This window comes from Pinus tabuliformis, chromosome 3_1 (assembly GCF_031772625.1).
Source record: "Pinus tabuliformis cultivar Carrire ecotype Pingquan chromosome 3_1, CPIR1, whole genome shotgun sequence".
In the NCBI taxonomy this organism is placed as follows: Eukaryota; Viridiplantae; Streptophyta; class Pinopsida; order Pinales; family Pinaceae; genus Pinus; species Pinus tabuliformis.
In genome coordinates this window covers 210,976,499-211,048,587 of record NC_142301.1, presented here as the reverse complement: position 1 = coordinate 211,048,587, position 72,089 = coordinate 210,976,499, and the positions used below count along the sequence as shown (strand labels likewise).

Here is a 72,089-nt window from a genome sequence, read left to right as displayed (position 1 = left end):
TAGAAATAAAATTTCTATATTAAAAAAACAAGTATGGATAGGCATAATGTTTCAAACCGTTCTAATTTGAAAAGAGAGTATGGATAGGCATATCAGTAGAAATTATAATTTGAAAAAGGAGCCATACCATTTCCAAGAACTAAGAATATTTGTAATTCCCAATCCCTGCAAATGAAACACATATTAAATGCATCAAATATCCATTTGAATGATGGCAATCTTGTAGCCTCCCAATGTCAAAAGATAAAGTTACAAACCAAACACCACTTCACCAATGCCAAATTTCATCCAGTTCTTTTTAGAGTTTTGACTGATCTAGAGGACTTAAAGGTTGCAAAGTGTGATATGCTAAAAGATAAAGTTACAAACTAAACACCACTTCACCAATGCCAAATTTCATCGAGTTCTTTTTAGAGTTTTGATTGATCTAGAGGACTTAAAGGCTGCAAAGTGTGATATGTTGTAGGCATCTTTATTATCTTGGTTCCCATATATATCTCTGCTTTGTAGAGTCCTCTCTATTTCTAAAGTCTGACACCAAATAATTTGAAAGAGGGATGGAGCCATGCTAGAACCAGTTGTATTGTTTGCAGTCTTATTACCTAGCTCATATTGTTTAGCTTTCTTTTGGGTCAAAGACATTTTGTTCAAATTATTTGTGGAGTGTTTATTTTCTTTTTGATCCTACAATTTCCAAGAACCGACTTCAATTTATTGTGAAACACTTGCTACAACCAATCCAAAGGTCATATAACTATGTTTCTGAAACTCAAACTCCAAAATGATAATTTGCTTACCATATCTTCTTGAATTTCAGTTTTTGAAACAGTATGCCCACTATTGTTGTCATCACGACCAAATATGTAAAACCTAGAACTTCCTGGTCCCTGCTTGTGCAATGTCTACAATGATGAATTTGCTATTCGACACAATAAAGATGACTGCAAGATCAAACCATTCTTAGTGCTCAGTCTATAGCCTCTTTCAACTTTGTAATTTAAATTATCATATACCAAATTTCTAGATCTTGTAAATAGATACTAGCCTTATTTTACAAGAACAAGGCTAGTTTAATAAGATTTCCTTGCTCATGTAAGCAAGCAATAAATGCAAAACAAGATGAATCTTTTACACAATCACCAGAATATTTCTTCTCTGTTAACTTTTCAAAGGTTTAAGAATATCAGAGAAAATCAATTTCATCATAAACATTTATCTATTCTAAATATTGCTTTAGGAAACCTACTTTTAACAAGACAGTATAGCTTTTAGATAAACAAAACTTGAGACCAATTGGCACTGCCTGAAATTTCTGCATTAACTATAATAAATAAATCTCATAAAATGAATTAAAATTTGTACAAAGTATTCATTTAAATGGACAATTAAACTACTTAAAGAAAACACTAAAATATGTAAAAACAAGACACTTTATAATAACTTTGTTAGTTAAAAAACTCCTATGCAAAATGAGGGTTGAAAAATGTCACCACAAGAAAATGCCCCTGAGAATCAAGGGCACATCCTTCATATTTATTGTTTGCAACAAAAAATTATGGAAGGGAGGGTGAATTCATATAAAACTCAGTTCGTGGAAGGTTGAGAAGGGGGGAGAAATGGCTCACAAACTTCATGGAAGTAGCACTGAGATGAATATATGGGGAAAAGGTCAATTCAGAGGTGGAATAGAGGTGTTTCTAATCTCTGTAGCAAAGTAGAGAATGAGTCACAAATTTCCCCAATCCAACTACTTTTCTTAAGGGTGATAATCATTTGTAATCATCAAATATTTTGGAGGTATAGTCTTTGTTGACTTCTGGGAAAATTTCCATTGTTCAAATATTTTTTTCCAAGGGAAAAGGCGTAATTTTATTAGTGAAAATAATATCACATGTTACATTTGCAAAGATTCATAACAGCATCAAGTCCATGACTGATGATAGGATGAAACATGTAGAAATAAAAGCGAACTAATGTACAAATGGGGAGGAATGCCTAGGCTTTTCTCCCTTTCTTTTTTTCCACCTTGCGCCATTCCCCTTGGGATGGAGAAGAAGAGACAAGTGCAAGCTGGTTGTTTAGACTAGGCCCTGCATCATCCTTGTCTGAATCTGAAGTGTCTGATGTGTGGGTACGTTTATAACCACTAGTTTCCATAGCTTTTGAGATGGGTGCAGATTGCATTGATTTTCCTGAGATACCATGGGAACTGGAACTAACTGCTCCTATTTTTCTGGTACTTGTGATGTCTGGTTGTTCCTGGGATGTGTGGAATCCTTCTCAATTTCATCTTCCTCCACTTCCTATGGACCTGGATGGAAGTTCTACCCTTTTGGTAGCTTCCCATTTTCTTCCTTCTGATGTTGTCGTTTTCGGCCTCCAGGCATAGATTTTGAATATGCCCCATTTATCTACAGATTATACATCTGAAGGTTGTGTTTTCATAGTCAAGTGTCTAAGTCCAATTCATCTGCTTGTGGATTAGATGAATACAGTCCAGCAAGCCTTTGTTGAGGTCTATGTCCACACAAATCCTGGCATGTGTATAGATCCTTTCCTCCAATATTTTGGAATACATCTTTAGATATTTCCCAATGTTGTTCCCAATGCCTGAAAGTATGTGCTCATCCCAGAAATGAAGAGGGAGGTTGTGCAAGAAAATCCACATCGGCATTCTGGAGATGACCATGGTGTTTGCATCGAAAGCTGGGAACCAAGGAGTGATAAAGAGACCCGTTGTTCCCCAGAACCATGGCCCCTCCTACAGAATACAGTCTCTGGCCTCTGGAGAAGGGAATTTTACTATGAAAAATCCTTTAGATCAAAGATGTATTTCACAATCGAGCAACCGATTGGTCAAAATCTAGTGAAAAAGTTCCTTAGGTTTTGGACAAAAATAATTAAATTGACAAATTACAGCTTGTGATTTGAAAGAGGCACATTGCACATCTGCTTCTGTGTCCTCTATATTTAGTTCTGGGATTGAGTTCATGAGCTCCACTATGTATGGACTGGAGACTGAACCTTCCTGGTTTTTTTTTTTTTTTTTTTGTCCTTGTTCTTTTCCCTTGAAGTATATTTTAAAATGAGGGGCCTCTGTTCATTTGGTTCATAGTGACTTCTGGGTTTTTTAATGTATTAGTCCCTAATCCCTTACCTGCATTGGAGGGTATTTTGACAGGCCCTACCCCCTCCCCTTAATCTCAGATTGAGGACTATTGTGGATGTTGTTTGTAAGTTGTAATCTTACAGGAACCTGCAGTCCTGTAAGACTCTGCCTCCATGAATTAGGTTTTGCATGTGTGCTGGATAACCAGCTTTCTACATAATGGAGAGCTTCAGGAGAAACACATTATCTACATGGAAAAACCAAATCGAAAGTGAAGACGCCTCTGGAAGTTTTATAAAAATTTGAAAGCTGGAAGGTTTTACCCAAAACTGAGAGCCATCCTCCTGCAGAAAGCCCCCGGGCCGCATGACAAGGGGAGGTTCAAGAGCCACCATGGGCTGGTCTCGAAGGGCCCAGGCCAACACATTAGTAGCTTGAGACAAAGAAGGAGTCTATGATGACTTGGGGAACCAATTCCTGGAGGGAAACTACAAAAAACAGAGGATCTATACTAAACAGAGGCATGGCACCACCGCAGCTGAAATCCAGGAGACCAGAACCTACTAGGGAAGGAAACAATTGTAGCCTGAAATGTCAGGATTCCATAGAAACCTCGAAATTTGGCCAGTGCTCACCATGGATCCAAGAAAACCACCAAGAATCTCCGACGAGACCCCCTACAACTTGTCTTAAGAAGCATAGGTCTAGAGATCAATCCTCGGGCTGCCACCGACTGCTAACTAATCTTGGCCTACTTCTAGAATGCACAGTAGGTTGGGGAGGGTAACCCGCATCAGCCATCGGATCTCTAGATCCTTCTAGTTCGTTGAGCAGCAAAAAGCCCACCACATCACTCGAATCGACCTGTAAGAATGGACCATCAAAAGCCCATGGGGTGAAAAGAAGCCAGGCAGCCAGTTCCAAAATGATGAAACTGCATGGGATGTAATCCTCCATCTCCGCCATGAATCCAGACCCCATGGCCTCCCTTCGAACCATGCCAAGAACAAAGCATGGAATCCACATCCAAACCCTCATTTTTGGAGAGAAAAAACCCTAGCTCCATGTTTTCTCAAGGACTCCAGTTGATCCCCATTGCTCAAATCTTATTTAGTAGAGATATATAGTTATCTTCCAGAATAGAAAGACTCCTATCCCCATTCTATATGGTTGGTATTAACTGTGATTTAGAAGGTTGAATTTTTATATAGGGGTGCATTATCCCTAAGATACAATCTTTGTTGATAAGTATGCCTGAGGGCAAGCATCCATTCTCCTTAAGGCGCATATAGGATCTTTATGGAAGGACAAACCATTGAAGCAGATATAAAGGCTTTTTTAAGAGTTGTAGAAGCCTTCTCAAACCAATTAATTCATTGTTGTGACCATAAAATAGAAATCTGGGTGCATTCTAGGAGGTGTGGAATGCCATACTCAAGTGGAAGGACCAGTTCAAGGATGAATGTGACCTACAGAAGCTTTTAATTAGATCTGATATTTATTTCAGCACCAAATCCCATCCTTTTTGGAACAACGACACTCATTTACAATCTTTATGCATTTCAGACCAGTGGGTGATAGAGATTGGGCATTATTCTTCCAAATTCAAGCCTTACAAAGGTTTTGTAGTACCTTCTGAAGCATATAATCAATTTTGAAATCTATTGCAGCCACAAGTCTTCATTCTAGAGCATAAACAATTATCTACAAACACATTATTCCAGATCTATACTTACAAGAGGTTAGAGTCATTGTTGGTTGATTAATGTAATTTTCTTCATGATTGTTGAAATACATTTGAAAGTATCAATTTTCTATTGGATTTATTCTTTTGCATGGTACTATTTTATGTGAGCATTTATGCACGACCAAACTCCAATCCATAATTTCAACCACATAAACTACATAAACTAACAAAAATCTGTTGGCATTATGATGCATGTGTTGTACTTGATGGCAACCCACTCATAAAAGAACATCTCTCTTATTTATATCTAGATGAATCTACGGAAGAGATATCAGATGACAATTCTCAGTATGACAAGTCCAAAATGGGAGATTGTTGGCATTATGAGACAAGTGTTGTCCTTGATGGCAAATCACACAAATGATAAATTATAGTGCAGCAAATTTATTTGATAAATTATAGTGCAACAAAGTTTCCTTCATGTAGAGAAAAGTTCACGCACTTTTATGCAGAGAAAAGTTTATTCCATGTAGAGAAAAGTTCATGCACTTTTATGCAGAGAAAAGTTTATTCCATGTAGAGAAAAATTCACGCACTTTTATGCAGAGAAAAGTTTACTCCATGTAGAGAAAAGTTCATGCACTTTTATGCAGAGAAAAGTTTATTTCATGTAGAGAAAAGTTCACGCACTTTTATGCAGAGAAGAGTTTATTTCATGTAGAGAAATGTTCACGCACTTTTATGCAGAGATAAGTTTATTTCATGTAGAGAAACGTTTACGCACTTTCATGCAGAGAACAGTTCCCTTCATGCAAGAGAAAAGTTCACACACTTTCATGGTTGGTTCATGGTATTAGCTCGACAGTTTTTGATCCTATGGTTTTGGGCCGTGGTATTGCATCCAAAAGTGTTGATCTCACGCACTTTCATGGTTGGTTCATGTTATTAGTCTGACAGTTTTTGATCCTATGGTTTTGGTCCATAGTATTGCATCCAAAAGTCTTGATCTCACGCACTTTCATGGTTGGTTCATGGTATTAGTCCGACAGTTTTTGATCCTATGGTTTTGGTCCGTGGTATTGCATCCAAAAGTGTTGATCTCACACACTTTCATGGTTGGTTCATGGTATTAGTCCAACAGTTTTTTGATCCTATGGTTTTGGCCCATGGTATTGAGAAAGGACTAAGGCTATAAAAGAGGAAGGAGATCATTTGGCAAACCATCTTTTGAATTATTGAATATCTGATAAAGTGCTAGATCTGGAATACTGTGATTGGGTTATGGTGTAGATCTGGATCTGAGCTAAAGAGGGATCTCACTGGTTGATGGAGAACAAGATCTAAGGATAGATCGGGATCAAATGGTTTGAAATGAACTATCTCTATATATTTTATTATGCTTATTCTAGATCTGTATACGCTTGTAATGATCTGAACTGGGTATAAGTTTGAAATCGCTGCAAGTCATGTTTGAATATTTATAGATCTGTACGCGGGTTGGCTTTGGTGTAAGCGTGTATGTATGCAGGTTTGGTTCATTGTAGTAGTGTATACAATTTGAGCTATGATATTTGAAGTCACAGGTGGTTCTGTTTGTTGATGGGTTCTGATGACAGTTTAAAGGTGTCAGTATTCTGCATATCCTGTTTGGTTGATTGTGTTTAGCTTCAGTATTGATGGATGAGAACTAATATTGGATCAGGATCATAATGACTCATATTTATGTGATCTGATGGACTAGATCTGGGTGCTAACACATATATTATCCTTGTATATGTATTGATATGGTATTTGGGTGATTCAGAAGATTGATTGATTATGTGCTTCAATGATATTAATGGGTCCAGTATGAAAATTGGATGAAACGTGGCCTTTCAGATTATGTGTTGTGCTTCAGGAGTATCCAGTCTGAAAATGTATGAAACGTGGTACCTGGAGGAGACAAGATTGTAGGCCGGCGCCTACGTACTAGTATCTTAGCTAGTACAAGAGCTAAGGGGGTGGTAGCTCCCTTCCAGTAGCAGTTGAAAACTTTGGAGCATTGTAGCAAGTAGCAGCCTTCGTACTAGTAAATGGATCGACTAGTACAAGAACTATGGGGGTTGTAGCTCCCTTCCGGGAGAGACTGGAGAACGAGAGAGGGTTGTAGCTCTCTGCAGGTAGAAGCCTGCGTACTGGTATAAGACTGCACCAGTACAGAAATATTGTAAAAGGATTTTCTTATTAAGAAGAAGATTGAGATGACTTGCAGCAGTTGGTTTTCTCCCACATTGGGTTTCCACCTTATATCATGGTGTTCATGTGTGTGGCTTATGTGTGATGATCTGTTCTATTTTATTGCACCTGTTTACTATTAATATGGTTGATAATGTTCTAATGCACTCATTAAGGATCAACTAACTGAATCATAAGAAGTTGTGGAAGTCGCATATATGAATCTGAAAATGGAAATGAAAAAGTTTTATTGATGTGATAATACTGATTCACCCCCCCTCTCAGTATTATTTCCAACAATTGGTATCAGAGCAGGTCCTTTGGTAGAAGCTTGATCGCTTGAAGGAGATCCGTGGAACTATGGGAAAGAAGCTTAAGAAGAAAGCACCTAAGAAGAAGAAAACATTTCAGAAGAACTATGACAGTGGGAGAATCGATTGGGGATTAGGTATAAGAAGCTCTTCAGATTCAGAATCATTTCAGAATGAAGATGAACTATCAAGTATGAATTTGCTATCCTCTGATGTTCTAGCTATCTATCCATTTGGAAAGGATGGAAGTGATAACGAAACAACTGAATGTGCTCTTATGGGTGAGGAAGAAGGATAACATATAGAGACAGTATTTAGAAGGCTTACAGACAAAATTAAAGATCAACAAGATCTATTGAACAAAAGGGAATGTGCTTTCAAAGAAGAAGTTACCGAACTAAAAGCTCAATCAGAGGAAGGAAACAAGGTAAGAAAGTTACTCAAGGACAAGGAAAATCAATGTCAAAAGTTGCAGGGTGAAGTGACATCATTAAGAGATGAAGTCAATGAAAGAAGCACAACCATCAAGAAACTCAGAGATAGATCTAGTTACTATGAAATTCTTGAAGCCACGATCCGCTCACTAAAGGAAGATCTTGAAGAATCAAAGAAGCATAATAAAGATCTACTCCAAGCTATTGAAAAACAGGTAAACGAAGTTATCAGCTTAAAATCTCAACTGGAATGTGCCTTCAGAATTCGTTAAATGCAGCAGGATCTGAATGAAGAACAAGAAAAGGAGATTCTCAAACTAAGGCATCAGTTGGAAGAAGGAAGGAAAGCTGAAGAAGACATGAAGAAGCAATGTCTACAAAAGGAGGAACAACTTCAAGTTGAGGTAAATATCTTGAAAGGTAAATTAGAAGAAAAGGATAAACTGTTGAAATTTCAAGATAGTACTAAAGCCTTGGATGATATTCTTAGTAGTCAAAGGTCTCTTGCTGTCAAGACTTGTCTTGGTTTTCATGAATCTGTTGAAGGTGAATCTAGTTCACAAGGTGAGGCAAGGAAATCTAAAGAGAAATATAAAATGATCAACAAGGAGATGAAAGGTCAACCCCATCAACAATCAAGGAAAGAGACTCCTCAAAGAAAATCTTTTACTCCTCCTATGAATGATGTTGAATGTTATGTATGTCATAATCTTGGACATGTTGCAGCTAGATGTGGAAGAAGAAGGGTTCAAGACCATGATGCAGAAACATCATCACATTCAAGGTACTTTAATGGATATTTCTTTGCTTGCAATATGTTTGGTCGCAAAGCTGCTGATTGCTACAGGAGAAATATGAAACATGTAAGATGTTATGCATGTAACAAGCTTGGACATATAGCAAAGGAATGCAGGAACAAAGCACGGACATCACACCAAAAGGAGAAACCAACATCACACTTGAAGATATGGAAGAAGAAGGAAGTACAGTCAGAAAGATGTGGCACAACACAATGTACTCAGACACAGCACAAAACAGACATAATAGACTCAGAGGGAGCTGAAAGCATAAAACTTTAGTATCCTGAATCTTATACGCAGGTTCCATAAAGGGAAGTCGCGTATATACGCGAGTTGGATACTGCATAGTAGCGTATATGATTATCTGAAGAAATGCAGTAGGGACAGGTTCAGGAAAAGGATTTGTTATGATTCAGTCCATTATTTTCTCTGTTTGATAATGTTTACAGTCTGTTGAGGATGTGTGGAAATGTCTTGATACTTGTAAAGATGTTTAGAAGGATCCTAACTTGATGATGATGATGTCTTGATGCTGATATATGCATGTTCAAATCTAACAGTGAACAGATGGCACAGGTTGAGGGGGAGCATATGCCTGTAATAATGCATTGTTGGCATTATGGTTAATAGTCCTTGATGATGATGTTTATATGGCTAAATGATATATCTTGCTATGATGTGGTTATGAGTTGTCCATGATAAAATCTCATATGATTCTTGGGGTTACATAGTTGATGTTCAGATTGTATTTGTGAATTGATTCTTAGATGGTGCATATATGATGCTTACATGGTGATCTTCAGAAGTACAAAGCTTGAATTCACATCTTCTTTACTTGATGATGAGTCACTCATATGCCGTTGTTGTCATATGCATAAAGATCATATATTACAGTTATGATGCAGGATTCCTATTGTTCTTGGCACATATATGGATGAGAATTGTTGGCTGGATACATGGATGATTATTCAAAGTTGCATTGTTGGAGACATGATGATGATGAGTTATTACCTATATGATGCTAGAATTCTGTTCAAAGGGATGAATTGATGCAGACATACCTTGTTATAGGTTGATGACTTACAGGACATTTACAGGTTGGTGATCTGGAATTGGCTGTACGCGAGTTTCATAAGGAGTATCCGCGTATATACGCAAGTTTCTGTGGATACAGTCGCGTATATGTTGGTTTGAATAAAATCAGTAGGCCAGACTCTGGGTGAGAAGAGTCTGATATGGGTCTGAGAGAGACCATCTGGCACAGGTTCAGGGGGAGCAGATTAACTTCTAATAATGCATTGTTGGCATTACCTTAGAAGCTCTTGGTTCGTGTACACAAGCTGTTTTGGTTAAAACAGGTGCAGAAGGAGAACAGAAGGAGATCATGGTTGCTGATCTGAAAAGTGTTTGACAGATGCTACTCCTATCAGTTATTGGTGACTTTCATAAGTCTTGCTCTAGATATTTTGTCTCTATGTCATGTATCTGTTTTATGGTGTCAAGGTCATCTAACGGCCTATATTTGTTTCCCCACTATGCTTGGGATGAAGATGTAATGTTCTTGTTTTATCTTTTGATGTATCCCCACTTGGTTGGGTGGATGAGTCAATTCTAGTATATCCCCACTTGGTTGGGAAATGGATGTATGTATGAGTCCTTGGTGATAGGAAGGTCATTTATGATAGAGTCATGTTCTTCTTGTAAAACATCTTTTTGCAGACCTTTCTTATAGACAGGAGGAGCATGAACAACACACTTCAACAGAGCAGAGACTCAGCATGTACTCAAGGGGAACATGGATAGATAGGTACACCTTGGCATATACAAAGGGGGAACTCATTCAGAAATTTCAGCAGGCACTCAAGGGAGTATGGACAGCGGAATGTTCAGCAAAGGAAGAGAATATCTTGGTCCGCCCTTTGCCCTTGATGTCAAAGGGGGAGAGTGATTTGGTGTTGTTGCCATCAAGTCCAAAGGGCGAGATTGTTGGCATTATGATGCATGTGTTGTATTAATGGCAACCCACTCATAAAAGAACATCTCTCTTATTTATATCTAGATGAATCTACGGAAGAGATATCAGATGACAATTCTCAGTATGACAAGTCCAAAGGGGGAGATTGTTGGCATTATGAGACAAGTGTTGTCCTTGATGGAAAATCAGAAAAATGATAAATTATAGTGCAGCAAATTTATTTGATAAATTATAGTGCAACAAAGTTTCCTTCATGTAGAGAAAAGTTCACGCACTTTTATGCAAAGAAAAGTTTATTCCATGTAGAGAAAAGTTCACGCACTTTTATGCAGAGAAAAGTTTATTCCATGTAGAGAAACATTCACGCACTTTTATGCAGAGAAACGTTTACTCCATGTAGAGAAAAGTTCACGCACTTTTATGCAGAGAAAGTTTTATTTCATGTAGAGAAAAGTTCACGCAGTTTTATGCAGAGAAGAGTTCATTTCATGTAGAGAAATGTTCACGCACTTTTATGCAGAGATAAGTTTATTTCATGTAGAGAAAAGTTTACGCACTTTCATGCAGAGAAAAGTTCCCTTCATGCAAGAGAAAAGTTCACACACTTTCATGGTTGGTTCATGGTATTAGTCCGACAGTTTTTGATCCTATGGTTTTGGTCCATGGTATTGCATCCAAAAGTGTTGATCTCACGCACTTTCATGGTTGGTTCATGGTATTAGTCTGACAGTTTTCGATCCTATGGTTTTGGTCCATGGTATTGCATCCAAAAGTGTTGATCTCACACACTTTCATGGTTGGTTCATGGTATTAGTCTGACAGTTTTTGATCCTATGGTTTTGGTCCATGGTATTGCATCCAAAAGTGTTGATCTCACGCACTCTCATGGTTGGTTCATGGTATTAGTCCAACAGTTTATTGATCCTATGGTTTTGGACTGTGGTATTGAGAAAGGACTAAGGCTATAAAAGAGGAAGGAGATCATTTGGCAAAGCATCTTCTGAATTATTGAATATCTGATAAAGTGCTAGATCTGGAATACTGTGATTGGGTTATGGTGCAGATCTGGATCTGAGCTAAAGAGGGATCTCACCAGTTGATGGAGAACAAGATCTAAGGATAGATCGGGATCAAATGGTTTGAAATGAACTATCTCTATATATTTGATTATGCTTATTCTAGATCTGTATACTGATGCTTGTAATGATCTGAACTGGGTATAACTTAAGTTTGAAGTCGCTGCAAGTCATGTTTTGAATATTTATAGATCTATACGCGGGTTGGCTTTGGTGTAAGCGTGTATGTATGCAGGTTTGGTTCATTGTAGTAGCGTATACAATTTGAGCTTTGATATTTGAAGTCACAAGTGGTTCTGGTTGTTGATGGGTTCTAATGACAGTTTAAAGGTGCGAGTATTATGCATATCCTGTTTGGTTGATTGTGTTTAGCTTCAGTATTGATGGATGAGAACTAATATTGGATCAGGATCATAATGACTCATATTTATGTGATCTGATGGACTAGATCTGGGTGCTAACACATATATTATCCTTGTATATGTATTGATATGGTATTTGGGTGATTCAGAAGATTGATTGATTATGTGCTTCAATGATATTAATGGGCCCAGTATGAAAACTAGATGAAACGTGGCCTTTCAGATTATGTGTTGTGCTTCAGGAGTATCCAGTCTGAAAATGTATGAAACGTGTTACCTGGAGGAGACAAGATTGTAGGCCGGCGCCTACATACTATTATCTTAGCTAGTACAAGAGCTAATGGGGTGGTAGCTCCCTTCCAGTAGCAGTTGAAAAATTTGTAGCATTGTAGCAGGTAGCATCCTGGGTACTAGTAAATGGATCGGCTAGTACAAGAACTATGGGGGTTGTAGCTCCCTTCCAGGAGAGACTGGAGAACGAGAGAGGGTTGTAGCTCTCTGTAGGTAGAAGCCTGCGTACTGGTATAAGACTGCACCAGTACAGAAATATTGTAAAAGGATTTTCTTATTAAGATAAAGATTGAGATGACTTGCAGCAGGTGGTTTTCTCCAACATTGGGTTTCCACCTTATATCATGGTGTTCATGTGTGGCTTATGTGTGATGATCTGTTCTATTTTACTGCACCTGTTTACTGTTAATATGGTTGATAATGTTTTAATGCACTCATTAAGGATCAACTAACTGAATCATAAGAAGTTGTGGAAGTCGCATATATGAATCTGAATATGGAAATGAAAAAGTTTTATTGATGTGACAATATTGATTCACCCCCCCCTCTCAGTATTATTTCCAACAAAATCAACAAGTGTGACAAGTGTTTGTCAAAATGCTTCAACCAAAAGATTCATAAACATGCTAGTACTCTATAAAATTTGGAAAGGACAGTTTGGTCTACTACATTTAGGTATACTCTGTCTTTGTATTTGGATATTGTATTTTTTGTACACATGTTAACCATCTTATGATCTTTGGTTTACAAATGCAACCACCAAACCATGCACCCAAACTAGTCTACTTAGAATGCCTTAGGTTTTTCTTGTTATCCACTGAAGCCTATTGATCTATTAGACCTTAAAAGGCTAGTAAAATTACAATGTTAAACTAAGATATGCATAACCTATTGCATGATCTTTCAAATATTTGTCAAAAATATGCCTTTATTATAGTTTCATTCCTTTAAGAACATCTTGCAGACTTTGATGACAACATGTTTCCTTTAGCAATTTTCCTTTGTTCAATCCATGATAGACATAGATCATGGGAGAATGAAAGTAAGAACTTCATCAATATCACTAATGGTCACTTTCCCTTCACTGTGATGTTGTCAATAATCAGGGAAGGACCTATTACCACCAAATTTGCATGGGCAAATTTGTGAACTTTCTATCTTATGATTGGCATCACAAAGTATATCAGAACAAAAAATCTTCTCCACAAGGGAATAAGGGAAAAACTATTCTGAATCCATCCATGATTGTGAGTAACTAATATAGCATCTAACTTTCAGAAGATGAGAAAAGAAGTAGTGGTAATCAAATAATATTACAACTCTAAGACTCAACACAACTTAGAGTCTGGACTTAGAGATTCAACCCTAGCAGGTGTGAGAGACAAGGTTAAAGGCATGTGGTCCAGAGAGGGATAGGTATCATGCTGGTGCATAGCATGGAAGAATTATATTGTTCAATGCTTCATTAAAATCAACAACTCTGCCCATTAATTTCATCATGGACAAGATAAGCTATAGTTGTATGCGAAAATGTACCATGAGGATATTGAGCTTCCTTATGCATAACTTGTGTTTGATTGTGCTACCTCGTTTAGTTTTGATTTTGATAGAGCCTCCCTTAAAGGAAATTTCTGTGAAAGGATTATAAAAGGGGAATGCAAAAATTTTTTATACCTTGGGCACTCTTGTATGTCTCTTATGTAATCTGTAGCAATGCATTTACCTTCTATACCAGCATGTCAAGCACATCAAAGTATACCTTGTAAATGATCCATCAACAAAAGAATTTATGTATATCTCTCTCTCTCTCTCTCTCTCTCTCTCTCTATATATATATATATATATATATATATATATGAGAACTTCTACATTGTAGAGTGTATCTAACACATTTTAGAGTCTGAAATCCACCATGGATAAGTGTAACTTGCTGAGCGCAGTGTGTTATATTTTCCTGGGAAGGAACAATGAGGTAAGGGGTCAACAAATCTGTGACATTCCTAGTTGATTCAACCAATCTGTAGCAGCAATCAAGAAACCCTTTTCAGCATGACAAGTAGCCTTAGTTTGGTGGCAACACAACTAAGAGTATGTTCCAGAATGTTGGGTAAATATCCATAAAAAATTAGTCAAGGTGCTTTATGTTTGCAAGCCAAGGAGAAACTTATACCAGCATAAGAGCATTCAACTGATAGAGAGATTTGGAAGGCTATTATAGAGAAGTTTTGGAGATATTTTAACCAGTAAACAAACCTTTGTATACTGACAACCCTGAGGTGACCATAGTACCCATTCATTGCAACATCCACAGTAATTTTCTGAGCAATTTTGATAGCTATAGCAATCTTCCTTCAAACCATATAAACACAACTTGAAAAAATGTGTGAATTAGACCACTTTTCAGTGTTAAAGGGACTGTATTATGGGAAACAACAGAGAAGTTCTTATAGCAGCATTTTGAGGGCATTTGTGTGGAATGAAATACCTCACAAAACATTATAGCAGAATAAAAAGGGATATTGACTGAGGGTTAAGAATATGTCTCATTTTTGGGCTGCAAACAAAGTGCTCCAACAAAAAGTCACTTTCAGCTCAACATCAACACATATACACATGGAGTTGGGGAGATGGCTTAGCATTTGGGGGTTTGACCCATCCTCTACTTGTGTACCAGCCTATGATCTCTCATACCCTATTCTAGAATTTTCACATGTATGTAGAAGGTTTACCTCTGATATGAGGAGTTCTCTAACCTAGTGCCCTACTTCAGGGTTAGCCCATTGTTTTATTGGCTCGTGGTATTGGAGCTAGTGCCCACCTTTGGAGGTTTAGATCATGGAGTTGGCATAGATCTTGAGGTGACCACACATGGATTGTTGATTTGGAGACCTATGCACCCACCATTTTTATGGAGTTTGGCTTGGTTTGGGGGGTTCGTCAAGGTATCTCTTCACCTTTCACCCCACTTGGAGCCCTTTTTCATGGATCTATGACCTTTGGAAGTGGAAACCAGTTTTGAAGGCTTTGGAGGCCACATATGCCAACATTATCTCATGAATCATTCACTTGGATAACCTAGTGCCCACTTTACTTGGGGGACCTTAAGGGATTTTTGGTTACTCTTCACATTCCTTACCTTGTTGACGCATCTTTGACACCACACATGCATAGTGCCTATTGACCCCAAAAAAGGGGTACCCCTGAAGTTTTTGAGCAAAATGCATAAGTCAGTGAATGGCCCTAGTTGGAACAAATGTTGGTCCATAGAAAAATCAATCCATATCGCTCATGTGAGTATGCCTTGAAAAAATATTATATGTTGGCCATGGGAAAAATGTGACTGAAGTAAGGATACTTTTAGCAATAATAACAATCAAATTTATGATAGCTCTTGAAGCCTTGAAATAAGAAATGTTGCACCTAAAACGTGACACTTGATGATTTGAATCAGACCTTAAAAACAACAAGCTTGGTTTCCCCAAATGCAAATGACATTAGAAGCTAGTTTTGTGGCCCCATTGAACCAGTCTATGATCTCCATTGACAGTAGTGAATTTAGCCTCAACAAGACTCAACTGTTGAAGGATGACATTGTCAAGAGTAGAATTTTTTTTGGTACAACCTAAAGGGCATTGTAGCTACAATTTTTAAGGTAGTGTCAATCCAAATTCAGTCACAAGTAGAGCAGAGCATCAGAGACGAAATGAAATGGTTTGCAGTACACTTTTTCCAACAACAATGTTGGGTTTCTAATGCATAACCATAACAATCACAAACTAATTGACTTGAGGCAGAATTTGGAGGATATTGTGCAACATATTCTGACCAAATTTATGGTAGAAAGGTTCCTAATCCTTACAATGCATTGACAATGGGTCTAACACCTTGAAAATTACACTATTGTCATGTCACAAAATCTGGACAGTGTCTTTTTGGATTGTGGAAAGTAAATTTGGTGTGTTTGCTGCCTTATTGAGAGTAAGGAAGGATACGTGTAAAACCCACTATATATCAACAATATTAGAGGCAATGGGTGGCCTAATTTCATGCACTATTTACTCCTGGAAACAATGGTTTGGAAACCTTTATCTGGCAGTGACTACAAGGTAAGCCACAAAATTTTGGAAGAATTCTGAGGATCAAAACTGTCCAAGCATTTGACATTTGGCACTATACTCTAAAGAAACAACAGAATGAAACTCTTTGATAGTTGATTTTGACAAATATATGACAAAAAAAAGGCCAAATATCCTACAAAATGGTTACCCTCCTTAAATCATGCAAAGGAAAACCATTTACCCAGTCATAAAATATACATATTTGTATTGTTAAAGAGCCATATAGCAGCAGTTTGGGATTTAAACCAGAAATGAAATTGTTCCCTTGATGCCTTGTTGACGCTTTTGAAATAGGACTGAATAGTGAGCAACATCATGACTAATTTTATGATAGTCCTCTGGTGTCATCTAGGAAAAAAAATATAGAAAGGGATAAATTGTGCTCAACTATAAGTTTCCCACACTAGATTCATTCCCTAAAAAGAAAAAAAGGAAGCCATTTGGTTGAAACTTGGAGATGAAAATACCAAGTATTTTCATCACTTTGAAAATTCTAAGAAGAGTACTAACACTATTTGGGAAATGGAGAATGGGGAGGGTAATATTGTCATAAGTTCTAATGAACTAGTTGGTCTAGGGGTGAATCACTTTGATGAGATTTTTCAGAAGCCAAGAAGTACTAATATAGCTGAGTTCATCAAACTTGCTTTGTATTTCCCCAGATTAAATAATGCGGAGGCAATAGGGATATTTATGAGGAAATCTCCTTCAGGGAACTATTGGTTGTACTTTCTAAATTTGAGAAGGAAAAGAGTCCTGGGCCTAATGACTAGACTATGGAGTTTTTTAGTGGCTTTTTAAATATTCTTGGCACTGATCTACTCCGAGTGGTGGAGGAAGTAAGGATTGTGGGTAAGGTTTTTGTGCCACTTAACACTACATGTTTAGCCCTAATACCTAAGTTGATAAGATAGACATTAGTTAGACATTAATTTAGATTAGCTAGACATTAATTCACGTACCCGAGTAAATGAATGAAAAGTTGAAGAAAGTTGTTAAAGCTCCTTGAATTTGAGATAATGGAAGAATATAACACCCTATGTTGGAGGCAACAATTGTTGATAGGATGCACACATCAACATAAAATACAACCAGGAATTTGGCTTAATGCACTTGGAGAATTCTAGGGGATGGAAATTGACAGATTTGAGCCAAAAAGCAATAGTGACTTGTTTGCCTCTGATTTCATTGCATATCAGAATCAGATGTTTGGAAAGTAATTTTAGACAAGTAATCTCAATTGAACATAGAAATGAAGTTAGTATTCTTCACCTTTTGACTTCCACAATGAATTACGATTGAAGACCTTCACAATCTAACTATAGTTTCATTTAGATTAGCCAGATATTAATTCACATGCCCAAGTAAATGAATGAAAAGGTGAAGAGGGTTGTGAAAGCTTCCATAATTTGAGATAGTGGAAGAATATAACACCCTAAGTTGAAGACAACAATTGTTACTAGGATTCAAGTTGGTATAAAGCATATGCATTTGTATCAACATAAAATCCAATCAGAAATTTGGATCAACATGCTTAGAGAGTTATGGGGATGGATTTTGATAGATTCGAACCAAAATGAAAAAGTGTCTTATTTGCCTCTTATTTCATTGCATATCAGAATCACAAGTTTGTAAAGTAATTTTAGACACATAATCCTAATTAATCATAGAAATGAAAGTAGTACTCTTCCCCTTTTATCTTGCATAATGAATTGGGATTGAATACCTTCACAATCTAACTATAATTTTATTAAGATTAGTCAAATATTAATTTACATGGAAAATTAATTTATGAGAAGGTGAGTAGGCTTGTGGACACTTTCGAAATTTGAGATAGTGGAAGAATACAACATCCCAAGTTGGAGGTAGAAACTATTACTAGGATTCAAGTTGGTCTAAGCATATGCACACAAATCAACATAAATTCCAAATAGGAATTTGGTTGAACACACTTGAAGAATTCTATAGGATGGAATTTGACAGATTCGAGCTAAACTGCAAGTGTCACATTTGCCTCTGATTTCATTGCACGTTTGTTGCATGATGTTTTTTGGAATTTCAATGTATTGAGTGGTGGGTTTCAATAGATTTGCACCTTATCCAAGGGCCATGGAGTCATGAATTATAAATAAGATTTAAATCTTAACCAAGCAAAATAGAAGTTAGAAAACTCACTAACAATGATGATTAACAACCCTTAATAGTTCTGAAATATAGGCAACATGCACATGCAAATGTTCAAAAAATACATCAAGACTTCCAAAAAATAATTATATGAGGATATGGAATCAAATATGAGAGAATGAAGTTGAAATATGATCCTTCTATTGAAAATAAACCATGACAATCAATACAAAACAAATCTGAAATCATATCATCTATACGAGGATGAACATATCTCTCTTAACAACCCTCTTATGTAAGAAACGATACCCCTATAATAGAAAACACAATTCCTCAACATTAAAAGTGAATAAAATCATGAAATGGCAAGCGTATAAAACTATTTCAGCCCCTGGACAACTGGAAGCTCCAAATCAGCATAGTCTAACTAGGCAACTTCTTGGTTTTTTGGTTGAAATCTAGTGACATGATTCTTGGCAATATTGCAATATTTTTTTATTTAAAATGAAATTTTGAATGCAAAAATGGATTCAACATAATAAAAATCCCTAGGGGAACTTGGATTGTGTAGACTCAACATCTTAAAACTACAATTTTCCTAATTTCTAGCCAGATTTCAGGCAAAATCAACCAGACTCGGAAAAGGGAAAAAAAGTCACCTCCTTTGACTACTGCTTCCAAATCTAACCCAAAGAATTGTAACAACCATACCATGATCTAAGGTATTTTCCTCCACCTGAAAACCATCCTTCACAAATGAGATGAAGCCTCTCTTTTATAGGATTCACTCCTAACTAGCTCATGAACAGAATATTCATGGAATGTTCTAGAAACCCTTTCAAGTAGGGCTCTTCCCTATTTTTATTTGATGAGAGGTTTGAAGTGGTCCACATTTCCACATGACACCTTCATAGCCAAGGTACCCTCCAACTTAACCACTTTGACCAAATAAAATACTAATAGACCTCTTAAAGAGGTGATGCACCCTTGGTACATGTGCATGAGTGGGTTATGGTCTTCATTCAAGCCCTTGAAGCTAAGACACCCTTATTAATTAGGCTAATTATTCATCAAATATGCCAATAAAATATAATTAACTCCCTTAGGTTGTGGAGCACACCTCTACTCTTAAGCTATATCTAGATTTAGGGCTTCTAGGATGGTTATCAAGTCAATATGTACTCTTCCATGGAAGGAAATTCTTCTAGATAAGTATGTTTACCCTTGTTTCATGTGCCTTGGGCCATGATTTCCCATAGAATATGTTCTCTCAAATAAAAACATTCTCTTGGTATGGGCCCTTCTTCTTTCTTTTATGCCATTATATGCAAAAAGTTCTTCTCTTGGAGTGTATGCTTCGAACAAAGGTGTAGAGGAGGTCCTGGAAGCATCTTTGACCATTTCTTCATGAAATATGCCATAGCTCCTCTCAAATTGGAACACCATAGGATTATGTGCCATATTTTCCTTGAAAGTGACTCAGATGCTTTTTTTAACTGGAGCACACCTCTTCTCTTGTGCATTTGAAATTTAATTATGCCATAAAACCATCCAACACCTAATAGGGTAGGGAACTCCTCTTCATGTCTATAATATTGCTATTTGACCATGCCATTGGGTCCATATTTCCTCCATATATGTAAATTATGCCTCACAACTATAAATATTCCCCAAAGGCATTATTCAATGGAGAAACATGCATCAAAATATTTTGCCACAAATTCCACAAATGATTAAGTGTTGCCACATGTGCCATAGTGCCTCCAAATATGTGAATGCAACAATGAAACACACCTCCAAGTACATGAGAAAAAATCAACATGAAAAAATAAATATAATTGCATGGATCTCCATCACTACCTCTCTTGTGCATGATAAACAAGGTGTTGCTTGAACCATTGAGTCCTACCAAGATCCCATAGTTACATTGCTGGTACAATGCTGCTGAAAAGAATGCCTCTAAAAATGAACAATGAACTTGCATTTTTAGGAAGTAAAGAATCATAATGTCATAAAACCAATTACATAGAACCCACACTTGATCAATGTTTAAAATCTTTATAAACCTTAGAAAACTTACCCAAACCACTTAACTAACCCTTGTCACCAACTAGCAAACTTGGTTTTTCACTGGGTTTGAGTTATATTTCTGAGAATTGACACCCATCTTCCTTGCTTTAGGGTTTGTGATGTCCATGTTCACTTGCATGCCCTACATGTATGTCATCACTCAATATTGGTTTGCAATCTTTGTGACTTGTCATTGTAACCTTGGGTGAGAAATTATCTAATGAAATGTAAACTTCCATGCATAGGAGGTCATCTACAAATGCAATTCCCAAGCTCTCAATCCTTGTGAAAGCATTTGTGTGCCATAAGCCCTTCAATGCCCTCAATGGAACATCAATCACTAGATGAAGTTTCATTGTATTGTTCCCATGTTGGGAGGGCATGGTTGTGTGCCCATCGTTTCTAGTCCAAGTCATTGACAGACCTCTAGTGCAAGCCATTGACAAACCTTTCACCCTCTCTCCTCACCCACAAACTCTAGAAAAGAAATTTAGTCCAAACATGATTCCATGTTAAGTCACCTTCATCAACTAGCTCTGGTGGGATAATCACAAAGAAAAGGTTGTGTTGAACAAACAAGTAAGTGTATAGTAAAAACTTAAAGTATTAAATACATATTTATACAGATATTCATCTCTAGCCAAGCTATCTCAATTTTGTAGTAGTTATTTCCCTGCAAAAAGGTTACAATTTTCACATTTTAGGCTTTTGGGTATCGATGCCTTGCAGTGATCATCCTTTATGTTTCAATTTTGAGTGTGTCATTGCCCTGCAATGAATAGTATAAAACATATTGAAATATCACGGGGCAAGAGAGGAGAATCAAGATTTGTTTACAGGATTATTTGTGAAGATGATAAAGTTGATCAATGCACATAACTATTCAAACTCAATCAAAGAGGGTCAATTGAGTGAAACAGTGGAGTTAATGAAGATGGAAAACGATCTCTATAAAATAGTGAACCATGGAAAAAGAAAGTTACTTGAGATTTATGAAACTAGACTATGGATTCATGGAATTGAAATTTGAAATTAACGAAGGAGCTAGATATGCCTTGTTGTAGTAGGAAGTTGGAACCACAAAATCAGGGGATTCTACTGAATCTTTTAACTATAGTAAGCATGTGATTTTGGTGTAAAAACTAAACTTTCTATTTTGTTGACACTGATGGATAGCATGAGGTTGTCAAGTAAATATTCACCATCCAAATGGGAAGATTGATGTAATGGAAAATGCCATGAAAACAGAGAAGCATACTTTGAACAAATTATTATAGTATCTTTTCCAATGTGAATTTTCCAATGGGGCTTCCAGGAAATCTAGGCCTAGTGGAGGAGGAGGTGTTCTATTCTTATCAGAACCCCACAAACCCCTCTTCGAGTGTGGCATGGGAAGGCCTACTAATAAGTGATAACCTGGGCCATCTCAAAAAATAGTGGAGAAAGGTGGTTATAGTAAGGGAGAGAAGTGAAACAAGGAATAGAAAGAAACAATCATGTACCAGTAGCTGCTCCTTGAAAGAAGATTTTGATGATATTTTCCAAAGGTAGTTTCCTGATCTTGAGCTAGAGGGGTCAATATTTAACTTATTAGTACTAAGTGGGGATGGGATATATGCAACAGGGACATGAAGGCAGAGACAAGAGAGGTGAAACGAGGCATAGATGGGAAGCACAAGTTGCTTGGAATAGAGAAAAGTAAGGATGGGTAAGAGTGAAAAGGATACAAGTAAATCTGCACAGTTTAAGACTGGGAAAGAAGAGATGTGATATTGGGAGTAGTGTGGACTAGATAGCAGATGGGGTTCTATTGCCTCACCCCAGAAATTTCAAAATCACAACCTTCATTTTGATAACACTTTCATACATCATTTTATCCTACAAGTGTCCACATTGGACATTGTTTTTATAGACTATTTGATATTTGTAAGTTGGATGGTGATTTACCACAGTCCAGGGGACTGTATATGTAGTCATTATAGCCCTTTTCTGGCAATCATGACCTTATACATATAACAACATCATCATTACAATTTAATTTTCTATCCTTTTTATATTATATCAAATACCAATTATATTACAAGGTATTAAATACAAACATAGAATGTTAAGACACAATAGAATCCAACTTTGAAAGATACCTCACAATAATAATGTTGGTTAGGTAAAGCTAGGAAAAGCAACACTCCTAAAGAGAGAAGCTTCGATAATTATGTTCAACACTTAACTAATTTGAAAATATTGTGCTTGGAAGTGATATAGCTTCAATATCCATGTTCTACCAATAAAAACTCCCCACCGTTCCCTTCAAAAATATAAATACAGATTTCAATCATCCCAAATTTTGTGTCCATTCAAGCCTTATTCAAGAACCATTGCCTCCTCTTTGGTCAAAGGTTTCTAGAGTATCTTTTGTATTTATGCACCTTATTTCATTTTAAATCATAAAATGGTTAATTTTTCCAAGTTTACACATATTTTAACAAATTAAAGGCATTCTTGATGCTCAGTTTTATTGAAGATGCTTGTTGACTGCACTTTATAGATCAACCCTACAGAAATTGATTTAGGACCATATTCAAAGGGTTGTCATAAGCAAGGAGGTTCCTATGCATGTAAGACAAATAAATATAAAATGGGAAGTAAAAACATAAAGGGAAAGGGGCAAAACAATATTGCACATTACATAGTAGATCAGAAAGAATATTTTATTAATGATATAATTCACAGAGTCTCATGGGCTAATCTGTTGATTTTACAAAGGCTTTTAACTTTTGTAGCTAGACAAATAATCCATACAACAAATTGTATTTTTCCTAAACACTCTGAGAAACAAAAAGAATATTTCTATAAACCTGTAACATGTAAACAAACTTTAATCTAATGACACAAGAGCATGAATAGAAATTAAACATCCAGTGTTTCCAGTAGTGACTTGAAACATACCATTGAATCCATTAGTTGAAATCTTTCAATCTCCTTACTAATGTATCCATGGACCTTTTTCTGGAATTTTTCTTTAAACTCCTACCCCCAAGCTTCCAAATAGCCTTTCAGGTGCATCTATGAATTTTCCAAAAATCATTGCAACCTTTCTATAATCAAAAGAATTGTAGTGTTTCTCCCCTATAACAAGGTTCACGAATTTCTCTGGTTGGTTGCTCAATAAAATATTAACCAGCTGTCGCACTTTTGCCAAGCAGTCGTTTAAAGTTGTAGCACCGTGAATCTCACTCAATCCAATGTTTTGGAATTCTCCACAACAAAGGACTTTAGCACTCTCAAATCATTATCAATACCCATTAAAGCATTGGTATTGAATCTTTTGACATTGTCCCTCATAAGTGTCACCATGAAGTAGTCTGATATGTGCTTCAACACTCCCCTTTCTACCTTCTCTAAAGCATCTAATGGTAATATTTGTTGTGATGTAGAAACCAATTTCTCCAAGTAAATTACCACCATATTTGGATACTCACTTCCATTTTGTGGAACTTTATCTGGGTTCCAATTGATGTTGTCAGTTACCAACATAAACTCATCCACCTTAGACTTGACTAGTCTCAACATCGCTTCATGTGTAGCATCTTGAGAGTTCTTTAAGCCAATTTCAGCTAAAAATGCAACATGCAGCCTTTCTACCACGCACGTAGGAATGCAAAAAAATTGGGTAGCATGCTAAATAAAAAAGTCACGAGCTCGCTCCAAAACTATCATATTGGCAGCAATATGCATGGCATGAGATACCCCCCGCATGGAAATGTTGATCAATTTGAGTAAAGCCTCTTCATAACATTGACCAAAATATTATCTAGATACTTATTCACAACAAAATAGAAGTCCATGTGACCTCCATAGGACAGATAGCTCACAAAATCCTCTATGAAAGACCTCACAATGCGACAACAATCAAGCACCATAGATGAAAATAGTGCAATGTAGGTGAAAGAAGAAATGATATCTAATGTCTATAAATGGAATGACAACGCATTCATGTTGTACTCATACTCCTTTTTCATCACTATATGCTCATATTTTTTGTTATCAAGGATGAATTCCTCATAATGAACTTTACATAAGTCATCTATTTCAATCTCCTTTTTCTTGACAAAATATTTGAGCTAATGCAATAGAGATTCTAGTTTCCCAACCTCAAATTATTGTCTAATATTTAATCCAAATCCTCTCCATTCCTGATGCAGAGGCTAAGGCCAATTCCTCCCCTTTGTCACCCCCATTCTCTACCATGCATATCCTCTTGGTTTTATTCTACATTTTATCGTATGTGCATAATCTTAATCCTCGAAAGGGTCAACTGGTCATTGATTCTGGTTCAAAAAATTCAACTCTTTCCCCATCAAAAGCCCAAACATCCCTCGCCCTCATTTCTAAATGGGTTAATTAATCATCGATACCGGATCAAAAAATTCAATAACTTTCCATTAAAAACCCCAAACATCATTCCCCTTGTATTTGAATGGAAAATAGGGGAAAAACTCACAAAACAAGTATTCTTTCTTCATTATATATATTTCATTCAAGGTTTCAAACCTTTCATTAATGATTTTGTAATAGTTGAATGGAAAATAGGTGAAAAAATCACAAAACAGGAATTCCTTCTTCATTATATATATTTCATTCAAAGTTTCAAACCCTGCATTAATGAGTTTGTAATGAACGAAACCACAAAGTGAGGTGAGAAAAATTAATTGTTACCTGGATCTCCATTTGGGTAGATGGCTTTTTTACTAACCCAACAAGTTAGAATATCCCGTACACAAAATTTGAACCCGAAACCTGGTGCATCCACCTATTTTCTTTAAGCAGTGTTAGAGATTCCAACGGCCACTCCCTTAAATACCCTTATTCCTCCCCTCTCTCGTTTACCTACCTGGCACCTTCCAACATTTGGTGGTCTGCAAGTTTGGTTAAGAATCCATGATCATTGTGGTTGCTTGGCCGATCAAAAAATTTTGATGCTAAATACTACGGCTTAAGAAAACACAACACTAATTTTTGGAGGGACAATCATGATTTCCAACTAACCCACAAAGGAATGGAATGGAAAATCGAGTATTTTTTGTTGTTTTCTCTTTGATATTGAATTGGAATGTCACACTCTAGGTCACAAATTTTCCATTGTGTATCTATTTTACAAATTAGTGGATTTAGATGATTATTCAATTATGTGATTTTTGAAAAAATAGCCCCATTTTGTTGTGTTATTTGGTTATCAAATTCATTTTGTTGCATTATTTGGTTATAAATTTGATAAGAAATGGTATATTATATTATTATAGTGTTATTTGATTATAAATTTGATAAGAAATTGTATATTATATTATTATATTATAAATTATTTATTTAGATATATCACACAAGGTTATAGGTTCAACTTCAAATTGGCATAGTATGTATATCTACATAAATTTTAAAGGTTAAACTATCTTTGTTTTAGGAATAAATGGATTTTATATAGCAATTTGGTTTGTGGCTTAATTGTAACCTTAAAATTAGATTATTATTATTAATTAATTAATTATATAAAGTTTTTTAAGGATTGACTTAAATTTATAAGTTTGAAAGGATTAAGTTAATTTTGTAACTTTATGAGTTAATTTTTTAGTAGACATATTTTTTTATTGGACCATAAATTTACTAAGAAATTGGTAAAAATTCCAAACATCAACATAGTTTTAGCATGATTCAAGATGTGTGTATAGTTGAATGTCATATCCTCTAGCCACCCCATGCAAAGGCATGTGATTGTTCTTCTATCATGATTCAAAATATGTGTATAGTTGAATGTCATGTCCTCTAACCACCCTAGGCAAAGGCATGTGATTGTTCTTCTAACTCCAACACTTCAAAATTCCAAATTTCCATTGTACTTGGTTCTTAATTCTGTAATTAAGAAACTTTGATACCAATTAATAATTATTCTCTGCATATAAACAAATATGCAAGCTTGGCATCCTATATAAACATGTGTAGTTAAGGTATAACCAACAAAAACATATTATGCATCACATTTACCATAATAACAATAGCAAATACTAAATACAAATTACACATAATAAACCACATTAAGGTATTCATAAACATGAGAATACCTATCTTTGTGAAATCATTATCTGGTTGCTAACTAAGGATGTTCCTCCCAATCTTAGACATAGTTATTCTATAACTCTCAACAACATGCCACCCACTGCAATTTTGCCTGGTAAGTAATGCACCCCCTACCATCATTAATTTTGTCTTACTCATGGGGCATCTAAGCAGTTTATCTACCCCTTCTCATGAATATTTATACTCTTAAGATGTGTCTCCTTTGTTTCTCTTAATGCCCATTCATGACATATGAATCCTCTCACTCTCTCCCTTGACTATCTAAATTGTGCCCCTGCATAAACACTTGAATCCCTACTCGATTCTCAGGACTTAGCCTCCATCCTTTCAAACCCTCACCCATCATATCTTTTGCAAGGGTTTCTACCTTGAATCTAACCCACATTTCATCGGCTAAGTGTCATTTTGATTTCCCAATTATGAAGCATGAAATTGTATGAGTTTACTCGTGAAATCGTATGAGTTTATTGATGAAATCGTATGAGTTTATTGGTGAAATTGTATAAGTCTATTTGATGAAATCGTATGTGTTCACTTGGTTGAAATCATATATATTCATTTGGGGGAAATCATATATGTTTATTGGTCGAATTCATATGGTCCATTAGTTGAAATCTTAATTGAATCATATAGCTCATTACATAGCGCAATCAATCCTTGAATTTGTGATTTATAGAGAATACTCCTTTCCACTAAATCACAAATCGTGATTCCAGTGTATACTTAGAGCCTCAATAATCTATAAATGTGATTGGTGACTAGACTAGGCATCTTCCCTCTCTTAAGTTGCAAATCGCATTTACAAGCCTCAATGATGTGAAGATCTAAATATGTGACTAGACTAGGCATCCTCCCTTCCTCAGAGTCACAAATTGCATTCTCAAGCATCAATGATACTAGGATTTGTGTCTACATCTTGAGTAAAATTCCTTTATTCCTCAAGTCACAAATTGCACTTCTAGTCCTCAGTGACACTGGAATTTGGATTTGCGAATGAGATAGAATTTAAATATGCGACTTGCCTATAAACATGATCTGAAACTAGCCTATCTTGTCCATTGCTGATGCAATATGCAACCTAACCCTGTTGTCTCAAAATTACAACCTAAACCACTGAATTTTTTCTTTCCAGACTTGCAATAAGTAATCTAACATTTTATGTCTACATTGAATATTTTTTAGATGTTAGGTACAATTAATTTGGATTGCCTCATCATATCCTCTTCTTCTGGAGAAATGGTTCCAACCATCATAAGAGGATCTGACAGAAGTTCTGGTAGAGTGGAAAGAAACATAGAAGGAGTTGTGGACAACCCTCCTAAATTGCCACTATATGGTGATATTGCTTGTTATATTGACAAGACAACAAAACTTACTTGGGGTGACATCTACTCAAAGTTCTCTAGGAAGTATATTCCATAGGATGAGGAATATTTTTAGGTTTACATTAATGTGAAGAAGTCTTTGTTGCACACAGTTGCCACACACCCCCTAGTCTTCCCTCATGCAGAGACTTTAGAATGGAATATTCAACATACATATGAGGAAAAATTTATAATCAAAAGTGATCAAGGAGAATTAGTGGCATCATTCATAGTAGTCGATATAGAAAATTATTACAAGCTTCCCAAACCTCAAGAGACTTTCAATACCATGTGGTTTGCTAGCTTTGATGGATCAACTAAAGATGTATTGATGTCTTGGTAGCAAGGGCCAAGTAATTTTAGGCACAAATCAAATGGGATTTATAAGACTAAATCACACAGGAAGGTTTATCAAATGCTAGCGGTTATGATAAGTAGGCTTTATTGAAAATCAAGCAAAGAGACCTTTCAGGAGAGTTGGGTTCCATTAATTCATGCATGCACCACTAAAGGAACAATCTTCAATTGGGAAAACATGTTCACATCCAATAGATCTAATGTCCATGCAACAAAGAATCCATTAGAAGGGTAGCAGTTGAAATTCTATATGGAATCTTACCTATTGGATGTTGTGTGTGCAAAATGTGACTTTGAAGGGTTGGGTTTAAAATGGATTTTTGATCAAGAACAACCTGTGCACATTTATTTTAAGATTTTGTGGAATACTGGATATAGGGGAATGCATGAGAAGATAGTTGAATATTTCATCTCTCCCATGTATCATATACTCTTTGGTGTAGAGCCTCCATGCATGTCCAACAGAGCCAAAGCTTCTCTACATGATATTGTGGATTGATTTCCCCTTGTCGACTGAACTTTAATTAAAGTATGCAATGCATACAAACCTCCACATGCTCTGCCTACATTTATTATAAACAAAGTTGTGTCGCAGGAGGTAGCTTACCAACTCACTATAGGATTGTACAAGACCTTGGTCAAAGAAAAGATAGCTTTGTGGCCTATCTTCCCACTTGATATTGGAACCTACTCCCTCAATAATTTCAAAATAGTAGAAGCAGATGTCAAAGAATTGCAATCATTTAGATTTGGCAAAATGAATTTCCATAGATCTGATCCAAGAGGCATCGCCATGTGAAATTGAAAAGTTATTGGATATAATTGGATATATACTTCAGCCATTGAAGGGGAGGAGGAAAAGGTGAAAAAAAATTTGACAATTGTTACAAGGCACTGAAATTATTTTTGAAAGTTGAACAAGGGTAGAAGTCAGAGCATGAAACACAAGAGAGCTTGAGATTGGAAGCAAGAGTATTTAATCTTAAAGGAAAACAAGGGAAAGCAAAATAAGCAAAGGTATAACATGTTAGAAATTAATTAATGGAGCAATGAAATACACAAAATATTGTAGAAACATAAATAAAGAAATGCATAGAACAAGAGAGACACAGATATACATGGTTCACCCAATTTGGGCTACATCCACAAAGAAACAACTAGTCCTTCCTTTTATATTATCTAGCAAAATGAAGAGATACAACCAAGGCACGAACAAGGCATCACAAGGGAAGAAGAGGAAGTAGTATTGGATCTCAAGAGACTCACTTTTGATCAACTTAAGTGTAAAATCAAATAAGAAAGTCATAGATGTTGGGCCAAGGATCCAGGAAAATCCATATCAGTCACTATAGAAAGAGAGATAATGATGGACACTACAATGAATCCTAGAGTAATAACCTCTTCCAGAACTACCTTTGTAGCTGCCAAAGAGAGGCACATAGATTGATTGTCAAAGGCGGTCAAAGATATAAAAGAAAATTTGGCCATTTCTTAGCAAAAGAATCTCTAGTTACAAAATGAGAAACAAACTTTTTTTATCACACACTCTCGAGGTGAGGGTTTGTAGGCATCTATTCTTGAAGAAGTTAAGGTGTTAGAGTAAGCTATGGGTCTTGCCTATAATGAAATTTTGGTCATACATCAAGTAATGGCTCCATTTCCCAACATGCTAAGGGAGTTAAGAAAAAGAGGAATGTTAATTAAAGTATCATCCTCAAGATTTGATCTCATATATGAGTGGAGCATGAAATACCCTAATGCACCTAAAGAACATCTAGGAAAAAATAAATAATAGATGAAAAATATAAAGTAGGTGTCACGATCAAAATTTCAATTGTTAGATATATTGTCATTGATGTCAAAGTGTGAGAGAGATTATTTGAAATATTACCATTGATGTAAGGACAAGGCATGGTTGAACAAGGAGTTATTGCGAAAGTGAAAAAAGAATGTTGTCTTTAACTGCTCAAACTACCATTAATATTGATTCATTGTATGAAGGATTTGAGTGTGTGAGTGAGGAGTTCAACATAAGTGTGCAATGTGATCAAAGTCTTGTAGCCTTTCGAGAGCTAGGAAAACTAGACTCTACTCATGAATTCCTTGATAGACTAAGGAAAGTTGATATGTTTCCAATAATTTCACATGAGCGTGCATTGCTTCTAATCCACAAACATTTGAACAAGTCTTGCATTGTGACCTGGAAGTCATGGTTTTATCTATATATCTATATATATATATATATATATATATATATATATATATATATATATATATATATATTCTCTAACCAAATAATATTCCTTCGAGACATATTTACCATAAAAGAACCTTAAGAAATTTGACTGGAAATAACCTGAGGCTATCCAAATTTAGGGAAATAGTGGCCCTGTCATCTTAAAATAAATATAAATAAATTATGATAGGTCAGCCTATCCAGGCTCATGTCGGCCCACCAATAGGCGTGTTTGTTCAAGTATTGAATGAATATAAATAAAGTGACTCCTCCTTCATTTTCTCATTGAATTCAATCAAGGAAAACAAGATAAGAATGAATTCAAAGGGAATTACAGAGCTCAGATCAATGGAGATAAGAAACAGCAAGGTCAACAATACATGGGTATCTCTCTTCAGGAATTTTGAGAATAATTTTTGAAAGAATATATTACACAAATATTGACCAAGAAATATGAAATAAAGAGTTCGAACCTGAGGATTTACTACTAGATTACATTTTATCTTTTGGAACTATTATGCACTGGAAAATACCTTCGTTGTTGCCTCTCGAAACAAAAGTTTCTAACCTCTTCGAATAAAGGACACGTCCATATCAAAGTAGGAACCTCGACCATCTTGGAAGTAGAAGACTCGACGATGTCAGAGTAACCATTTTGAAGAAAAAAGACAGATCCGAAGTATTTTGTGGTTGAAAAAAAATTGAAGTTACTGTGACATATTCCTAAGACAGATTCGAAGTATATTCCTAAGACAAATCCTTTCTATGAAATATTTTAGAGGTATAGTCTGAGATATCTAGCCCGGGATCCTTATAAAGAGAAGTCTATAATCTGAAGAGTGAAGGCCAATGTAATATATTTTGATCAAGACAAGATCTTTTGAGGTTTGACGATGATATAGTCTTGGATTTTTGTAGGATGAAATTCAACCTTCTTTGCAGATCTTAACCTAGTTTCTCAAGGTAGACATGTTGTGGACAAAGGGAAGAGGTTGGACTTAACACCATGTCATAAAACGACATATTTCTAGAAGAAGGGTTGATATTGTAAAGATAGGATCTTGAAGTGATGTAAATATGTCTTAAGAAGAACTTGACGTACAGTTAAAGAAAACTTTTGATTAGTCCTTTGGATCTATATACCTCCTCCTGTGGAGAAAATTCTTGTCCCTATGCTAGGGAATATCTGCAACATCTTTGTCCGAGCTCCCTTAAATAATTTAGAATAGGGAATATGTTTTTACTAAAGTGCACTTGGGAGCTAATTGAATACAATTATTAAACAAACTCGCAGTCATCGTTACAATAGACTTTAAAGAATAAGGAACTGTCTTTTGAAGAAGATCTTAAAAAGGTAAAAGAATGTTTTCATAGAGTAGATCTTTGAACAAGACCTTGAAGAGTGAAAAGTGTCTTTTGAAGCAGAGCTTTGGCTAGAACTCAAAGTGTGAAAAAACCAATTTTGAAGTAACTGTTGAAGAAAACCCTAAAATTGTCTTTGAAGAGATCATAAGGTGGCCAGTGAAAGAAATTTTGGAGAAGACTACTGAAAAATGTTGAACACCTTTTGAAGATCCTTTGGAGCATATCATTTGGAGCCTTGAGATAATATCAGGTTAGATCCTAAATCTATAATTTAGGATTGGAGTCGTCATACAAGATTGGAGCCTTGTGAGAGACCAAGTTGGAGCCTAGATTTGTAATTGAGGATTGGAGTCCTCATTCAAGGTTGGAGCCTTGAAGGAGTTAAAGTTCTTGTTGTACAAATTGAAGCTTGAATTTTTGTATAAGAGGATTGGAGTCCTCATTATTTTCATTAATGAAATTATTTTATTTCTCTACATCTTGTGTTCTGGCTTAACTAGTGATCTTAACTGGCATAATATAACAATTGCAAAGAAATACTACTTCACCCCCCCGGTATTTCCAACAATTGGTATCAAAGGACGTACCTTCAATCACAACCTAACAGTTAGAAAGTAGATCCTAGGAACAAAAATGGAAAAGTCAAGGAAGAAATCATCCAAACCCTCTAAAGATATCTCCTCCTCAATCATGAAATCAAAAGTGAATTAGGTTCTCAAAGCTCCCTTGTTTAATGAAACAAATGGTGTATTATGGAGCTCCAAAATGCAGTTCTTTTTTATGACTCTTGGTTGTGAAGTATGAGAATCAGTGGTTACTAGAAGGACAACTACAGAGGATTAAAAAGAATATAATGCAAAATTTATGAAATAAATATTGAGTGGCCTATCATATTCTATAAAAATTAATATGGTTTAATGTTCTTCAGGAAAAATTCTTTCAGAAAAGATGCAAAAGCTTTATGCAAAGGAATTTTCCCTTGTGATAGCTAAGCCAAAACCAGAATGTGTTAAACAAAAAAATGATCAAGAGTTAAAGGAAATAGATGAACGAACCAACAGCGTAAATACAATGAAGATGAAGAAACTTTTGAAGTAGAAGTTGAAGTAGACCTTAAAGAAAAACTTATGTATCTCTAGAAGAAATAATTAGATTGAAAAAAGGAAATCAAGAACTTAAGAAGCATGTATAAGACATTGAAGAAAAAAATCAAGACCTTGACCACACAAAGGAAGAAATTGTTCTCCTAAGGCTCCAAGAAGAAGAAATATCTAAGGAATTTAGAAAGATTGAAACAAAATTGCATTAGAAAAAGGAGATATGAACAAGAAGTCAACTCCATAAAAGTTAAAATAGAAGAAGCAAAGAAATAAAAAGAATTAATGAAGACCCAAGTGATGAAAGAAAAGGAAGAATGTGAGAAACTTGAAGAAGAGATTGTCTCTTTGAGAAATGAATTTGACAAGCTATATAAGAATCTGAAGAGCACACAAGCATTAGATAACATTGTTAGTTTCCAAAGGTCACCATTTGACAAATAACTTTTTGGCTATACATGTGAGACCTCATGAAAAGATGATGAAAGACCTAAGTCACCTAAAAGAAAAATCAAAGTAAAACTTGAGAGCCATATTCTTTAGAGCTCTAGTCCCAGTGAAAGCAAGAAAAGGAATCAAGATGAGTCTATAAGAACCACTTCACCAAGAAGCCATGTAGATGATTTCAAGGAATTAATACCCAATGGAAGAAACAATAACGATTGAAATTTTTTTGAGGCTCCTCCAAGGTAGAGAAACTTCAAAAGGTCAAGAGAATGCTACTGATCTAGGTACATAATAATTTTATCTGGTTATTGTAATTCTTGCACCAATTTCAATCATAAAGCTAGAGATTGTAAAGCATAGTACAAGGATGATAGGAAAGGTTATCATTAAAACCCTAGAAGGAATATTCCAAGTAGACAAGATAGAATCCCCAATAGCATTTCAACTACTCTAATATTTAGGTTCAATGTATAATATTATCAATGTCACAATTTTGGACACATGGCGCGAGATTGCAGGATTGGCATGAAATGTGTTCCTAAACAAATCAAAGAACAAAATTTATCTAAGAATCCTACCAAAGTTTGGAAAAGAAAACAAGAAGATACCCCCACTCTCTTTACACATTTGAAAGCTAAATATAGTTATGAATATACCATAACAAACAAAGAAAAAAACAAAAGTCCTTGATTCAAGCAAATAAGACAAAAGCTAAAGGAAATAATGTATTTGCAGATGAAGAAGCATAAGTAGGCATTACAAATAGGCTTACAACATTCAGGTCTTGTCTCAACAACTACTTTCAAAATTCTTTTTTTAGTGGGATCTTGATCAATATAGAGAAGCTATTGTGCATATTAGTCATTTATGAACGAAAGGAAACTCAATAGGTTAAAATTTTCTTTATATTCACTGATTATTTGTGATCATAAGTTTCCTATTGTGGGCCTATTAGTAAAAGTGGAAACAAAATTAATTTGGAAGCTAAATGTTCAGCTATCACTACAAAACCAAATCCTTACAAGTCCTTTATTCTTTTTAAATTAATCAATAAAACTGGAAAAATGCTATTGATTACATTGTTAGTTTATCAAAATCTTTTCACATCTCCAACTTGCATACATTATGCAATGAAGATCAAGGCTTGTTATCTAATAACAATCATCTCCAATCAAAGCCTAAGGTTGTAATGAATGTTGAAAAAGGAATTCTAAGTCAAAAACATTAGTTCACGACATACATGCACTTCCATTTGACATTCCTTACTGAAATGAAAAAACATAACAAAATTGAAGAGTCCATTAGGAGAAAAGGAGCAGTTAACAATAGGGTTTAGAAAATGACAGAAGACATCACCCCTCTTGATCCTTATTTAAGAGTTCAACTCTATCAACATTAGTCTCCTAAGGAAAGAAACCATGTTCCCATTTCTATCCATGACCAAAGAAAAAAAGTATGGAATACATTTTGTAGCTAGGACTCTGGATATTGTGCTTTATCTTTGCCAAATGACTAATGTAAAAGAAGGCCTCATATTTTAGTTATTTGAAGATTTGATTGAGATGTCAACAATAAAGGAATGAAAAAAGGTTTTTGGGTACATTGAAAATGAGTAGGATGTTCTTAGCAAAGCATTTCCAAGACATTTTGGGGTTTATAGGAATACTTTTGCAATCCTACTATAATGATTCATAGTCTTCCTAAGTGGCAGAGATTGACTTCAAGTTTAGCAATTTTGTTGGATGTTTTAAAAATAAATTAACCACTTGGTTATCATGTTATAAGTGTAAATGTAGATGATATTGGTGAATAAGTTCAAGATCATCAAGAAGCTTGTAGTGACCTTAATGAAGATAGGGGGACAAACTAACAAAGGAAGTAAAATGCAATTATAGAAGGAAAAAATATTGAAAGGAGAAGCAATATAAAGAAGAAATATGATAGGAGAAGAATTATTGACAGAAGGAGCAGCTGATAGTGCATCCCATTTTCCAATGATTTCAAAGGGGGAGTAAAATAAAAGAAGCACAGAAACAAAGGGAGTTGTGATAGGTGTATTGTCATTAATGAAAAAGGTGGAGATTGTTGGATAATATTGTCACTAATGTCAAATCACAGGAGAGATTATATGAGATATTACCATTGATGTAAGGACAAGGCATGGTTGAACAAGGAGTTATTATGAAAGGGAAAAAGAGAATTCTCTTTAACTGCTCAGATTACCATTAGGAATGAATCATTGTATGAAGGATTTGAGTGTTCTAGTGAGGAGCTCAACATGAGTGTGCAATGAAAGAAAAGGCACAACCTTTCGAGAGCTAGGAAAACTAGACTCTACTCATGAATGCCTTGATAATCTAAGGATAATTGCTACATTTCCAATAATTTCACATGAGCATGCACTGCTTCTAATCAACAAAAATTTGAACTAGTCTTGCGCTATGACCTAGAAAACATGCTTATATCAATTATATATAAATTTTTTCTAACCAAATAATATTCCTTGGAGACATATTTACCATAAAAGACACTTAATAAATGTGACTGGAAATAACCCTAGGTTGTCCAAATTTAGAGAAATAGAATCCTTGTAATCTTAAAATAAATCTAAACAAATGATGACAGGTCGACCTATCCAGGCTCATGTTGTCCCCCCAATAGACGTGTATGTTTAGGTATTGAATGAATATAAAATGACTCCTAATTCATTTTCTCACTGAATTCGACTAAGGAAAACAAAATAATAATGCAGTCAAAGGGAAGTACAAAGTTTGGTTCAATGGAGATAAGAAGCAGCAAGGTCAAAACTACACAGGTATCTTTGTTCAGGCATTTGGAGTAATTTTTTAAGCAATAAATTATAAATCTCTTCACCAAGGTATATAAAATAAAGAGTTTGGACCTAAGGATTTACTACTAGATTATAGTTTATCTTTTGGAACTATCATACTCTGGAATAATACCTTGTTATGAAACCAGCTCACAAAAATATAGAAAAGATATATCAATGACTTCAAAATCAGCCTCTTCGAGGGGGTAACCTCCTTTACATTACACAAATGAACAATTCTTGGATGATACAAATGACAAGACCTCCTTTCTATATATAGGAGTCTAATGGGTCCCAATACAATCAGAGCCTACATAACAATAATATTCTTGGGGCACAACAATAATAGTAGTGGGATTTTATGGGGCATAATAATAAAAACATGGGGACTATATGGGCACAATAATAAAATAAGGTAGTTGAACTAATAACAATAAGGGGTTAAACTAGTAGTATAGGGACCTAACATGCTCCTCTCCTTCAAAAAGTGTTGTCCTCAATGCTTGAGTAGTTCTTAATTCCTTTGTATAAAATTCTCATCCTCCCATGTGGAATCTTCAGTGGTTAAGTTATTCCACTTGATGAGACACTCTAAAATTGATTTATTACGTCGCTGTCAATTTCTTGTTTTTGTGACTGATTTCGGTTCTAATACGATTTTTCCTTCCTTTTCAAGTTCTAGAAATATTGTTGGAACTCGGATCTTCTCACCTATAACCTTCTTTAAGAATGAAACGAATGTACTAATAATATTGCAGAATATGAAGCATTAGTACAAGGATTGTATAAAACAATAAATATTGGTGTTGAATATCTTCAAGTCTTTGGTGATTTTGAAATTGTTATAAAACAAGTGAGAAACAATATTCATTATGTTTCAAACCATGTTAGGCATTATAAATCCTTAATTCAAAAACTTACCTCACATTTTGTGGCATTCAATATTTCCCCAATACCAATAATACAAAATGCCAGTGCTAATATTTTGGCCAATGTTGCATCCAAATTAATCCCTTCTGAAGATTTTAGTCCAGACAGATTTTCTATAGAATTGATTTTTTGCCCATCCATTCCCAATAATGTCACCAATTGGTGAGTATTCAATGATGATAGAGATATCCTAGATTTTTTAACATCCGAAGAATCCTATATTGACTAAGTAATTGATGAGGACAAACATGATTCGCAATTGAATGAATCAAAAGATAAAAATTCTCTACCAAAACCTGTAGTTAAGCTTGAGGATCTTTATGATCTTAAAGACAAATTTAAAAAGGTCAACAACTACAAACTTCAAAGCTCAACTTTGAGATTTGAATTAGTTAACCTAGGATCTGATACAAAACTCCAAAATATTAACTTAGGTATTGGTCTCTTATCTAAAGAAATAAATGCATTTATTCATCTGTTGAAAAAATATAGAGATATCTTTGCTTAGAATTATCAAGATCTGAAAACATATGATGCCTCCATCTTTCAACATATCATCCAAATGGTACCAAATGTTAAACCCATTCAAAAAAAAATTAGGAAGATACATCTGAATTTGGAAACTCAAATTAAGAGCAAGTTGAATAAACTTTTAAAAGCTAAAATCATCTTTCCAGTAAGACATTCTAAATGGGTTTCCAATCTTGTACCATTTAGAAAGAGAAATGGTGATATTCGCATTTGTATTGATTTCAGGAATCTAAATAAGGCATGTCCAAAGGACAATTTTCCTCTCCCATCAAAGGAACAAATTCTGCAATCATTTGTTGGTTTTGAATTAATTTCCTTTTTAGATGGATTTTTAGGATACAATTATATCCTTGTTCATCCAGAAGACCGATTAAAAACTACATTCAGAACAAAGTGGGGAACATATGCATATCATAAAATGCCTTTTGGATTAATGAATGTAGGAGTTACGTTCCATAGAGCTATGGACATTTCTTTCAAAGGATTGATTAATAAAATTGTTGTGGTATATGTTGATGATATTACCATATATTCAAAGAAGAGAAATAATCATTTGCATGATTTAAAGTAGATCTTTGAAAGGTGTAGAAGATATGGAATTTCTCTAAACCCCAAGAAATCATTTTTTTTCTCTGAGTGAATGTAAACTCCTTGGTTTTATTGTATCTAGACATGGAATTTGTATTAATCCAAAAAGAATTAAAGCCATTTCTGAAATTCCATTACCTCATACCAAAATATCAATGCAGTCTTTTCTTGGCCAAATCAATTTTGTTAAAATATTTTTCCTTGAATTTTCTCAAATTGTCTTACCATTACAAACAATGATAAAAAAAGATTCAGATTTTAAATGGGGTGATCATGAAAGAGCTTCATTTAAAGCAATCAAACAAGTTGTTATTGATGCTCCTTCTCTATCAACCCCCAATTTTTCTAATCAATTTATTTTGTATACTTTTGCCTCTGAGTTATCATATGAAGTAGTCTTAACGCAACCAAATGAACAAAAAGTCGAAGCTCCTATAGCTTTTTTTAGCTCAAATTTTCAAGGAGCTGAATTAAATTATTCAGGAGTAGAAAAGAAAGCCTTTGCAGTTTACAAAGCTATCAAATATTTTAGACCTTTTCTTCTAAAAACTCATGTTAAAGTTATTGTTCCTTTCTCAGCAGTCAGGCAATTACTTATTCAAAAGGAGTTAGGAGAAAAGAGAGCCAACTGGGTGACTGCATTACAAGAATATGATCTAGAAATCAAACCCGCTAAAATTGTAAAAGGTCAAGGTTTTTGCAGGTTAGTCACAGGAATGAATGATACATCAATGGATGAAGTAACAGGTAATATTGAACAAATCACAAAGGTACTCCCTGTTAGTACTCAATCTCAATATGCTGACTTAATCTTTTATTTAAAAAATGGTTATGCTCCACTTGAAATGGATGTTAAGAAAAAGAGAGCCTTGAGGTTGAGAGCTAATCAATATCAACTCATCAACGATGTATTATTTAGAAAAAAATATGATTCTGTTTTATTAAGATGTTTGGAAAAAACTGAAGCAAAAAAGGTCTTATAGGAAATGCATGATGGACCAGCAGGTGGACATTATAGTGGAGATACAACGGCTCACAAAATTCTACATTCTAGATATTACTAGCCAAATTTATTCAAAGACACCCACATGTATGTAAGAAGATGCAAAATTTGTCAAACCACTTCAGGAAGACAAAGGAGACCTTCCATGCCCTTGCAACCAATCAACATCGAACAACCTTTTGAGCAATGGGGACTGGATATAATAGGTGAGATCGTTCCTCATTCTTCCAAACAACATAGGTACATTTTGATTGCAATAGATTATTTTACAAAATGGGTAGAGGAAATACCCCTGAAGCTAGCCAATTCTAAGAACATCATTGAATTCATTGATCAATTTATTATTACCAGGTTTGGTATCCCTCATGCTCTTATTTTTTACAATGCTTCTTATTTTTCTGGAAATGCAATGACTAAATTTGCTTTAAAGAGAGGATTTAAACTTAAGTATTCCGCAAATTATTACCCTCAGGGAAATGACTTAGCATAATCCACAAATAAAAATCTTATAAGGATCATCAAACGAACTAACAACCAAAATCAAAAGAATTAGTACAAATATTTAATATTTGCTTTATGGGCTAATATAATAATCGAGAAAACCTCAATAGGTACTTCTCCTTTTCATTTGGTATATGGGAAAGAAGTTATTCTACCTCCAAATATAGCTATCCCTTCATCAACCCTGGTTCAATTTATTGAAGAACAACCTTCTTCCGCTTTGCAATTACGAATGTCTCAAATCCTAAAGCTAGAAGAAGAAAGAAATAAAGCTAAGCTAGTCCATGCTCACCATCAACAATTGGTCAAAGCTTCATTTGATGTCAATTCAGTCAAAGATAAAAATTTTGAAATCAGAGACTTAGTTTTGAAATGGGATAAAGTGCATGAGGACAAAGGAAAACATACAAAATTTCAAAAACTTTGGCTTGGTCCCTTTCAGATTTTTGAGAAGATAGGTCCATCAACCTTCATTTTGCAAGATTTACAAGGGAAGAAGGAAATTCTTCCTGTTAATGGACTTATACTCAAAAAATATTTTTCTTGAAGGAACGTAAGTTCTTTTGTACACTATGTAAATATTTTTATATATCATTTCCTTTTGTTATTAAAAGTACTATACTTTTGAAAAACACATTGGAAGTTTCTCTTTATTTTTTAATTGTTAAATTTATTTAAGGAACAATTTAGAAAGCAAAACTTTAAGTTGGAATCTAATTATTGAATTTGTTTTAAAGTTTTGAAATAACATAATCATTTAGTTATGAAATCTTTTGTTTTGAAACTCTTTAAAAAATCTATTTGTTGTGAATTGGCTTTGAAAAGTTATCTTTATAAAAGTAGAAACATCTATGAAGTCTTTAGCATATTTTACTTAAAGAGGTCATCCAAGACTCGTAAAGAGTAAATGAAACCTCTCCATCCATTTATTTAAAAAAAGAATTCAAAGTGTAATTCAAAAATATAAAAAAATTAAAAGTTAAGAGGTCTCATCACGAGCCTGCTTACCATGATCAGAGGAAACTAATAAAATTGAGATTATCATTATTTTTTGTATTCAGGCTTATGTGATCCATAATCAAACCAATATAGTGGCTCTTAGTCGCTAGACTTTGAGACAAGAGATCTCATCAGGAGTCGGCTTGTTCAATTTTGTTACAACTTGTGAATGGAATTATCATTTTCTGGTTACCAAACGAGGATAATGACTTTAATGTAAGAAAAAAATAAAAAAGAAAAAAGGATCTTCATTGCCTCTAAAGAATGTTACTATAATATGGGTGGGATACTGGTTCATTTTGGTTAAATGGTAACCCTGTCGAGGCTATGAATGCCTGCTGGAAGCAGTGGCTCTACCAATGACTTATAAGTTTATTCAATACACTAAGCTTCTAATATTTTTTACTTTATCTTTTCAACCTATTAGCTACTGATTTACACAAAAAATATTTTCATCTATCACAAACCTTGATAATTTTTACAATGAGACGAATTATTTCATTTCAAAGTTATCTAAATCGATCTAGATTTCAATTGTTTGTAAGCTTTCTAAAAAAAATTCTTGATAAAGGTTAACATTTTACAGATATTAATTGTTTCATCCAGTGTGTCGCCAATTGTTGTGGTACTCAATAACCCCACATTATCTTTAGACTTAGGAGAAAGAATAATGGGGACCCTTTAAAATTTTTAGGATAAAATCCTTCTTTTTTTAGATAAATAGGATAAGTTTTATTTTTACTCTTTAATTTTTTAATAAAACAAAAATGTTTATGAATAAGGTCATAAAACCTTTTAGCAATCCTTTTGCAGTTTTAAAAAACATGAATTACAAGTCTAAACCAATCTTGAAATTAATGAAAAGACTATAAAATAATAGGTCTTATTAAATAATACACATAGTATCAACAATTTCAAAGAACAATTGCAAATCTAAAACTATGAAAAGCTGAAATGCGAACTTGCGAAATCGTGATAAGCCGATAAGCCAAATACAAACACCGATTGTGAAATTGCGAAATGTGAAATTGCGATATTGCGAAATGCGAAATTGCAATAGGTCGAATTGCTAAATGCTAAGCCGATATTGCATCCCATCAAGAGCCGATATCGCATTCCGTCAATTGATGAATGTCAATATAACGATTTGCTAAATTCTGGTCTTTCGCAGATTGTTGAGCTATGTAATGTCTCCTAATACCACACCGATAAAATATTTTCTGATCTAATGAAAAGTGTCAGTATCACGTGAAAAAATGTTTGGAAATTTAATGACCACTCTATGTAGTTCTGATTTTGAGGTTTTTATTAACTGGTAATAATTTTTAGTTAATGTAAAGGGATTTCCATATAGCTCGCATTGAATTGATATGACCATTTTCATCCTTCAAATCTCTTGATGCTTATCTTGGTTGGTTTACTTGAAAGTAAATTCTAATAAAGAGAAGTTAAAGGACATGTCAAGAATAATCAAGGTAAGGAGGAAGTTCCTAACACAACAAGAACCAGTCTTGCCACCTGAATAATTGTCTGAAATGTCTCCATTGTTTAAGGATACTACATGCACTCCAACTGTAGGTTCTGCGTCCCGAGAAGTGATATACAAACTATTCGAGGATGAAAATCCAAGAGTAATTGTGAAACAAACTGCTACTGTTGATGATTCTCCTCCAAGTAACGACACTGCATGGAATGATGTGGCCAATTCATTTCTGCATAGAATTGTTGCTCTCCCTAAAATCCTACCATATACAGATATGGTGAAATGGGTTATCGACCTGTTGGACACTACAGACAAAACATTTATAACACTAAGGAAGGCAATTGTTGGGCCTTTTAAAGATGAGGATTTAAGGAAAAATTATCATCTACCTCTGCCTCAGAAGAGGTATTATACACAATTCATCCGAAAATTCATGCAAGAGAATCCGAACCCTACAGACCTTATCAGAGAATGGAAGAGGAACCCGAACAAACATAATAAAGAGGACATGGGTATGTATTCATTATCATCCATTGTTGGACCTTTCTCTCATATTGCTGCTATGTTATGTCGCCTCTATGGTTATCAAAATACACATAAATTCTCTGAAGAATGGGTGTCATTGATAGAAGCATCTACTGATGGCTATATCATGGATTGGATGACTATATTATCCAAAAATTTGACCACCCAAATTCACAATTACAGACAAAAGCACAATGTTCTCGAAAGAACAACTCCTCCTTTCTTTATGAGCGCCTATGTCATGGACGCAATTTGTTTTTCTTATGATTTTCCATCTCTTGGATGGAAATGGATAGACCAATTTCCTAGCCCTATTTATGTTTATCTTGATATCCTTTGGGAATCGAAATACCATGCTCACTTCTACAAAATATGTCATGAAGTCATGTTCCCCATACATCAAGAAGTCTTTGGTCGAAAAGCCCTTAGACTTACTACAGAAGCCAATAAAGACCTAAAGCCTATAGGAAAGTGGTTTGGGGAAGAATCATTTACCTACATTCGTGTTTTTGGTAGCCTTTCCCATCCTCATGTTTTGCCCCTTTTTGTCCCAGATAAGTTGTTGGCCAAAGAAGTCGCTTATCAAACAGTTGGTAAGGGCTTAACTAAAGTACTTAAAGATGCCAAGAAATTCGTCTGGCCAAGTTTTCCTATTTCTTGTGCTATATATGCCTAAGAAAATTTCAAGCATTCTTCAATTGAGATTGACCAATTAAGAGCCTTTAATTTTCCAACCATATTAAATAGACCATATGACCTGCAGGGTGTAGCAAAGTATGTTACAACATAGGTGTTGTGTTGTATTAATCACCTTTAATTGACTAAGATTGCAACCATTTAATTGTCAACCCAGGGTAGGTCTATTTATTTCAAAGGAGTCTACACTATCTGTGTTGATACACCACAGTCAAGGATGAAAATGGAAAATAGTAAAGAATGCCACTGAATCAATTGCGGAAATTAACATGTTGGCATTATGATGCATGTGTTGTACTTGATGGCAAACAACTCATAGAAGATCAACTCACTTATATATATCTAGATGAATCTACGGAAGAGATATCAGATGACAATTCTCAGTATGACAAGTCCAAAGGGGGAGATTGTTGGCATTACGAGACAAGTGTTGTCCTTGATGGCAAATCACACAAATGATAAATTATAGTGCAGCAAATTTATTTGATAAATTATAGTGCAACAAAGTTTCCTTCATGTAGAGAAAAGTTCACGCACTTTTATGCAAAGAAAAGTTTATTCCATGTAGAGAAAAGTTCACGCACTCTTATGCAGAGAAAAGTTTATTCCATGTAGAGAAAAATTTATTCCATGTAGAGAAAAGTTCACACACTTTTATGCAGAGAAAAGTTTATTCCATGTAGAGAAAAGTTCACGCACTTTTATGCAGAGAAAAGTTTATTTCATGTAGAGAAATGTTCACGCACTTTTATGTAGAGAAACGTTTATTCCATGTAGAGAAAAGTTCACGCACTTTTATGCAGAGAAGAGTTTATTTCATGTAGAGAAATGTTTCATGCAAGTTTTTGTGGATACAGTCGCATATATGTTGGTTTGAATAAAATCATTAGGCCAGACTCTGGGTGAGAAGAGTCTGATATGGGTCTGAGAGAGACCATCTGGCACAGGTTCAGGTGGAGCAGATTAACTTCTAATAATGCATTGTTGGCATTACCTTAGAAGCTCTTGGTTCGTGTACACAAGCTGTTTTGGTTAAAACGGGTGCAGAAGGAGAACAGAAGGAGATCATGGTTGTTGATCTGAAAAGTGTTTGACAGATGCTGCTCCTATCAGTTATTGGTGACTTTCATAAGTCTTGCTCTAGATATTTTGTCTCTATGTCATGTATCTGTTTTATGGTGTCAAGGTCATCTAACGGCCTATATTGGTTTCCCCACTATGCCTGGGATGAAGATGTAATGTTCTTTTTTTATCTTTTGATGTATCCCCACTTGGTTGGGTGGATGAGTCAATTCTAGTATATCCCCACTTGGTTGGGAAATGGATGTATGTATGAGTCCTTGGTGATAGGAAGGTCATTTATGATAGAGTCATGTTCTTCTTGTAAAACATCTTTTTGCAGACCTTTCTTATAGACAGGGGGAGCATGAACAACACACTTCAATAGAGCAGAGACTCAGCATGTACTCAGGGGGAGCATGGACAGATAGGTACACCTTGGCATATACAAAGGGGGAGCTCATTCAGAAATTTCAGCAGGCACTCAGGGGAGTATGGACAGCGGAATGTTCAGCAAAGGAAGAGAATATCTTGGTCCGCCCTTTGCCCTTGATGTCAAAGGGGGAGAGTGATTTGGTGTTGTTGCCATCAAGTCCAAAGGGGGAGATTGTTGGCATTATGATGCATGTGTTGTACTTGATGGCAACCCACTCATAAAAGAACATCTCTCTTATTTATATCTAGATGAATCTACGGAAGAGATATCAGATGACAATTCTCAGTATGACAAGTCCAAAGGGGGAGATTGTTGGCATTATGAGACAAGTGTTGTCCTTGATGGAAAATCACACAAATGATAAATTATAGTGCAGCAAATTTATTTGATAAATTATAGTGCAACAAAGTTTCCTTCATGTAGAGAAAAGTTCACGCACTTTTATGCAGAGAAAAGTTTATTCCATGTAGAGAAAAGTTCACGCACTTTTATGCAGAGAAAAGTTTATTCCATGTAGAGAAAAGTTCACGCACTTTTATGCAGAGAAATTTTTATTCCATGTAGAGAAAAGTTCACACACTTTTATGCAGAGAAAAGTTTATTCCATGTAGAGAAAAGTTCACACACTTTTATGCAGAGAAGAGTTTATTTCATGTAGAGAAATGTTCACGCACTTTTATGTAGAGAAAATTTTATTCCATGTAGAGAAACGTTCACACACTTTTAGCAGAGAAGAGTTTATTTCATGTAGAGAAATGTTCGCGCACTTTTATGCAGAGAAAAGTTTATTTCATGTAGAGAAAAGTTTACGCACTTTCACGCAGAGAAAAGTTCCCTTCATGCAACAGAAAAGTTCACACACTTTCATGGTTGGTTCATGGTATTAGTTTGACAGTTTTTGATCCTATGGTTTTGGCCTGTGGTATTACATCCAAAAGTGTTGATCTCACGCACTTTCATGGTTGGTTCATGGTATTAGTCCGACATTTTTTGATCCTATGGTTTTGGTCCGTGGTATTGCATCCAAAAGTGTTGATCTCATGCACTTTCATGGTTGGTTCATGGTATTAGTCCAACAATTTTTTGATCCTATGGTTTTGGACCATGGTATTGAGAAAGGACTAAGGCTATAAAAGAGGAAGGAGATCATTTGGCAAAGCATCATCTGAATTATTGAATATCTGATAAAGTGTTAGATCTGGAATACTGTGATTGGGTTATGGTGCAGATCTGGATCTGAGCTAAAGAGGGATCTCACCGGTTGATGGAGAACAAGATCTAAGGATAGATCGGGATCAAATGGTTTGAAATTAACTATCTCTATATATTTGATTATGCTTATTCTAGATCTGTATATTGAAAATGATCTGAACTGGGTATAACTTAAGTTTGAAATCGCTGCAAGTCATGTTTGAATATTTATAGATCTGTACGTGGGTTGGCTTTGGTGTAAGCGCGTATATATTCAGGTTTGGTTCATTGTAGTAGCGTATACAATTTGAGCTATGATATTTGAAGTCATAGGTGGTTCTGGTTGTTGATGGGTTCTGATGACAGTTTAAAGGTGTCAGTATTCTGCATATCCTATTTGGTTGATTGTGTTTAGCTTCAGTATTGATGGATGAGAACTAATATTGGATCAGGATCATAATGGCTCATATTTGTGTGATCTGATGGACTAGATCTGGGTGCTAACACATATATTATCCTTGATCTAGTGTTTGGGTGATTCAGAAGATTGATTGATTATGTGCTTCAATGATATTAATGGGTCCAGTATGAAAATTGGATGAAACGTGGCCTTTCAGATTATGTGTTGTGCTTCAGGAGTATCCAGTCTGAAAATGTATGAAATGTGGTACCTGGAGGAGAGAAGATTGTACGCCGGTGCCTAAGTACTAGTATCTTAGCTAGTACAAGAGCTAAGGGGGTGGTAGCTCCCTTCCAGTAGCAGTTGAAAACTTTGGAGCATTGTAGTAGGTAGCAACCTGCATACTAGTAAATGGATCGACTAGTACAAGAACTATGGGGTTGTAGCTCCCTTCCAGGAGAGACTGGAGAACGAGATAGGGTTGTAGCTCTCTGCAGGTAGAAGCCTGCGTACTGGTATAAGACTGCACCAGTACATAAATATTGTAGAAGGATTTTCTTATTAAGAAGAAGATTGAGATGACTTGCAGCAGGTGGTTTTCTCCAGGGAAAATTTTAAGAACCCCCCCTAAATTTATAAATATAATAAATGGGCGAATCTCCATGGTATATAGGAAAAATGGAAGGCGATTTTATCAATAATATAATATGTATATATAATTTTTTGGCGAATCTCTCACCAGGCATGGCGAATATTTTACTCAATTATAAAATCTTGTAAGATCTTGGCGAGTCTTTCACTAAATAATAAAACTTTGTAAAGTCCTAGTAAATCTTAGCATAGGCTACATGCTGGTTTAATTCCCCCATTTAAATAGGCTACATTCGAGGTGAATACCATGGGTCAATACCATGTGCCATTTTGGTGAAAACCATGGGTCAATACCATGTGCCATTTTTATTTTTATTAATTCTAATATTAGGGTTAATAATGGTTTTTTGCATGGTATTAATAACAATCTAGTCCATGGTATTTGTCCTATAGTATTTTGGCCATTGGTTTCACCTAAATATAACCCATTTTTTGAGTGTTCGTAAATATAAGGTGACCTATGGAGTAAATATAAAAAAATGTTTTATTTGTTTACCATACCTCTCGTTTATTTATATTTTTATTAATTTACCATACCTCTTTTACAAATATGGTATTTGGCCCATAGGATTCACTTAAATAAAACCTCTTTCTTGAGCCTTCATAAATAGAACGAGGGTTATGGACTAAATATAAAAAGAGGTTTTATTTATTTACGATACGTCTAGTTTATTTATATTTTTATTTATTTACCATACCTTTTGAGTAAGTATAAAAAGACGTTTTATTTATTTACCATACCTCCACTTTACTTATATTTTTATTTGTTTACACCCTTACATGTATAAGGTGACTTATGGAGTAAATATAAAAAAATGTTTTATTTATTTACCATACCTCTCATTTATTTATATTTTTATTAATTTACCATACCTCTTTTATAAATATGGTATTTGGCCCATAGGATTCACTTAAATAAAACCTATTCTTGAAAATGGGCGAATGGAAGGTTGTACGTCCTAATTTCAAGGGCTAAATTTACCTTTTTTACCCTCTCCCTTAAAATAAGGTGGGCTATTTGAGGTGATTTGTAAAAATGTACTATGATACAAAATATTCGCCCACTAAAAATTTAAAACCCCTTAATTTCGCCAAAGGGCGAACATTCGCCCCTAAAATTATCCTTGGTTTTCTCCCACATTGTGTTTCCACCTTATATCATGGTGTTCATGTGTGTGGCTTATGTGTGATGATCGGTTCTATTTTACTGCACCTGTTTACTGTTAATATGGTTGATAATGTTCTAATGCACTCATTAAGGATCAACTAACTGAATCATAAGAAGTTGTGGAAGTAGCATATATGAATCTAAATATGGAAATGAAAAAGTTTTATTGATGTGATAATAGTGATTCACCCCCCCCCTCTCAGTATTATTTCCAACAATTGGTATCAGAGCAGGTCCTTTGGTAGAAGCTTGATCGCTTGAAGGAGATCCATGGAACAATGGAAAGAAGCTTAAGAAGAAAGCGCCTAAGCAGAAGAAGACATCTCAGAAGAACTATGACAGTGGAAGAATCGATTGGGGATTATGTGGAAGAAGCACTTCAGATTCGGAATCATTTCAGAATGAAGATGAACTATCAGGTATTAATTTGTTATCCTCTGATGTTCCAGCTATCTATCCATTTGGAAAAGATGAAATTGATAGCGAAACAACTGAATTTGCTTTTATGGGTGAGAAAGAAAGATATCAAATAGAGGCAGAAATTAAAAGGCTTACAGACAAAATTAGAGATCAACAAGATCTATTGAACAAAAGGGAATGTGTCTTCAAAGAAGAAGTTGCCAAACTAAAAGCTCAACTAGAGGAAGGAAACGAGGTAAGGAAATTATTCAAGGACAAATACCAAAAGTTGCAGGATGAAGTAACATCACTAAGAGATGAAGTCAATGAAAGAAGCACAACCATCAAGAAAATCAGAGATGGATCCAGTTACTATGAAAGTCTTGAAGCCACGATCCGCTCGCTAAAAGAAGATCTTGAAGAATCAAAGAAGCAGAATAAAGAACTACTCCAAGCTCATGAAAATGAAGTTCTTGAACTAAGGCGTCAGTTGGAAGAAGAAAGAAATGCTCAAGAAAACATGAAGAAGCAGTATCTTGAAAAGGAAGAGAAACATCAAGTTGAGGTAAATATTCTAAAAGATAAATTAGAAGAAAAGGATAAACTGTTACGATTTCAAGATAGTACTAAAGTCTTGGATGATATTCTTAATAGTCAAAGGTCTCCTGCTATCAAAACTGGTCTTGGTTTTCATGAATCTATTGAAGGTGAATCTAGTTCACAAAGTAAGACAAGGGACTCTACTGCAAAATCTGAAATGCTCAATAAGGATATGAAAGGTCAATCTCATCATCAACCAAGGAAAGAAATTCTTCAAAGAAAATCTTTTACTCCTCCTATGAATAATGTTGAATGTTATGTATGTCATAATCTTGGACATGTTGCAGCCAGATGTAGAAGAAGAAGGGTTCAAGACCATCATGCAGAAAGATCATCACATTCAAGGTACTTTAATGGATATTGCTTTGCTTGCAATATGTTTGGTCATAGAGCTGTTGATTGCTATAAAAGAAATATGAGACATGTAAGATGTTACACATGTAACAAGCTTGGACATATAGCTAAGGAATGCAGGAACAAAGTATGGGCACCATACCAAAAGGATAAAACATCATCATCACACTTGAAGATGTGGAAGAAGAAAGAAGTACAGTCAGAAAGAGGCGGCACAGCACAACATACAGACATAACAGAATTAGAGGGAGCTGGAAGTATAAAACTTCAGTGTCCTAAATCTCATACGCAAGTTTCTTAAAGAGAAGTCACGTATATACACAAGTTGGTTATGGCATAGTCACGTTTGAGGAAAGGCAGTAGGGACAGGTTCAGGAAAAGGATCAGTCATGATTCAGTTTATTATTTGCGTTGTTTGATAATGGTTACAATTTGCTGATGATGTGACTTGATGGTTAGAAGTGTTTTATTTCTAACTTGATAATGATGATGTATTGATACTTCTTGCTGATATGAATGATCTGACAGTAAACAAGATGGCACAGGTTTAGGGGGAGCATATGCTTTTAATGCATTGTTGGCATTATGGTTAATAGTCCTTAGTGATGATGCTTATATGGATAAATGATTCATCTTGCTATGATATGGTTATGAGTTGTTCAGATGATTCTTGGGGTTACATAGTTGATATTCAGATCAGATTTGTGGTTGATCCTCTAATGGTGCTTACATGGTGATCTTCATAAGGATAAGGAGAAGTACATAGCTTGAATTCACATCTTCTTTACTTGATGAAGAGTCACTCATATGTTGTTGTCGTCATATGCATAAAGATCATATATTACAGTTATGATGCAGGATTCCTATTGTTCTTGGCACATATATGGATGAGGATTGTTGGCTGGATACATGGATGATTATTCAAAGTTGCATTGTTGGAGACTTGATGATGATGAGTTCTTACCTATATGATGATAGGTTGTTTCGTACATATGTTGATTGATATTCCCAATTGATGATACTTGGTCCATCAGATTTGGATGGCTATGGTGTTTCTCACATATGATAGAATGATTCTGTATATATAGAATTCTGTTCAAAAGGATGAGCTGATACGGACATACCTTGATGATTCATGCACTAATACAAGTTGCTGGTGACAGATGCTATGGAGCAGATCATTCAGTGTCGTTGCTGATGTTTATCATGATATTATTTAGGTGTTTGGTCTCTATTATAAATGTCATGTATATCATTCGATGTAAAGGTCATATCAAGACTCATGATGTAATAGTGTGTCTCTATCTATTGTAGTCATTTGATGAAATATTTCAGTCATATCAAGGTCATGTAACGGCCTATGTTGGTTTCCCCACTATGCCTGGGATGAATGATCTAATGTACTTGGTTGTCATTTTCTGGTATATCCCCACTTGGTTGGGAGATGGATGTATGTATGAGTATTTGGTGCTAGGATGGTCACGTATGATGTATAGAGTCATGTTCTTGTAGAACACCTTTTTGCAGACCTTGCTTACATACAGGGGGAGCATGAACAACACAATTCAGCAAGAGTAGAGCTTTCAACATGTAGCATGGACAGATTGGTACACCTTGGCATATACAAAGGGGGAGCTCATTCAGAGATTTCAGCAGGTACTCAGGAGGAGTATGAACAGCGGAATGCCCTTCTAGGAAAGAGAATATCTTGGTTCGCCCTTTGCCCTTGATGTCAAAGGGGGAGAGTGATTTGGTATTGTTGCCATCAAGTCCAAAGGGGGAGATTGTTGGCATTATGATGCATGTGTTGTACTTGATGGTAAACAACTCATAGAAGATCAACTCACTTATATATATCTAGATGAATCTACGGAAGAGATATCAGATGACAATTCTCAGTATGACAAGTCCAAAGGGGGAGATTGTTGGCATTATGAGACAAGTGTTGTCCTTGATGGCAAATCACACAAATGATAAATTATAGTGCAGCAAATTTATTTGATAAATTATAGTGCAACAAAGTTTCCTTCATGTAGAGAAAAGTTCACGCACTTTTATGTAGAGAAAAGTTTATTCCATGTAGAGAAAAGTTCACGCACTTTTATGCAGAGAAACGTTTATTCCATGTAGAGAAAAGTTCACGCACTTTTATGCAGAGAAAAGTTTATTCCATGTAGAGAAAAGTTCACGCACTTTTATGCAGAGAAAAGTTTATTTCATGTAGAGAAAAGTTCACACACTTTTATGCAGAGAAGAGTTTATTTCATGTAGAGAAATGTTCACGCACTTTTATGCAGAGAAAAGTTTATTCCATGTAGAGAAAAGTTGATGCACTTTTATGCAGAGAAGAGTTTATTTCATATAGAGAAATGTTCATGCACTTTTATGCAGAGAAAAGTTTATTTCATGTAGAGAAAATTTTATGCACTTTCATGCAGAGAAAAGTTCCCTTCATGCAAGAGAAAAGTTCACGCACTTTCATGGTTGGTTCATGGTATTAGTTCGACAGTTTTTGATCCTATGGTTTTGGCCCGTGGTATTGCATCCAAAAGTGTTGATCTCACGCACTTTCATGGTTGGTTCATGGTATTAGTCCGAAATTTTTTGATCCTATGGTTTTGGTCTGTGGTATTGCATCCAAAAGTGTTGATCTCACGCACTTTCATGGTTGGTTCATGGTATTAGTCCAACAGTTTTTTGATCCTATGGTTTTGGACCGTGGTATTGAGAAAGGACTAAGGCTATAAAAGAGGAAGGAGATCATTTGGAAAAGCATCATCTGAATTATTGAATATATGATAAAGTGCTAGATCTGGAATACTGTGATTGGGTTATGGTGCAGATCTGGATCTGAGCTAAAGAGGGATCTCACCGGTTGATGGAGAACAAGATCTAAGGATAGATCGGGATCAAATGGTTTGAAATGAACTATCTCTATATATTTGATTATTCTTATTCTAGATCTGTATATTGAAAATGATCTGAACTGGGTATAACCTAAGTTTGAAATTGCTGCAAGTCATGTTTGAATATTTATAGATCTGTACGTGGGTTGGCTTTGGTGTAAGCGTGTATATATGCAGGTTTGGTTCATTGTAGTAGCGTATACAATTTGAGCTATGATATTTGAAGTCACAGGTGGCTCTGGTTGTTGATGGGTTCTGATGACAGTTTAAAGGTGTCAGTATTCTGCATATCATGTTTGGTTGATTGTGTTTAGCTTCAGTATTGATGGATGAGAACTAATATTGGATTACGATCATAATGGCTCATATTTATGTGATCTGATGGACTAGATCTGGGTGCTAACACATATATTATCCTTGATCTAGTGTTTGGGTGATTCAGAAGATTGATTGATTATGTGCTTCAATGATATTAATGGGTCCAGTATGAAAATTGGATGAAACGTGGCCTTTCAGATTATGTGTTGTGCTTCAAGAGTATCCAGTCTGAAAATGTATGAAACGTCGTACCTGGAGGAGAGAAGATTGTAGGCCGGCGCCTACGTACTAGTATCTTAGCTAGTACAAGAGCTAAGGGGGTGGTATCTCCCTTCTAGTATTAGTTGAAAACTTTGGAGCATTGTAGCAGGTAGCAGCCTACGTACTAGTAAATGGATCGGCTAATACAAGAACTATGGGGGTTGGAGCTCCCTTCCAGGAGAGAGTGGAGAATGAGAGAGTGTTGTAGCTCTCTGCAGCTAGAAGCCTGCGTATTGGTATAAGACTGCACCAGTACATAAATATTGTAAAAGGATTTTCTTATTAAGAAGAAGATTGAGATGACTTGCAGCAGGTGGTTTTCTCCAACATTGGGTTTCCACCTTATGTCATGGTGTTCATGTGTGTGGCTTATTTGTGATGATCTGTTCTATTTTACTGCACCTGTTTACTGTTAATATGGTTGATAATGTTCTAATGCACTCATTAAGGATCAACTAACTGAATCATAAGAAGTTGTGGAAGTAGCATATATGAATCTGAATATGGAAATGAAAAAGTTTTATTGATGTGATAATACTGATTCACCCCCCCCCCCCTCTCAGTATTATTTCCAACATAACATTCATGCAAAAATAAAAAACACTCTACATGAATAGAATCACACTTTTTATCTACCAGAATAAAGGCACGCCACACACTGTACTGATAGAAACACCATATGTTCAACTACCATACTTCTAACCAAATCTGTGTAACAACGTATCATAAATATGGAATTGAAGCAGATCTATTCTACAAATTATACAGTGACAGTAAAAACCATGCATATACTGAAAGAAAGGAATAATAATATACAACTACTCTACCATTGCAGTCCCTGCTAAAGAGGAGGCCCCTTCCTCCCTAGTAGGGCGCAGGAATGAACATGAACTTAGTTAAGAATTAAACTCGGAACAGTAACATCATCACCACAATGTCTTGATATTAAAAATAATTAAGAATTACAGGATCAAAGTAGCAATGCTCTCTGTGGCATCCCCCGTGCCCGAGGGATTGAGTTTCTCTTATAGAAATTACATACCCAAAAATCAGGAACAGATCAATAATGAGAATCTTACAATTCTCATGTTGATCAATAAAATAGAAATTGTTATAATAATTTCCTAAATACAAGTTATGTTCAAATACATTAGTTGGAATCATAACTTCTTAGATATGTGACTTAATACATAGATAATGACTAAACCTCCAACAGCTATCGTATGGAATAGTACCCACGGCCTGATAACTATGGTGTAACAACATCTTGCGGTAAAACAACAGTTTGGGATGTAACAACAACATTTTGTAACATAAACGACATGTAACAACACCCAGAATATAACAACAACAATTTGTAATAACAACGGGGTGTAATAGCAAAGTCTATGACAACAATGCGGTGTAACATCAAAGTTTGTGACAACACAAAGTGTAACAACAATATGTTTCATCATGCTCATAGATCAATTGACACAATTGTTCATTTCATAACCTTGTTCTCATGGGTAGCACCTGAAAAAGAGGAAAGGAACCAAAAGACTTCTCCGACGTTTTCCCCAGTTAGCCATAAAAAGGAATATTGCATCATTATATCTAGAAAAAATGGAAAAATAACATGATGGCAAAATATGTTGTTCATAAAAAAGAAAGAGGCGGATAATATGCATAGTTCTGTAGGTTCAGAGGAAAAAGGGTAAAAAACATGGAAAGAAAGTATAGAAGATAGGTACAAAAGCTACACCCAACATCTCCCCCCAACTGAAGCAATTGCATGTCCTTATGCAAAACCTCAGTTTCCACTGCTATATCTCTGATGCAGATCTGTAAAGTTATAAGCACCGGTAGTGTCTTCATTAGCACACCTGTATCCCTGAGTAGCCATCAACTGTCATGGCCAAGACTCCTCTTCATAATCACACAAGTGGTAATAGGACTAGTATTCTTACACTGGAAACCAAATCAGAGGGTATTTGAACCTAAGCCCAATCCAGAAGGCTCCCAGTGTTTTCACCACCCGGGCATATTCTGGTACTCGTGTAACAACAGTCACAAAATTTTGGAACCCGAAAGGATCCCCTTCTTGTAATCTAGCACTGTTGGATTTTGTGTGCTTGAGGCACCCTGTTAGTGCTCAGATTTTCATTTATTCATAAAGATTAAGACAAAACCCCACAAACCTCCTTCTGTAGGAAGGTTTCCTAATCCCTAACGTCCAAAGTACTTAAGAATAATTTGAACTCACATCTCAATTGAGTGGCCATTCCTAGTTCTTCCCTAATCCATAATGCTACTTTTTCCTCATTAGTTTCAGCCGACTTCATGGCTAAGTGACATTCAATTTGATTTCTCATAAGAGAAATAAAGGCGTGCAACTGCAAATCCCCCATATAAGAGAAAATAGTTGCCACCATCTTTATACTAGCATATTCACAAATCATATTATGTAAAAACAACTCACAGAGTAAGATTTGTTCATCAAAGTTACAGGCACGAAAAAATTCTAGGAAAGCGCGGGTAGAAGTACCCAGATATGGTATGTTTTCAAGAACTGCTCTTAATTGAAATAAATAATATCATTCCCATAGGAAAAATGGATATGATGGGGAAGGCCTCTTGCACCCTAAAAGGTTCAGGGCAAGCTCATAAAGCTTTTTCTTATCGTCTATTAGGTCTAGAACCTGTCACTGTAGTAGTTGCAGTTGTTCTTCTTTCTTCTTCATAGCTTCTTTACTCCTCCGTTCTTCCCATCCTTTCGCAATCTCCTTCTCTTCCCACTTCTCCCAAAGTGAATTCATCATTTTCTAATGTTCCCTAAGTGAGATCGCTCCCTCTTGCAAAGTGAGTGCCTGTTGTTTCCATTTTTGTAATTCTGATATCAATAAAACTCTTTCCGAACACCATCCTTCATCAGGACCTTGTGTTCTCTCACATGAAATATCAACTGAAGGTGTAACAACCTTCCGAGGGTGGAGCCACTTCATTTCGGCTATTAGTTCTTGTGTCACAGCAACGTCATTAATGGGTTCTTGTGTAACAACTTCTTCTTTTTCTCCTTGGTTAGCTTTTGCTTCCACTCCTAGTTCTTGTGTAACAACAGTGTCATCCACAAGTTCTTGTGTATCATATTCCAAGTTAATCTCTGTGGGATGCTCCATTTCAACTATTGGTTCTTGTGTATCAGCAACGTCTTCAACGGGTTCTTGTGTGTCAGCTTCCCAGGACTCAGTTTGTGTTTCCCTAAAAAAGGTGCTCACTGCACAGACTCTGTACCCTATTGCTGCTAGTTCTTTAGCATAGACCATGCACACAAGACCTGAGACATTTTCCTCCCTGACCCTATTTATGGCCTCAACCAAGGTATCTAACCCTAAGACCCTTGCTTCCACCTTACTCTCTGCTAACTGTTGTCTTAACTTTTCATTTTCTCTCTCTAAGTTTTCAATTTTAAGCAACAAGGATTGGGTCTCATCCTTGCCTGGTGAGGGGGTGATCCAGGTGGATATTGGTGGCCACACACCTATTCCACTTGGACCCCCACCATTGTTTCTTTCAATTTTTAGTTTCCTTGTTTGTAGCACAACTTACTATTTTTGGCAGTTTTTTGGGTCCTAAACTTCTGAAGCCATTTTGAGGCCCTAAATGATGTTTTTTGGGAAAACTAGAACCAACATGGATCGTAGATTGATGTTGGTCATTAAAAAGTTGTAGTCCTCGGATAGATCTTTCTAGTGAGGTATTTTGCATGTCAAAAAAAGGTCGTATGCCAAAGTTACAACCCCAGGAAGGTGATGTACTATTTTATCCAAACGGGGCCCATAGTTTGGCACTTCATCTCCTAGGGTTAGGTTTTTGGATGTTTAGGGTTTTCCATTGTTTCTCAATAATAAATAGGCCTTTGAGGCTCATTGTAACACAGTTCATAGGCATGTAGTTGCCACATCTCTTCTGAGAGATAAGCTACCACCGCCTGACTAGTCTTATTTCCATTATGTTTGTAAGCATATTTCAGTATTTGATATTAATGAAAGTAAGTGTTATTTCTATTGCATCTCTGTATTTATGGTTATATCTGTAATTTGCTACATTCTTGTTTAAATCTAGATCAGCAGGGTCCCTCTGGCCAAGCCTGCACTTCTTATTTCCGCTTTGTCACTTCCTCGCTCTTCTCAGATGTGGATGGGGGTTTTGGACATCCACTAAACTTCACTCTCTTCTTCGACCGCTTATCACCTATCGGATTGTCAACTTGTCTCTTTTAACCCCTTACTTTCGAAGGTTGGGCCTATTCCTAAGTTTCCTCTGGAGCTTCCTTAGAAGTATCGACTTGCTTTCTTCAGGAAATTCTAGCCTTCTTCCTCATGAACTCATCCCAACTCTTTCCCTGTTGACTCAGGGCATCTAACAAAATTAGCTTAATAAGACTGTGGTTTGTGATTCAACTCTTTGGATGTGCAACTACTTTCACCGCCTCAGCCATATGCCCGATGTTCCCAAGCAGAGAATACCATAGGTTTATCATCTATATGTTGGAGGTGATTCAATAACAAGAGTGATAATTAAATACATTTTTCGCCCTTCCCTCACAGGTGATGTACTTAATGAGGTAAAAGGCAATATCTTCCCATGGATGGGGAAGCGATAACCTATTAATTCATCTTATTTTCTTTTTCAACTGTTCTTCCCCTTGGAGAAAGTCCTCCTTCAAAGAGCGGTCATTGATATTTTTGTTGAACCACCTCTTGCCTTCTGTTGGAAATGTTGTCACATGAGTAATTACCTCCTCTGTGACTTCCAGTTGCAACCCCCTGAACTTCATTTGATACTCGTTCAAATTCTTGGCAAATTCCATAGCAATTGCTTCATCTGATCCCTCCAGCCTTTGGAAAAATCCAAACTAACCTGAATCCTTGAAGATTTGGCATGCTTCAAGATAATTTTCCAATGCCTTGGTTGACTCTGGTTCATGTCGAACTCCTTGCCCACCCATCTCTGCGTTTTTACAACACGTTGTTCTTCTCTCTTCTTTTCTTTGAGAAATTGCAAAGTAATGACACAATGCTCAGTTGTTTTGGCTCTGCAAATTGTTCTCCTTCGCTTCTGTCTCAAAGATCTGAATGAGAATACAACACTTTAGTGGCGGGTGATGGTATGGTGATGCAGTGAGGCTAAAGGAAGGGATTTCAAATCAAGGTTCATACTGCGCAATATTACTTCCCTATTAATGATGAGTTATGTAGGATTTGTTCTGAGGTACAATTCCCTTTCCTTCAGGATCGGTCATAAAAGTTTACAATGGTGGTTATAAATGATAATTATTACAAAATTGTCATTCTTTACTTCCAGTTTTAAAATTCGCAGATCATGCACAGGTCATGATGTAATTTGCCCTCCCCTTGGCTTAAGTGTGACGATCGTCCTTGGCCATAAAAAAGATATTTTCCATAATTTCTAAATGAAAGAGGACAACGATATTACCGTTCCATGACATATTTGGTATGACGTGGAGAGAAGAAATTGGCGAATAGGTGCGTGTAATTAATTTTGGCGATCATAGAAATTATTCCTGAATCATGGTGATGAATGATGTATATTGCGACAGATAGATCCACTTGGATCACAGTTTGTAAGTTGTCGGTTGTTACAGATGTAACAACCAAGACAACTGATGTACTCCTTTCCAGAAAATTATTATTAGTTTCCACAAAGATAAAAATAAAAAATAAAAAATAAAAAAACAAAACAAAACAAAACAAAAAAACAAAAAAAAAGCAAAAAACAAAACAAAACAAAAAAAAAAACAAAAAACAAAAAACAAAAACAAAAAACAAAAAAACAAAAAAAAAAAAAAAAACAAAAAAAAAAAAAAAAAAAACAAAAAAAAAAACAAAAAAAAGAACTAAAAACAAGCTTGTAACAACATTATTGTAAGATATGTATGAAATGACAAATGTTGTTTAATGAAAGTGTGTAACAACTGCCACAAAGTGGTTTTCAACTGTCACAAAAAATTGTGTGTCTGCGACCCTAAAAATAGGTTTTCACAGTCATATTATTATTATTATTATTGAAATAGGTGTAATAGCTGCCAACCGAGGTTGGTTTTCAGTGATTACACTTATTAGAAAATTTAAAATTTTTGTAGCACAGGGGAGTTTTCCCTTGCTCCTGTAATATGAAGGTCAAAATCCATGAAAATGTTAACAAATGAATCCCTTGAAGCAGGTTTATGATATAACCGAAGACGGTGCCCATTAGCAAGTAATGGTGTCCTCGCACTGTCAATGGTAACCAAATTCACAGTCCCATTGTCAAAGACTGCATCAACTTCATAGGGACCTAGCCATCTGGTGCAGAGCTTACCCTTGAAATCCTTGAATCTCGAATCATATAAGAGAGCCCAATCTCCTTTATGAAATTTCTTCTTTTTGATAAACTTGCTGTGCCACTTAGCTCTATGTTGCTGGATAACAGCATCCCATTTCTCCTCCAATTCATTGAGCTAGTTCAACCATTGTTTTTGTGTTGTAGCCAGATCCAGATTTACCTGCAATGATATTCTCAATGTCTTGATTTCAAACTCTAAATGGAATAAGGGATTTTTACCCTACACAAGTTCGTATGGTGAGAATCCCATAATATTCCTCCATGTAGTTCTATATGCCGACAACACTTATGGAAGTTTATCAGCCCAATTCCTTTGGTGGCTAGCCACAGTCTTGGTAAGAATCCCCTCAATGACTTTGTTGGTGCTTTCCACTTGGCCATTTGCTTGTGGGTGATAAGGTGAAGTGATTCTATGATGGATTTTATACTTTTCAACCAACTTCTGGATCAAGTGAGATGTAAATTGGGGCCCTCCATCTGTCACTATCTCCCTGGGTATCCAAAAACAGACAAAAATGTCTTCAAACAAGAAGTCTGAAACAACGTTCTCCGTGGCTCTGGTTAGTGCTTTTCCCTCGACCCATTTTGTGACATAGTCAATGCAGACCAAGATGTAGGACTTCTGTCGAGATGAAGGATTAATTGGTCCCACAAAATCTATGGCCCATTTCTCAAATGGTTCTAAGACTATTTGAGGCTGTAACGAAATCTCATCTTATTGCAGTGGTTGGTCCATCCTCTAGAAGCTATGACACCCTTTCATGAACTTCTTAGCATCCTGAAATATTGTTGGCCAATAATATCCTGTTGAGAGGACTTTGTATCCTGTCTGCTTGTCTGCGAAGTGCCCTCCACAAGGTTCCTCGTGACAAGCTTTAAGGATATCAAAAATCTCATCTTCCCTGACACAATGTCTAATCTGAAAATATGGTCCAGTGTGATAGAGATTTCTCTCTATCCAAGAATAAGTATCACTTTGTTGTATGATCTTTTTCTTTTCCTTGGAGGATAAGTATTGTGGGAACTTTCCTACATCAAGATAATTGGCTATGTCTGCATACTATGGTGAGTGAGTAGAAATAGAAAAAAGATACTCATTAGGAAAAGAATCTTGAGTAGGAATGAAATCATCATCAATAGTTAACCTACAAAGAAAATAAGATACTAAATTATATTTTCCAGGTTTCTCTAAGATTGTGATATCAAATTCATGTAACAGCAATAACCAGTGTGTAATCCTACCATTGGTAATTGTCTTATTCATTAAAAAACGAATGTCAAATTGGTCAGTGTGTACAAATACTTGATACCCAGTGATGTAATGTCGAAACTTGTTGATGGCATGCACTACTGCTAGGAATTATTTCTCGGTCACTGTATAATTGAGCTCAGTTGGAGTCAAGTTCTTTCTTATGTAATAAATAGTGTAGGGTTTCCTATCCTCCAGTTGGCCCAAAACAACACCCACAGCAATGTTAGATGCATTTGTAGCTATGTGAAATGACAGTTTCCAATTTGGTCCATGCAAAATAGGGGTTGCTGATACACAATATTTCAACTTCAAAAAGGCCTTCTCACACTTTCCTGTCCACACAAATTCCACATCTTTCATAAGTAAGGAGAATAGAGGCGATGCAATTTTTGAAAAATTCTCTATAAACCTCCTATAATACCCTGCATGCCCCAAGAAACTATGTACCTCTTTTTGTGTCTTGGGTGTTTGGATTTTCAATATTACCTCTATCTTAGTAGGGTCTACCTTGATCTCGTCAGCAAAAATGAAGTGTCCCAGCATGATCCCTTCATTCATCATCATGTGACACTTTTCGGTGCTCAAAGCAACATTAGTCTATACACAATGTTCCAATATTTTTTCTAGATTAAGTAATGTTGTTTCAAAGGCATCACCATAAGGTGCAAAGTTGTCCATCAAGATTTCAAGACAGTCATTCAATAGATCCAAGAAGATTCCATATATTTCCCTCTGGAAAGTTGTTGGTGCATTGCAGAGTCCAAAAGGGAGAACTCTGTATGCGAAAGTTCCCTAAGGGCAATTAAAGGTCATTTTATCCTGATCCTATGGGGAAATCTGTATCTAATTATAACCACTAAACCCATCTAAGAATGAAAAAAAACTTCTTCCCAGAGAGGGTGTCAAGGACCTGATCTATAAATGGTAGAGGAAAATGGTCCTTTTGAGTGGATTTGTTAAGTTCTCTATAATCCACATAGACTCTCCACTTGTCATTCTTCTTAGGACAGATTACAAGCGGAGACACCCACGATTTGTTAAGTTCTCTATAATCCACATAGACTCTCCACTTGCCATTCTTCTTAGGAAAGATGACAAGCAGAGATACCCACTGACTGTCAGATATCGGATAAATGAATTTAGCATTTAGGATTTTCTACAATTATTCTTTCACTACCTCCTTCAGTGCAGGGTTCATGCGGCGCTGTGGTTGTCTAATTGGATTGCAACCATCTTTCAAATAAATGTGGTGAGTGCATAGGCTAGGATGAATCCCTTTCATATCTTTGTAGTCCCATGCAAATGCCTTTTTGTATTTCCATAACAACTGTAACAACAATTTATTTTGCTCAGCAGTCAAGTTGGGATTGATATTCAAATACTTCCCTGGGTCTATTTCAATTGGACTGCTTTGAGTATGCAAAGTGGTTCTTATTTGTTCAAAGTTTATATCATCTACCTCATCTTCCTCCCTTGAATCTTCAATAGAAGTGACAGAAAGTATATTATTAATAAATCCATTAATGATATGATCCTTTGTCTCATCCTTAAAATATTGGGCTTTTCCAAGGGTAAGGAGGGGTAGGGAAATATCTAATTCAGGCTCAAATTAATCCCACCACGAATTTCTCAAATCCATATTAGGTTTTGTTGAGGGTAAAGATTAAGGTTATTTGTAGCCTGACCATCTGAAATCATCATAGATCTAGATATACACCCTATAAATGCATCTACAGTGGCCAGCCAAGATCTCCCTAAAATCAAAGGATGTTCCCCCAGGTTCGATTTGGTTTGCAAGATAAGAAAGTCAGTCAGATACCTCTAGAAATCTACCGTGATTACTACGTCCTCCAATACCCCCTCGGGTTTAACACGGGACCTATCTGCTAATTCAAGCATGATATGCGTATGTCTAAGCCCATGTAGCCCCAAGGTGGTAAAAAGGTCCTTTGTCATTATGTTAATGGTCGCCCCTAGATCAATCAATGTATTAGTTATGGGTTGGTCATCAATATAAACAGTAATCGTAGGGTTCCCTAAATCATTATACTTGGTTAAGAGAGGCTGATCAATCATCAATTCAGACAATTTCCCATCACATGTATAGTAGCAAGGTCCTTATGCTTTCTTCTAGGTTTCTTAATGCACGGGTCTTGTACTATTTTAGCATAGATAGGAACTTCTTTAAGATCTTGCAGCAGAGGAATCTAGACATGCAAGTTTTGCAACTCCCTAAGAAAATCGGATTCAGTTTGTGAAGTCGTTCTAGCCTTGATTAATCTTTGGGGATACGAAGAATCCTAAGCCATAACAGCTGAATCGGTTATTAAAGGTGTATCAACTTTACTCAAGTTGGTTGTTATAGGAGAAACAGTTCTTCTCGAGTTGGCTGTTATAGGTGTAACAATCCGTCCTGCATCGGCTGTTACAGGTGTAACAGTCACCTCAAGATCTACCGTACCTTCTCTGGAAGACTCACATTCCTCCTCGGTGAGGATAAGGGAGTGGTTTGGTTTAATCACCTTACTCGACCATAGTTGAATTTCATTAAGTCCAACGGGAGTGATAAGATAATTCTGGAAGGTAGTCATAGCCTCTATGCTCTGGGTTGCCTTATTATTTGTGTTAGGGTTAGATTGCACAGGTAATTGTGGTCGCACAGATGGTGTAGGAACAAGAGTGTGGAGAGGAGGCAATTGTAATTGTTGTTGCATCGGCAATGCAGAGGGGGCTGGACTTTGGGCATTCCCCCTCCAGTTTTGACTCCAAGGATATGGTTGAGATGGAGGATACTGAATAGGTGGAGAGGGAGACCATTGGTTCTAGGGTGAAGGAAACTATGCTGGAGAAGGATTAGAGTATTGCCATGGATATTTCTGAGCGTTATATGCATTATTCCATGAATTAAAAGTAGAGAAACCTTGACACATACCTGGGGGCTGTGTTTTCCATGGTCTCCTAGGTTTGATGAAATAGGAAGGTTGAACTTCTTCACTCGACTCTTTAAGCACCACTTTCAGTTTAGGAAGCTCTGGAAAATGGCATGTAGGATGTTCTAGTTCAAAAATATTGCACAAGTTGATGTTGTTCATTTCACAATCCCTCAGGGGATGTTTCTTTCTACACTTCGGATAGAACATAGCTAAAGTTGTTTCAGCTTCCCCTTGTGTCTTCTTGATTTGTGTCATCGCTATTTGAGCAGATAAAGTACTGATGGGGTCAGTTTTAAAAATTTCAAATAAATTCCTGATCTCTTCTCTGGTTACTCCTCCACTTGCATATTTCTATATTCGGATTGAAGGTTCCTGTATTAAGTTTCTTCCTTTAGTCGATCCTCTTGAACTCCTCAGATAGAGTCTTATTATTTCATCAAACATTTCTTGTGATATGTCACCTTTTCCTAGTAAATTCAAGTGTTCCAGGCAGTCATCTCTCATGTCCCTTATGAATATGGTCTTCAAAACTTCTCGATATAGGTTATTAAATTTATACCTTTGTAGATTATAATGGAATCGTTCCACATAATCTTCCAAGATTTCATCCTCCTTCTGTGTTATCCTTAATATCTCTTCCCTCAAATACCTGGTTCGGCAATAGTCCTGATATTTAGAAAGACATGTATCTTTCATCCCATTCCATGTCCAGAAAATACCAACACCCAGTCCCATAAACCATCTCAATCCTACTCCTTTTATAGTAGCAGGAAATAGTTTCAGCTTCTGAGCATCTGAGGTGTAATCATAACTTCTACATAGAACATCAAATTCGAGCAGAAAAGTATCAAGGTCTTCTACAACCATCCCTTGTGTTAGATGATCCAAAAATACTTTATTATCATAGGTTATAAAATTGAAATAAAATAACTATTAATTTAAGAAATTAAATTAATAATTATTCTAGAATGATTAATTATTTTAGAGACAATTAGAATTAGTATATTGTTGTAACAAGATATGACTCTCCAAATGTGTCGTATCTCAGGCTCTTTATATGAGATTAGTTAGCTAGTTGGTTTGAATAGCATTTATTGTAAATGGACACTTGTTATTTAATAAGTGCTCCATAATTAGAGGTAGTTAGGACATGGAGCTTATAAATAGCTCATTGCAAGAGTGTTTGGTTGTTCGGGTGTAAACTCTTGCAAAACCACTTATGTAATTGTTTTTTTTCTGATTAATAAAATTACGTGTCTGAGGACACTTCTGCCCTTATTGTGGTATTAGAGCTCCAGTAATGCTGCAGTGGATTTGAGGAGATTTCAGCTCAACAAAGTCCTGGAAAACTCCATTCAGTTGGCTAGCAAATCATTGGTATGGAAATTGTACAGTTTTGTTTAAAAGGAAAATAAATTTTATCATTGATTTTAGATTTTTTAAAAAATCTAAAATTCATTTTTTTATTATAAAAAAAAATTTGCCTCTGTATCTTGGAATTTTGTATGATTGTTTCAAATTGTTTGAGTAAATTGAAACAAAAAAAAGAGGACAGCGCTAAAGTCAAAAACAAATTCACCTGAAAAATGGAAAGTTCAACTCAGATCGCCTTTTGACAGCCGAAGCACCCCGGCTTTATCACGGGCAAGTTGCTCGTGTGGATCCACACATTACCGTGACAGCATTTTTTCTTCATTTCATTTCTTTAGCATCTTTTATGGATGTAAATGCATTATTTTGGCTGGCTTCTAGGCGGTGAGAAGTGGCCAGAGTTTTCTTGCTTCTTGGCTGAATAGGCGTTTGGTCGCTTGGGACGCAACCACAAAACTGACAGGCGGCGAATTTTACAGAGGAATTTCTGCTTTTCCATACTGAAAATGCGTTTTTTTGCTGGGAGTATTATGTTATGCTTTCAAAGCCGTCTGAAGAGTATTACGTTATACAGATTTTAGAATTCGGCATTGCGTTTGAGGCTATATTTCCACGCCATATTGTTGTGTTTGATCAGGTAGAGAAGACATTGCGTAAATCTACAAAAATGTTTGAACAACAGTTGGCAGCGGAACAGTCTGCACGAGAAAAAGTTGAGAGAGATTCGCGTGAAAGAATCTGTGAGCTTGAACAGAAATTGCGATCCACGTCTCCTGCCTGTCCTGGTCGAGGCATTTCCTTTTCTGTTAATCTTCCTTGTGTGATTATGTAAGTGTGGATAATTTTGTTTTAAAAAATAGAGCAACACATATTATCCAAACAATTCTGATGTCATGCACATATATATTTTGAACACTTGCGATGAAAGCATAAGAACGATGGCTTTGAGGAGAAACGTGAATTCAAGTGATTTCATAAAGTTTTAATAATTGTTTTTAATGGGAAGTATGTGAAGGCTTTTTTAAAAAAGTGTTTATAAAGTCCTTTATGGAATTTTAAGGAGACATAAGGAGTATTTCTAATTCCTTATGTAATGGAGTGATAAGTTTGGAGAGATCTAATGATTTGTAATTTTGGGAATTTATTGTTATTGGAGTAATAAGGGTCTTGTAACATTTGTTAAGGTGATTGTAATTTTTTGGAGCAATAAGGAGTTTGTTATTTTTGTAATTTTTCGAAGGAGATAAATGTAACTCAAAGTAATTTTACTTTGAGGGGGGGTAAATTTTTTTTACCAGATTGTGCAAAAGCACCATTGTAAAAAGTCAAATTTTGAAAGTTGCCCTGTAAGAATTTGAGAAATTGACTAGAGCCAAGTGCAAAGCTCAGTCAATATTCTCCTGTTTTGACGAGTATTTGAGGGTCAAGGCCAAGCCCCGATAGATCGTGTTTTTTGCGTGCTTCTTGGTGCGTCTCTTCATCGCTAAAAATGTCTAAGTTGATTAACTTATTTTCTGATTCCGACAAACTTGAAGGCACCAAATCTTATAAAACGTGGCATCGTCTTATTGAAAGCACACTCATTTACAATGAGTTATGGCAAGGAATATGTGATGGAGATGTTAAGCCGAATAAACCCACAGATGCAGATCCACTGGCAAAATGGGAAATCAAGAATGCTAAAGCCTTAGCTCTTATTAAATCGTCTGTGAATGATGAAATGTATGTACATATAGAGAATGCCACAGATGCATGGACTGCCTTGAAAACTTTTAAAGACCTCTTTGATACTCAGCCAGAATCAAAGAAGGTTGATCTATAGTTAAAATTGTTGCAACAAAAAATAACTGAAGATGGTGATATTCTTGAATATCTCTCCAGACTTAAGAATATTAAGCAGGAAATTATTAATGCTGGTTTTCCCACAATTGATGATAGCTTTATGGTCACAATTGTAATTGCTGGGCTTCCTTCTTCCTATACGCATTTTTTAGAAACTTTACAAGTAACTGGGAAATTAGAAAAACTAAAGTTTGATGAACTTTGTGAAATGTTAAGTCAACATGATAAAACTTTTGGGAAGAAGAAGAAATTTGGTGAAGATGTTTTTCTCACAGAAGCCAGCACAAGTAAGTCATCAACAGATAGTTCTCGAGGAAGAGGCAGATGGAATCTGAATCAAGTAGCACATAATCGAGGTCGAAGCCAAAGCAGAGGCAACAATTTTAACAGAGGAGGAAGAAATAATTTTCAAGGTAGAAGAAACAACCAAGGACGAGGCAATTTTCAAGCACAAGGATATAATAGTCAAGGTAGAGGACAATCTCCAAATAGAGGTCAAAGCAGAGGCCGAGGACAATCTTTAGGACGAGGAAGAGACTTAAGTCAAATTGTGTGTCGAATATGTAACAAAGTTGGCCATTATGCTGAAGATTGTCGAACTTCACTTAGTAGAATTCCCAAGTTTCAGCAGCATTCAGCACAATTTGCAAATGATCAAGATGAAGACAGCTCAGAATATGTTTTTACTTCCTCACCAGCATCACAAATTTCATCTCATCTTAGAAGTGACTATGAAGATGCCTCGATCTTGGATTCCGGGGCAACTCAGCACATGACATGTCGACGTGATTTTTTCTGGAATTTTCAAGAATGCCAACTTAATTCAATTTTTCTTGCTGATGATACAAAACATACTCCTTATGGAAAAGGAATCGTAAAAGTTTTTCTCCCTGACATTGGAGAAAAATTGATTTCGAATGTATGGTATGTACCCAGTTTCAAGAAAAATTTCCTCTCTTTAGTCACGATTTGACAAGCAGGACATCAAGTGATTATGGAAGATGGTTTAGTCAAGATTAATTCAGTCAAACAGAACTTGAAAACAGTGATGACAGGTTATGAAGATGGAAAACTGTTACAGATGAAAGGGACAGTTATTCCAAGGCATTCTGATTTTGCAGGGGCAGTGACTACAGATATTCCACCTATCAGACTATGGCATGTAAGATATGGACATTTGAATTTTGAGAGTCTTTCTCAATTGCAGAAACAAGGAATGGTTAAAGGACTTCCGACATTCAAAAGAGAAAATGAAAAATGTGAAGCTTGCATTTATGGCAAACAAAATCGAGAAAGTTTTCCAACAAGTTCATGGCGTGCAAACAAGCGGCTACAACTAGTTCACAGTGATGTTTGTGGTCCACTACAAACTTCATTTGGTGGTTGCAAATATTTCTTACTATTCATTGATGATTTTAGCAGAATGACTTGGGTTTACTTCTTGAAGAACAAGTCAGAAGCATTTGATAAGTTTAAAATTTTTAGCCAACTTGTTGAAAATGAAGTCAAAGAAAAGATAGGTACTCTCAGGACGGATAATGGGGGAGAATTCACTTCAAATGAATTCAAAACTTATTGCAGTGAAAATGGCATAAGACGACATCTCACTAATGTTTACACTCCACAGAAAAATGGAGTAGTCGAAAGAATGAATCGCACTTTGTTAGGAATGGCGAGATCCATGTTAACCTTTAAGAGGTTAAGTCCAACATATTGGGTGGAAGCCATACATACAGCTGTCTACTTAAGAAACCGATCTCCAACTGCTTCTTTAGACGGAATCACACCTTATGAAGCCTGGTTTGGTTTCCAACCTTGAGTTAAACATCTTATAGTTTTTGGGTCAGTGTGTTATGCCTTAGTTCCAAAAGAAAAACGAACTAAGCTTGACTCAAGAAGTTTAAAATGCACAATGATTGGCTATTCTGATGAGAAGAAAGGGTATCGTCTTTTGACCAATGGAAAATTCATTGTGAGCAGGGATGTCTTTTTTGATGAAACAGAGAGTAAGAGTGCTGAAGATATTGAAAATCTTCTTCACAAATTAGAAACTAAGGGAAGTAAAAGAACTGGAAAAATGCAAAGTCAACCAACTTCACCAAATTGGTATGAACTTGATTTTCCTTCCTCTGAAGATGAGTCATCCAGTCCATCTACATCAACAACATCATCCGGGTCTTCTAGCAGTTCATCCACATCTCCAAGCAGCAGCATTTCTTCAGACAGTGAGTCTCCACATTCTTCAGACAGTGAGTCTCCACATTCTTCACCTGAACGACGAACATCAGTTTATATTAATCCTCTTTACAATGATGGGGACTTTACAGAAGCTCAAACAAGTGAGCACCAACTTCCGAAATGGGCAGTTCAACTTTTGAAAGATGTAAAGCCTGATGAACAAAATAAAACTGGCACCAGAAGGGCACATAGAAGTGAAGGCAATTTTGCCTTGATAGCAAATGATTTTACTGAACCTTCCACATACAAAGAGGCAGTAAAACATAAAGAATGGCAACAGGCTATGGTTGAAGAATATAAAGCAGTAATTGATAACAACACTTGGAAACTTGTTGATTGTCCAGCCAATGTTAAACCCATAGGATGCAAATGGGTTTACAGAATTAAGTATAATCAGAAGGGTGAACTTGACAAGTATAAAGCACGACTTGTCGCAAAAGGTTTTGCGCAGCAGGAAGGCATTGATTATGAAGAAACCTTTGCTCCAACAGCTAAATGGAACACCATCCGATTAACACTTGCATTGGCCGCTCAAAAAGGATGGAAAGTTCATCAAATGGATGTGAAAAGTGCTTTTCTCAACGGGGATTTATAGGAGGAAGTGTATATGACCCAACCACCAGGTTTTGAAGTGGAAGGACAAGAACATAAAGTCTGCAAATTGATCAAGGCTTTATATGGGTTAAAACAAGCTCCCCGAGCCTGGTATGTAAAGATGGATAATTACCTTAAGAAAGTTGGTTTTCATCGCAGTGAATCTGATGATACTTTGTATGTGCGACAACAGGGAAAATATTTGGTAATTCTTGTTATGTATGTAGATGATTTGATCATCACTGGCAATCATGATGATCATATTGCGCAGGTAAAAAAGGAGTTACATGCAGGTTTTAAGATGACAGATTTGGGATTACTTCACTACTATCTTGGAGTTGAAGTCTTCCAACGTCCACATCATATTTTCATTTCTCAGAGTCAGTATGCCGCAGAGGTTCTTCAGCGATTTGGCATGCACGATTGCAAGCCCGTTCTCACCCCCATGAAGCAGAATTTGAAACTTTCAAAATTTGAAGGGGGGGGAAAGGTGGACAGTACAACTTACAGACAGTTGATTGGCAGCTTGATTATTTGACAAATACTCGTCCTGATCTATCTTATGCAATCAGTGTTCTTTCACATTTTATGCAGGAACCACGAGACAGCCACTGGAATGCAGCCAAAAGACTTCTTCGATATATCCAAGGAAAAAAAGATTTTGGTCTTCTTTACACAAAGACTAAAAATTTTGTACTTGGTGGATATTCTGATGCTGACTTTGCTGGAAGTATTGATGATCGAGCATCAACATCGGGTTATTTAATGAACATGGGGTCAACAGCAATATCTTGGAGTTGTAAGAAACAAGCTACAGTGGCCACTTCTTCAGCAGAAGCAGAGTACATTTCAGCATGGGAAGCAGCATGTGAAATTGTTTGGTTGTGCCGAATTTTGCAGGACTTGGGCATTTCTCAGGGAGAAGCTACATCATTGTTCATTGATAGCCAGTCAGCCATCAAACTTGCCAAGAACCAAGTTTTTCATTCAAAGACAAAGCATGTGGACACCAAGTATCATCATATCAGGTCGCTCATTGCCGAAGATGTCCTCAAACCAGTTTATTGTCCTTCCGAAGATCAGATCTCCGACATTTTCACAAAACCGCTTGGCAGAATAAAATTTACTAAGTTCAGGGATGAACTTGGTATCTGTTGTAATGTATCTTTGGATCATAGGGGGGAATGTTAGATGATCCAAAAATACTTTATTATCATAGGTTATAAAATTGAAATAAAATAATTATTAATTTAAGAAATTAAATTAATAATTATTCTAGAATGATTAATTATTTTAGAGACAATTAGAATTAGTATATTGTTGTAACAAGATATGACTCTCCAAATGTGTCGTATCTTAGGCTCTATTATAGGAGATTAGTTAGCTAGTTGGTTTGAATAGCATTTATTGTAAATGGACACTTGTTATTTAACAAGTGCTCCATAATTAGAGGTAGTTAGGACATGGAGCTTATAAATAGCTCATTGCAAGAGTGTTTGGTTGTTCGGGTGTAAACTCTTACAAAACCAATTATGTAATTGTTTTTTTTCTGATTAATAAAATTACGTGTCTGAGGACACTTCTGCCATTACCTTGAAAATATGGAAGAGATCATAAAGGAATAATTTTCATAGGAGCTTCGGCTCTTGTCTCTTATATCAAAAACCCAAAAGTGGTAACAGTTCCATCTGTATGAGTATTTTCATCCCCCATGGTTAATCCTCCTAATTCCTGGAGTGATGAATCTCCTTTAGACTGCTCAAGGGACTGTCTTATAGGTGAGGCGTTAGGAAATAATGGATCAAGATTCCCAAGGGTCAGTTGTTTCACCACGTTGCCTGAATCTAGATAATGGTAGCTGAATAGATGCCTTTTTGGTTTAGTCCCTTGATGTCCCCCACCGATCTCCCCTTGACCTTCTTGCCTCAAGCCTTGTTCACTATCTCCCCACTATTTTTCTTGGTTTGGATTCCCAATATAAGGAGTGGATATACTGATTGCAAGATGATGACATCCAGAGACTGAGGGACTAGACACTCCAGCCCTTGATATGGTAGCAGCTTTCTTTGGACCTGTT

General features: G+C 35.8%; 1 pseudogene; it reads right to left on the bottom strand.

The window, feature by feature from the left end:
• Positions 1-23,528: 23,528 nt before the first annotated feature.
• LOC149186534 (exocyst complex component SEC15A pseudogene) lies at positions 23,529-56,700 on the bottom strand (annotated as a pseudogene).
• Between the last annotated feature and the right edge of the window lie 15,389 nt (positions 56,701-72,089).